The sequence below is a fragment of the Anser anser genome (genome assembly GCF_964211835.1).
Source record: "Anser anser genome assembly, chromosome: 3".
NCBI classification, from domain to species: Eukaryota; Metazoa; Chordata; class Aves; order Anseriformes; family Anatidae; genus Anser; species Anser anser.
In genome coordinates this window covers 10,915,892-10,968,421 of record NC_139722.1, presented here as the reverse complement: position 1 = coordinate 10,968,421, position 52,530 = coordinate 10,915,892, and the positions used below count along the sequence as shown (strand labels likewise).

Sequence of the window (52,530 nt, the reverse complement as noted above, 5' to 3'; positions counted from 1 at the left end):
TTGCATGACTTCTTTCTGAGCAACAGAAGGAGAGATCAGAGAGAGGAGGGGCTGGGTGGGAGCGGAGCAGTTTGACATCCAATCTATCATTTTTATTAGGCTGAGTCTGCAGACTTTTGAATTGTGTTTTCCTCGCTTTTTAAATGAAATGGAGAACAGTAACACTAACGGCACAATTGCTCATGAATGCTAGAATAATTTAAACTTCATAGAGCCTCCTAATTCAGATAGTGTTAATTTATATCTGAAGGAACACGCAAAAGTGGAATTTACATTAAAGAAAAAAAAAAAGAAAGAAAAAAAAAAACTTCACAGTGCTGTAACACATCTACCTGAGGGCATATGTAAAAGACTTACTAGGAAAGTCAGGGAAAAAATGTTGTTCTACAAATGCACGCATGATTCCACACATACATGCACACAGAATGACACAGGAGATGAAGGAAAGGTGGAGGCTGGGTGCTGTGTGGAAGCTGTTTTCTTAACCTCTGCAACAGCCTGGCCTCCCTGCTGCACTCCCCCCACCAGCTCTCCCTGTGTGCTGCACAATGTCATCCAAAGCACCAACAACAACTTGAGTAAAAACAGCTTTCACTGAGAACAGGAGAGATAGGAAAGAGATTAGTTTTTTTTTTTTTTATACATATAAACCTTGTGGTTGGTGACCAAAGCTGAAGACAAACTACAGGAGTGAGATGAGGGGAGTGAATTCAAGGAGAGGCAAAGTCTAGGTGACTCAGGAGATAGTTTAAATCTATCAACAGGAGGCTAAGATCTGAACTAGTCATCTGCATCCAGGGGAGAAATCACAGTCTCAGTGTCAATGGCCACAAATCTTACTGCCTTTGAAGTAGCCAGTATTTTACCCAAAAGTTACTACCTAAGATTGTTATCTGGCTACTTGCTGGCCTATGTGAGACAAATTGGCAGTCTTCAGCTAGATCCTGGTAGACTAATTCCACAACACCACATTTGGCATTCATTAGCTGTCCTGGCTGTGGGGCTAAATAGGAACAGTCAGAAAGGCTGAACCTCTATTTCCCTCCTCAGAGGTGGTCTTTCCAGCACAGATTTGAGACCCATGGATAAATCAGAATGAGAGTCCTGCAGTAGGTACATGGGTAATTAGATGACTTCACCTTGAAGAGCTCTGAGTATTTTTTAGCAGCACTGCATATGATTGCATACTTCTTGCAGATTGTTAACAGTGCAGTGAAACTAGGCAAAAACAATCTTTTCCCTCCAAGCTTCCTGTGTGGAGGTAGTGGAGAAAAGAAGAGGAAGAGTTGAGGTACCTACCTGAGAGAAAACTGACTAGCGCAAGAAAAGGAAAACCTAAAGAATGCAGGTAATAGTATATTAAATATTTGTTAAGAAACTGAGCAAAGGTAATTTGCTCTTTCATTTTTATTGAGAGTCTTCTTGGTATTCTCACAGATAAACTGACATTGCAAAAGATCCTGATTCTCAGGATCAATCTGTGTTCACAGGCTTATTTAAATTGACTGCTCCTACGTGGCAGTAAAGTGAGAAATGTGTTCCTGAAGTACTCTTACTGTAAGTACAATGTGACCCAAGGAAAATCAAGTCAATCAGCACTGAACTTGCATTCTGAATAACCTACTACACAGCACTTTTAATATTTTAAATGCTATTTGTCACTGTCACACTGGAAGAAAAATTGCAGATCACTTGAGCTAAGTGGTAGCTCCCTTCCACAACGTGAAAAGCCTCTGAACTTCTGCTTTTATTCTGACCTTATAAGCAGTTTTCGGTGAGTTAAGAATTGGAAAGGAGGGAAGGAGCAGGAGCTGCAGTTGGGCTTTCAACCCTGCAGGCAAATAGAAGGGCTTAAGGTTAGTAAGGGGATAAACAGGTGTGAAGACCCCTAGTGAAATGCTCACTGCATGTCCCTGGTTCAGTTGGTTACCTTGGCTGATTTAAAGATGTATTTCACATCTGTGCAAAACTAATAGTCTGTGGGCAGATATGACAGTGTTTGCCAAAGACTGTTAGCTGCCAAGTAAAGCATTGACAATCAGACTGTGAAGGGGCAAAAAGAGCAAGAAAAGTGATCGTGGCAAAACTTACTCACAGACTGATTCTTGGAAAAGCAAAGGTTGGTAATGACTGACTTGTGGAACTGGGCATGAGCATAGGCTCACCTAGATGGGTGGTCTGAGGAACAACTGCGAAGGTGAGGAAGTTTACTTCTCAGGGTACCTCTGCGTGTGTTTTTTTTCTGACTGGAAGCTGCGGGAAAATTTCCACTGAAACACAGACTTCCATTGTTTCACAGACTCACAGACTCACAGAATGGTCGAGGTTTGAGGGGACTCTGTGGAGATCTTCTGGTTCAACCCCACTGCACAAAGCAGGGTCACTAGAGCCAGCTGCCCAGGACCATGTCTAGATGGCTTTTGAATATCTCTAAGCCTTGCTGGGCAACCTGTCCCAGAGTTTGACCATCCTCAGGGTGAGAAAGTGTTTTCTTCTGTTAAGGCAGATTCATGTATTTCATTTTGTACTCGTCTCTCATCCTCTCACTGGGCATCTCTGAGAAGTGTTTCCTTATCTTTATTTCCCACCCTAGTCAGGCATTTATACAGATTGATAAGATCCCCCAGAGCCTTCTCTTCTCCAGACTGAACAGTCCCAGCTCTCTTAGCCTCTCCCTGTTAATTGTATTTATTTCATGTTTAAGCACATGTTCAGAATTGAGCTGTTTACTGTAAGAGAGACGCTTGGGCCCTTTGTGCAGCAATATGAATTCTTGAGCACATTAAAATTTCCATATTATTTCAAACAATAAAACTGAAAAGAGCCCCAAAATGCTTTCAACTCCTCTGCCTTCAACTTCGTACTTGCTGAAACTGTTCTCTGCCACTTTCTTTTTTTCATGCTAGAGTTCTGTCATAACAGAAAATTTGTTGCTTTGCTTTTCTGTGAAATTGCAGACAGTGCAGTGAGTGCCAAGCTGCTGGCTCAGAGAATGGTGCTCAGATGGACATGCCGAGGGATGCCCACAGACGTAGAACCCACCATCCAGCAGCTTCTCTGCTCTGGACACAGAGGCAGATTGTTTCCCCCTGTGATCAGACCTTTCCTCTTGCAGAGCACTCCTTGAAACTCATATATCCTTTTTGTGCAAGTGCTTCGTTCTAATGTCCATCTGGTTTTGACTAGAAGAGTCCTCGGGGCAAAGAAAGAGAGACTATGGCTCTACTTATTTAACCACAATATTCTGATAAGGATATATGAATTTCCCGTTAACATAGGAGCCACATACTTCTTTCTGCTTTATCCATTCAGTGTACATTAAATAATCAATAAAGATTTTTTTTTCTACTGTTGAAGTTAATTTTCTTCTTTAAACAAATAATATTACAGATACTTGTAAATAAGACAGTGATTTCATTAAAAACTTACACTTTATGTCTGTGTTCTTTCGGAAGTTAAGTATAAGCTTATTTTTCCATGCAGATTTAGGAATGTTTTTCTAAATTCTTTTTCTAAATATTGAATATTTTTAATTTACCTAATAAAACTACCTGACATTTAATAGAAAGACTGTTTAATATTCTGCAATCTTTAAAATGACTTTGTAGGTTTGAAGAGATTTTTATTCTCAGAATAAAAAAATAGGTAATTGTTTTAGAACAGCTTCAGAAAAAATGCCTGTTAAAAATGTGGTAAAATGTCCTCATCACTGTACTAACACACATATTATTTTCATCACACTGATTTTTTTAACTTTTCTCTTTAAAAGCTGTTTTTTAGGCAAAACACTCATGCACACATTTTTTATGAGTAACTCAAGGCAAAACTGAATGTACCAGTTAATTAAATAAGCATAATGCTTTATTATTGTTTTCCTTTCATGATAGCTATCTCAGTGCTAAATCCTTCTGGAGACAAAGCATGACAGTTTTTCTTTTACTGTGATATAGCATGGTGGGGAAATGCCTTTAAAAAAAAATTTTTGAATTCCTTGATGCAGCCCAGAGAAGGTGGATGTAGATAATAAAACAGCCCTATTCAGCCTTAATTGTTTATTTCAGTTTCCTTTTCTGTTTTTCATAACTTCAAAATTCCTTTTCAACACTGAAAGAAAATACTTAACAGCATAAACACAAATTAAGTAAATTGTTTTAGTACACATTGGGTTCTGTTTTGCTTTGTTTTGTTTTGTTTTACACTCTGTCTCCAACTTCCATTAACATGTTGAAATGAATCCTAAAAAAAAAAAAAATAGGAGCTGTTCTTTATCAGGCTAATACTTTTGCATATATTGTGTGCTTAGGTCATGCAGGTGAATTCAGTTTGCTCTAACAAAACTTTACTTCATATCACCTCCTCTCCTGAACTGGAAGTCATAGGGACAAGGACTAAAAAGAATTTAAAAGCAACTAGCTGAGAAAGTCAGAATATTACATGTTTTCACACATTGTCACGTGGAGGATCTCAGAACAGCAGTGACAGATTTTTTTCCTAGGCTCACAGAGAGAAATGTGAATAGTTGTTTCAGCTTAAGTAATAGAAGGAGTAAATATAAGATAAAATAGAAATAAAAGCATTATGGTAGATGTGACTACAGTTCTCACCTCTGGAGATATAAAAATGTAAATAATAATAACAATAATAATAATAATTACACCCTAGTTTCAAGCAGCATTATTTCCATCCACTATCATCTCATACAGAATTATTAAAGCTTCTGATAAGGCAAACTAATCCTAGGGAGTTCACTTTCTGGAATATACACTGCTGAGTCCTTGCCAGACTAACAGGTCTGAGTCAGCCCTACCCTAATCATTTTATCCATAGCCTGATTGTCCATGTGCCTTATAATCTTGGATCTTGTTCAAAATAAATAATGGCAGTAACAAGCCACAGGCTGAACTTTCCTCTGAAATTTTTTTAAGACAACATCTTCTTGCACAAGGCAGGCAACATCTGCTGAACCAAACGAGGAAGAAAATCTTGATGTTTAGGATGGAAAAGAGGAAAATAAAGGAAGGTCAGGGCCTTCACCTTGATCCCACTGACACCACAGGGATTTCTGCCTTGATCTCCAGGCAAGCTGGTAATGCGCACCCTACCTCTGTGCTCACGTTCAGCACAGCTCTGAGCTGGGCAAACTAACACCTCCGTGGTTCCATTTCTTCCAGCCGAATGTGAACAATACTTCCTATTTAAATACTTTAATCTTCTAATAAAAGATTTAGCCACTTTGATTCCAGCTGGCATACTGCAGTTCAGAGGCACTCAACACCTCACTGGTGCATCCTAAATATACAGATGTGGTGGTTCATACACCCATAGTCCTCAACCAAAGGTTGGACTTCTGCAGTTGGCCTGTTAATAATTTTAGAATTCAATATTTCCACAAACATGTAAAAGGGCTCATTATTAACTTCTTCCTGGATGATAACTATTACATTCATCTGCTGACCAGACTATGCTACACTCAAAAAAATTGCAGTTTGTGACACACTTTCATTACTTGTAGGAGGCCAAAGACCATTTCTGAGACATAAGTACATTTTCCAGCATCTGTGAGAGTAGCAGGGCACTCAAGAGGCGTGTCCCACAATTTGGAATTGCCTTTTATGTTAGCGTTATGTTGAAGGATGTCACATTTAATCAGTTTTAATCCTTTTCAAGCTGCTTTTTCATATATAGACATATATATGAAAATACAATGACATCCAACTGATGTTGGAGTAAATCAGTGATCCAATTGCGCATAATTCAAACTCACCAGATTTATTTCTTTCCACTAGAGAATGTCTGTCAGAGCCAGGAAAAAATTTTATCACCAGGCTAAATTCATATCAACAATTAAATAATCGTTTACAGAAACGGCAATTTTGCTTTGCAAATAGCAAAACGACTCCCTGAAGCCATTTTTTTTTCTAAATGCATCATCTTTTTTCTCTTTCATGTCTTTGTACATTTTTAGTTTTTTCCAACAAAGTTTTGTTTGTCTGGGATTATAACTAATTACCAGTTATCTTTCAGATGAAAAAAAAAAAACCACACAAAAACCATTTGCATTTGAGGTTGGAGAAGTATTTGTTGTTATTTGAATTGATTAGCTGTTTGCAATAAAACTAAATCTAAATAACTGAAAGAAGATGATCTGGACAGCAACATTCTTATTTGCCTCTGGTATCAGATCTGGATGAAGCAGGAGAGAGAAAAAATAAATAAATAAATAAAGACTAAATCTCTAAAGCAGCTTTGCCTGAGTATGCAGGATATATTTGTAAATTTAGTGATTTGTTAGGATAGACTTGGGACCTCTGAAGGGAAAAGATATGGGATACAGAACAGGAGTAGGAGTGACTTGTTTGCTCAGGAAAGCACAGGACTACATGAACAATTACAACCAAACAGGTTTCAGCACTAAGTCTCCCAGAGCTGCAAGTATTCTGTCTGCCTACAGCTATGAGGAAAAATATGTTACTGCAGTGAGGCAGCCTCTGAAGGGAGGGGAATCTAAAAATGGAAGACCATTTGTACATGATTATCTATTGTAAACTCATAATCCAGGCCATCCTTAATAAAAACATTGAGTTCATGCAGACCTTTCTACATCCTCAGGAATGTAGAGCTGGAAGAGAGCTCTGAATCACTGTCTTGCTTCCTGTTACTTTGGGCACCATATTGCAAGATATCTTTCATAAACTTGAAGAAGATCCCAAAATCCTTTATGAAGGAGGTTACTATCACAGTCTCCATTTCACAGATGGAGAAACCTGATACTTAGAGGGGTGAAATGATGAAGCCATGGCCATCCAATAGCACAGTAGAAATGTTTGGATCAAGCCTGCTTTTCCCCAGCATCCACCCATGCTTTAGCCCCTGGGATGATCAGGGGTTTTTAAAGGTGCTTTCCAGATTTCAAAGATCAGTGTCCCACAACACTACTGTTGTTCATGTTTGCAATGTTTTGCCTTACTGATTTATGTTGAAAAGGACTCAACGCTCTGTGGTAATACTGAAGAAATTCTTCAGCACACATTTTTTTCTGGCATTTCTCAGAACACAGAATTGCTCCCAAAGTAACTGGCTTCTGGAAGCTATTGGAAAACAACACGAAGGCTTTAGTTTCTGAATAAAACTTTCCACCTGTCCTTATGGATGCTGAAAAATAAAGTATGCAATTTTGTCAATTACAATAGAAAACACCAGGGCCTTTACTTGAGTTGGCTATGTGTTAAATGCAGACCACCCCAGAATGCCTTTACACAAGAGCAGGAAAGAGATTACTGTTCATGGGGCTGGGACCTGCCAGTCAGAGCAAGACCAAATGCCTGTCAGTCTCTCTCATATTTGACTTGGAGGCAACTCATATCAATATGTAGTCAGGAAATGGCTCTTTAATCACTGCAAAGTCTCTCCTGATTTTAAAGATTAAATCAGCCACAGGCTGCTTGGGTCTTTCTTTTTTTTTCTTTTTTAACTCCTCCAAGATAACTGATGATAGCATTTGAGAATGATTAGCCATGCCACACGGCACAAGCGTACAGCTTGCTCCAATTTCATGCATTACAGGCCACACTGCACAACACTGATCTCAGATAACAGGACATCCAAAAAGATCCGACAGACTTGTCTATGAATGATATATGGGGGGAAGACAACTTGAAATACAGAAGGAAAATAAATTACCCAATATATTAACAATGATCTTGTTGGAAATGCTGGAAGAAGATGGGCCAGAAAAAGAGCAGGTTCTCCAGGAGGTCCCAGTGAGGTGGGATTCAAAAGGCAACTCCTGCAAAGCAGGGGCTAGAGGTGCTACTGCTCTAGGAGTACCAAGCAGGATAGATATATGTGCACAGAGGTACCCTTACAGCTATGTAAGTTTCTTAGAAAAATGGCGTCTGGGCCATTCACTGTTGCTAGCAGCTCTAGGACAATATGCGACGGCCAGAGCAACCGCCGGAGTGTGTTCTGGGAAAGCAGCAGAAGTAAGAGAGAGGGCAGAGGGAGAAGCCACCCCCAGGAAGCTGGTACCTGGAGTAGGCCAAAACTCGTACTTCTGTGTGTCAGAGTAGAGGAGCAGGCAGGCCAGGAACCATGCACCAGTGCTGTGATGGGAAACAGGAGCTTCAGGTGGGAGAGGAAAAAGATCTGGGGGTGTTGGTTGATGCTTGCCTGAACAGGAGCTGGCACTGTGCCCAGGTGGACAAGAAGGTCAGCACCACCCTGGCTTGTATCATTGATAGTGTAGCCAGCAGGGCCAGGGAGGTGATCAAAACCCTGTTCTCAGCTCTGGTGAGGCCGCTCCTCCAGTGCTGTGTTCGATTTTGGGACCCTCAGTACAAGAAGGACATCGAGGCCCTGGAATGTGTCCGGAGAAGGTCTATGAAGCTGGTGAAGGGCCTGGAGCACAAGTCCTGTGAGGAGAGGCTGAGGGAACTGGGGTTGTTTAGTCTGGAGAAGAGGAGGTTCAGGGGCGACCTTATTGCTCTCTGAAACTACCTAAAAGGAAGGTGTGGGGAGCTAGGGTTCAGCCTCTTCTCACAGGTAACTAGTGATAGGACTAGAGGGAATGGCCTCAAGTTGCACCAGGGGAGGTTTATGTTAAGAGAAATTTCTTCTCAGAAAGAGTAGTCAGGCATTGGAATGGGTTGCCCAGGGAGGTGGTGGAGTCACTGTCCCTGGGGGTGTTTAAGGAAAGGTTGGACGTGGTGCTTCAGGACATGGTTTAGTGGGTGATATTGGTGGTAAGGGGATGGTTGGACCAGATGATCTTGAAGGTCTTTTCCAACCTTCATGATTCTATGACTCTATGAGAGGACTTGGGCTATTTTTCAGGTGGAAGATAGAACATGTGCTGGGGGAAAGGAGGTGTGAGATACAGGGGAAGGCTGTACACACAGAATGGCTTCATATATACATCTGCCTACTTTTATAGCAGAAACACAGACTGTTACAGAGGGCAGGAAGGGGAAAGCACAGCCTAAATTTTCTGATTGATCTGAATCATAGAATCTAATTGAATTGAAAAGATTCTAATCATAGAATCTAATCTACCTAATTTGAAGCCCCCTGTCATGAGCAGGGACACCTTCCACTAGACCAGGTTGCTCAAAGCCCCATCCAACCTGGCTTTGAACACCTCCAGGGATGGGGCATTCACAGCTTCTCTGGGCAGCCTGTTCCAGTGCCTCACCACTCTTATAGTAAATAATTTCATCGTTTTGTCTAATCTAAACACACCCTCTTTTAGTTTAAAGCCACTAGCCGTTGACCTGTCACTACATTCCTTGACAAAGAGTGCCACCTCAGCTTTCCTGTAGTCCACCTTTAAGTACTGGAAGGCCACTGTAAGGTCTTCCCAAAACCTTCTCTTCTCCAGGCTGAACAAGCCTCACTCTCTCAGCCTGCCTTCGTAGGAGAGATGCTCCAGCCCTTTGATCAACCTCATGACCCTCCTGTGGATTCTCTCCAACAGGTCCTTATCCTTCTTATGTTGGGGGCCCCAGAGCTGGACACTGTACTCCAGGTGGAGTCTCACAAGAGCAGAGTAGAGGGGGATTTCTGAATCAGTTAATTCACCCTGAGAGGGCCCAAGGCTCCCCTGGAGGCTGGTGGCTTGTTGCTTGGTATGAAAAAGGGACTGAAAAGTTCTTTCTGCCATCACCAAGCAAGTCGTCACGGGGATCATCAACCCCTACTCTTCCCACAGCGATCTGGCTTGCTTCAAGTGAATAAATACTCACCAGCCTGACACACAGACAAATAAATCCTCTTGGAAGTTATTTTTCTCAGGTCCCACATTTCCCTAATAATATGGGTGCCATGTTTCACCCACTCTCCTCCACACTTTTTTCTGTCTTATTAGATTTACTGTGGGAACAAGGTACTGTTGTGAAAATCTCTCACCCCACACCTACCAGCAAATTTCTGTTCTTTACATGACATTTAAAGGACAAAAACAAAAACAAACAAACAAAAAACTATCAGGTAAAATTTTACAGCAAATGCTTTTCCTTTTGCTATGAGTTTTTTCCCAAAGAGATTGACTGTTCACAAGTTGTTGTTATCCAAAGACATGCTAGAGCATGTTCAGGCACCTCATTTAAACAGCAAATGCACAGCCAAATGGCCTATCTTGTTCTACATTTCTGCCATTCAAGCACCAGTACGAAATTAAGTGGAGAAAAGACAGGATGTGTTTGGTTCCTCAAGGCTACTTGAAAAGCCATTGAAATCAGCTGCATGACTCCTTCTAGCATGTGTGGAGTGAGTCAGTCTGCACAACCTCAGTTAGAAATACCAGCGGGACTATGCAAGGGTGGGGGTGATATGCACAGAAAAGGTGTAACTGCACATACACGGCCATTTTGGACAGATACATATGAAGTATCTGGAAACATTGAGACTTTTGAAATACCACAGGAAAAAAATGTCCACAGCTCCGAAGTTTGCCTTCTTGCGTGTCTCCAACTATAGCTTGTTTTTAATTAATTATTCATTTGAAGCCTCATGCCAGTATCAGCTTCTTCTCACATATATTTGCCTCTTTTCTTTAGGACCTGCAAAATGTGAGATTTTTCTCAAAGAACACCAGAATGATGAGATTACGGGCTCACTCGGCATTCTCGCACTGCTCCTTGCAACACAGAGGTAAAATTTCACTTGACAAATCAGTCTCACAGCTGTAACCAGATTCTAAACATAAATTTCCAAATAGTCTTGCAGTAAATCAGTGAGTACAGTAGGCTGTGCTTATTGCTGTTTTCAAAATGCTCACTGAGAATTCAGGCTTCTCAGCTAATTCACCTCTTTGATACCTCCTGCTTTATTCCAAGTCTTTTCCTCAAAAACATGGAAAAAGAACACACCAACACCTCAAAAACAGCTCTTCAAGATTACTGACTTTATATAATTTGAATAACTGACAATGCACTCTGGATAGGTCATTTTTTCCATGAAATATCTCCAGCTAAGATAGTGTCTCGTGCCAGATTGGACTAGGCAAACATATGTCAGCCAATCTCCATAGTAGATGATGAATTGAAACAATTTGATATGGGGAATTAAGAGATAAAGATGAGTGAATAATCAGTAATGAATAAACAATATGGAATAGCCTACTGAATCAAATTTGTTTCCTTATGCGTACACATGGTTCTGCTTATGAATTACTATTGTTATCTCTTTTTCTAACTCTTTTATCTCTTAATGTATATGCTCGGCTCTTGGGCCATAGATTCCTTTTAAACCATTGTAAGCATTCATGACTTGGAATTTGCACTGGAAAATGGATTACATAATATTGTCTTTGCTCTCGTGCTAAATGAATGTGGTTAGTCTTTGAATTAACATTGTAAATGTTTCACTTTAAAGATAAGATATAATGTTGAGGGGTTTTGTGTGTGTGTGTGTGTGTTTAAGAGCTAGTCTCAATATAATAGGTGTCTGCTAGAGACTTCAGAAATGGAATGCTGGTAACAGCATAAAAGTACCAGTAAATAACTCTTAAATGCATATACATATATACAAATTTCCTTACTTAGCTGTCAGTATGGAGATTGGATAAAATGTTTGGAATTTTGGCTTTTAAGTCTCCTGAACCATGCACTTTTCTCACTTCATCCTGCTAAATTTTGTGTTTGATTAGATGTGACAACTGCTGCTAAAAATACTGGAGTTCATGGAGTGACAGTATAGCTCCAGTTTGCACAAAAGAGGGCCAAATTCAGCTCCACTCAAAAGATATAAATCCTTAAATACTTCACTGGAGTCAGGAGAGCTGGTCCAGATTTGCACCCTATGAGAACAGAAACTGGCTCATAAAGCTGAAGAGTGCAATTCTGTTGGCAGTCCTGTCCCGCTTTTTCACTTGGGTTGCACTCCTGCCAACATGTTTTGCAACTTTGCTTCTTTTCTGGTATTGACAAGCTCTAAAATTTATGGGAAGAGGAGAGCTTTGTCATTGCACCCACATTCACTTCCACTTACCCCTGCATTCAAGAAGTGCCTCTGCACAGAAGATTCAAAAGGTCCATACCTGAGAGTTCAGTGCTCAGTATATGTGTTGGTGAAGACTCAGTGCAGATAGACAAAAAAGTTCAGTAACTTGAAAAATGCACCCGAGCAACTTCCTGCTGCTAAGCTGCATCTGTACATGGCTTTATTGCCTACATCAATACATTAGGGTTTGCTTTTGTTCAATGTGTCCACTCCTGGACATTGCACCAGGCATCTGGATGAGACTTGTATCTGAAGTGTCTTCTTCTTCCATCCTATCGTAAGTTGAAAAAAATAAATAAATAAATGGAGGTCACAAGAAAAAAGCACTCTGCAGCACTTTGTTGCTGCTCCATGGATATAAATAGATGCAAGCAGTTGTTGCTGTCCTTCCCGTCCCCTCACTCATGTAGTGGTCCATGCATGGCTGGGTCACTGTGGGGAGTATAAGTGTAACCACATGTTTCGTGGGTCAAGGACCCTTATGGCACTAAAGAACGTGGTTTAGTGACAGGACATGGTAAGTCAGGTTCACAGTTGGACTTAATGATCTGAAGGGTTTTTTCCAACCTAAATGATTCTGAGATTCTATGACAATTCCTTGATATCATCACTCAGACAGCTCTAGGTGTCCCACTCTGCAGAGAGGCTAAGCAATACTCATGTCTTTACACCAAGCAAGTGTTCTGCATTGCAGAAATATAGAGGCCAGTAGCCTTGTGGACAGGGACAAATTCAGGGTAGTTCACCTCAAAATTTTAAAATAAAAGATTCTCAGGTAACAAATGGAAAAAAAATATAATTAAAAATGGCTCTCAACTCACCAAGATTTTCAGTTCACACTCTTGTTGCCAGCCTACTCTGAAGAAAAGACATTGGGGTTGTTCTTACAGCAAATTAGCAGCTCATAATGTCTGGAATGGATTCAAATGTCCCATTGGGATAGTGCCATGCTTTTTTCAGCAAAATGTCCCAGACGAGAAACAGAACTATCTGGGTTTTACCTTTACCGATATCATGGCTCACAGTTCTGGTTTTGTGTAAGCTACCAAAAAGAATATTAATTGTCTGCCACTGGTGTGCAGGTACACACATGAACAGAATTTTCGTTTGTTACCTTCCTTTCAAATTTACTAATGCTCTATACAGAAGCTTAAACAATGTCTCTCAGGACTTGTCAAAATTAAAAGTGGAAGGAGTAAACAACATCTTTAAGCTTCTGGGTACTTTGGAAGTGTGCACAGCACACAATGCCTCCATAGCTTCCATAATGGTTTCACAAGCCTCCAGAAGTTCAAAGTGATAAATATAAGTAGCCAGACTATTCCACAGTTGTCGGCACAATGTGGTATCAAAGTCCTTTATTAAAATGAACAGCCATCAAAATAGAGGCATGAATTTTCAGTTGTAGCCCACAGGAATTTCTGCATCCAGATCCCATTAATCATTGGAGCTCTGCATGGAGTTCCTTGTACAAAACCTTTAACATTCAGCTTACTACAGTAAGTTATGACAAGCACGGGACCAGGGCCAAATTCTGCCCTCAGTTATATTTCGGCAGTACCATTAACTGCTGTCAAATTGCACAGCCACAATCAAAGTCAGATCCGGTCGTTTCACTAGTACGTAGCTCTCACGGCACATCAGTTTCAATGGTCCATTTATATGCTTTAAATCCAAACACATAACTAGTGCTTGGATAAACTGGGAACCAAAATGAAGTTTTAGATGTGTCTTCTTACACTAGGAAGAGTTCAACATTTAGGTTTCTGCCAGAATACACAAGTCTGACACTATCAGATGAAGAATGTCATGGGATATTTAATTACCAAAATTAGCTAGAGGGATTCAGGTTTTGGGTCTCGACAGAAAAACATGTGAAATATATACTGCATGTTTACATTTTGTGAACAGCTTCTCTTTATTTTTTCGTAACTTTTGATTTTTTTAGTCATTCGGAATAAATATACTCTAGCTTAAAACATTATTTTTGATTCCAAATGACAGAAGGAACCATTTAAAGTGTTGTGGTGGGCTTAAAAGATGAAATCAAGTTAGTTTTTCTTCCATAGTTGGCTAGAACTAATATTTGCTACCCAGTTTAGGTAGCAGTTTAATTTCAGAAAAAGTTGCACACAAAACATTTGTCCTTATGAAATATTAACAACTATTTTACTTGGCTTCTCTTCACTGGCAGGCAGAAGAGGTGGTTTAAATATAAAGCTTGGATTTTACCATACATCTTTACTCTACATGGACAATGGTGGAGATACACCTCTTTACAGCTCAATCAAGACTTGAAAGCTCCAATTGACAATAGTAATTATGCACAAAAGGAAAACATTGCATCTGTAGCCCTTTTACCACAAAGATCTATGCATGGTATTTTCTTGTTGAGTTCTCAAGTTAAAGCTCAATCAGTGAATCATCTACTGTTGCTTCTGTAACGTGTGTAGTTTCAAATGTGCTACTTTTTGGCAGTGAATTTCTGATGACTAAAAAGGAATGTAAACCAGACACAGCAAGGCCAGATCTGTGAACTTAATGAGAGGTAAGAGGGCTAGTGCTTCTGGGAGACATGGAATCTGTGAACTGTGTCAAAATGGAAATCGGAAATATAAAACCAATTAACTTTTGAAATTTATATAAAAAAATCTTAATAGAAGCATGCCTATTGGATAAACGCATATACACATATATATATATATACACACGTGTACATTCATACAGTGTTAGACTCCATAAATCTCAAAGAGAATTGTAGCAGCTTAGTTCAAAACATTCATTTGGCACCTAAATTTTAGGTAGCTAGTGTCACTGAATTAAGTGCTTAAATTCCCTTTACAGTTAGAAGGAGAAACACAGGTGTCTTTGAAGGGCTGCAGAGGGAAAGGGTCTGTTCATTTAGACAGACTCTATTCTGGAAACCTTCAAAGTCACCTGTCCTCTTCTGTTGAATACAACAGCCAGTGGCACAGTTACTTTTGGAGAGCTACTTCATTGGGTTCGTAAAATATAAATACAAGTTAGATGTCTAAGGCTAACTGGGTATAACATTGATTTCTGATCAAGATAAGGAAACTAATTTAGCTACAGACTCCCACTGAGCTGCCTGCTTAGTACATGAAAAAGAAAGCAATACATGACATCAAGGTCCAACAAAAATACCACTAATCAGAGGTCTATTTACCAAGACTATCACAAGGTATGACAGATGCCAGAAACTCAGAGATTCCAGGAGGATTAGAGCTGTAACTGCATAATAAGAATATCTACATCTATAAACCAAGAAAATAACCTCTACGCAACTATGAGAACTCACTTTATAAACCATCCATAGTATCAACTGTAATTAAGTTTGTCCAACATTTCCCCATCATAAAAGTGTTTTCAGTGGCCCAGAACATTACTAAACTTTAGCCACTGGAAAATCACTGGAAACTTCTTAGCCAAAAGACATCAAGGATTTCCAAGAGTTCAGCCAAAATTAAATAGATATTTTTGTCCACATTAAAAAAAAAAAAAAAAAAAAAGGCTGATTTTCTTCTTTCAGTAGTTGAACTCTCACCTTCCTCCTTGTGAAAAGACACAAGGACAAAGGACAGATACTGTTTGTATCTCAAATACACTTTCAGCTCCCCCTAAGAAAATGCCTCCTCCCAACAGCTCTGACTGTCCTCTGGGGATGGTGGTCTCCCTTAGTGACTACAGAAAGTGTCCTCAGCCAGCTTAGACTATGTTGATATCGATGTTTAACTAGTTCGGGTCAGACAAGTTGTACTATTTGATCTGCCACCTATTTTCAGTTCAAGTTAGCTTAGAGTAACTAGTTACATGGTTGATGGAAAAAGACAATCAGTAAGTAAAGTATTCAGAGCATACCATTTTGGCAATAGCACAGGTTCATGAAAGTCTCAGTCATCTTCTGGATGCACCCACCTCTCCCTAGAGACTCTACAGGGCATCTGGGCTCCTAATCTTATCAGCTCAGTTAAGGTGACTGTGTCCAGGTACCGTGAATATCCCTTTAATGCAGTATCAGTGTGAATATTCTGGTTTAATACAAAAGGCATAGGCTAAGCTGAAAAAGTTACTTCTGCACCTGGAGAAGTCTCCACACACTCAAAGATATTTGGGGTGTAGTTACATCAGCTTAACTTTGTCTATTTAACCAGCAGAACTTTCCCATGTCAACAGGGCTTTATCTTCAGGAAATCTAACTGTATAAGGGAATGTGAGTTCAAGGGGGTCTAAATTACTGTATGACCATCTTAAATTACAACTAACCCTGAATTTGGCTGAAGTGCGTCGAGTACAGGAAGCGTTATAGCCTTGCTTAGCTATGGTGCTGTTTCTGTCAGTGCTCAAGCCTAGCCTACCGGGGGATAGCACAGACAGCTCAAGTATGCAGCACTTTGGCAGAAGGAAGCCAGACCAAAATTGCCTTTAGTGGTGAAGGATAGCAGGGCTCCAGCAACCCCTCCCTGGAGTGCCACAAAGTGAATCACCAACTTGGCTCTCAGTTCTCCAGCTTTTACCACCACTGCTTTGCTCTTCCTTCAGTCAAGCAGGACAGGCAGGTGTCTTGTGTGCATCCAGCTGACAGCCCTTGCCCTCACAACTTGATTTCCTCCTTTATGCAGCTCTGCCTGAGCACCTAATCCTGTGTTTAGGACACTGTGCTCTGTTGCTATGGAAGTTATTGCGATGTCAGAGATTTAACATGACTTCACTGTAACGCTAGAGCTGGAGGTAAGGCAGAAATTAACCATGAGAGAAACCAACACTGTGGCTGTGACTACCTGATTGCTAGCATATATGAATATATTCTCTGAACCTAAGGAAAGATCAGAAAGTAAGGAAAGATCAGAAAGTAGTCTGAGGAGTGTTTTGTGTTTCAGCTCCTCTTTGGATGACTTTTTTTTCTGAAAGACACAGAGTTTGCACTTGTACTTTTTCAGGTTTCTCAGAGCATTGCAGTTCCTTTTACCTCCTCCCATCCAGTCCCTCACACTTCCCAAACTACATTTGTGTGTATGGTAAAGCAAGTTAAACTCCAGAGTAGTTTTCTATAGCCAAGAAATCAGTTTTCCTTCTTTGCTGGAATCTGGTGTTTAAGTCCTTATTGATTGTCTTGGTTTGTAGAAGTGACATCTGTAAGTCCCTATCTTGTTTGGTAATTTTCACTCTAAATCTCAGCTCAAATCATCTCATGATAAATCCCTTTCCCTCATCATTCTCACCCCATCTGCTCTCCCTAGGGAGACCTTTATTTTCCATCTTCCACGCTCATCTCTTCGAACAGCAAGGAAGCTGTCAGCTGCTGTGAAGATTTGTAGGGCACTAAATCTTATACATTAAACCTTTAAATACATTTATCCAGGTAAAACATTTTGAAGCAAATATATAAACTCTGAAGGTTTGCTAGCATATGGCATAATGATTAAGCAACCAGATACCAACGATTTTCATCTTTATAAAATATCTTTTCCATTTATCAGCTTGCTTAAAAAAAAAAAAAGAAAAAAATCTTTATTGAGTTTATCCTTCATCCCTTCATCAAGCTTCATCATTCTCATTACTGAAGTAATCACTGAATTCAAAAGTCATTAATTTTGTTAGATTAAAAAGCATGCAACATGGATTCTGACCCTGGCTTGTCTGTAAGAACTTACAATGTAAATAGAGAATCAGAATTACCAAAGATGTTCTTTTGATGTTTCAGGCCTTATTAGTCACCAAAAAATCACAATGTGTAAGAAAATTGTTAAGGCTTTTCTCTAGATTGCATTTTCCTGAATCTTCTGAGTTTCAGTTGAAGAGTTGTGTCAAAGAATAGTTTAATTATTTGCTCATCCAAATTCATTTGACCATTTCCTGAATATAATATGAATCATTCACCAAATTTGCATGCCAGGATTCCTGCCTACTGGAAGGTTTTAATATCTGCCACTTTATCAAAAAACAAATGATTTTTTTCCCAAGTAGATTACTCTTTTATTTTATTTTTCATTAGTTAGGAATGAAAAGGTTCCATGTTTTTCTGATATATGCTATACAACTGTTAACCCTGTATTAGTCACTGCTTTTTGAGCTGCTACTTGCAGCATGCAATTGGGCACTGGGAGGGTTAACAGAAAAATACAGAGAAGAAATTGCAAAAATGCGTGATAGAGACTATGAAGTCATCCAGTCCGTCTTTTGCCAATATAGTCCTGTTCCCCACAGTATATCAAAGTATGAGCACTTTAAACAATCTTTCCTAAAATGAAGAGAAAGCATCTAAAGTTAACAGCACAGGTGTGACCCCAGCAGGAGGAATAGGTGGCTTATGGTGATCCAGGGTAGTCCTGTGCAGCAGCCCTCCTGAAGAATGGCCAGAGAGCCTCACTGAGACCAGCTAATTACAGCTGGATTTCTGCGTCCTGAAATGTATAGGCTTTCTCAGTCTATTCGTTCTCAATCTCCTCTCCCTTTGGGAGGAGCACCGGGATGTTAGCTTATTCCAGTTTCTGAAATATACTCTTATTTCCAGTCAGGCCTTTCTTGAAGCTGTCAGGTTGTGTTGTTAATTGCAAGTTGTTCTTCCTGGAGGGACAAATTCAGCAACCCTGCCCTATGGCATAGGAATGAACACACTGGCTTTGGCTCCTTAGCACCTCAGACAGACTTCTCTACAGATGGCTACTCTGCAGGCGCCAGTACAAGCCAGGGCTGCAGAATCAGGCCTTGAGGTAGTAAGTAAGAGTTACCAAATTTAACTGCACAACACATCTCAGGTGCAGTGAAATAAATGTGGTAAGCCACCAATGATTCATCATTTACTTATTGCAGAAAACAAACAAGTTTTCTTCTGAGTCACATGCATGCTAAGAATTTTTTCCTTCTCAAGCAAAAAAATAAAAACAACAGTGTTATTTCAAGGCCAGGTGAAAAAAGTTCAGATAAAATAAGAGTTCCTTGAATCTTTGTTCAGATCGGGAATGTGAACATAAATTTCTTTGATGTTCTGAGAAGTTTGGAAATTTAATTTTCCACCTGATGCTGCTGCAGGGCATGTTATTGTGCAATTGGGGCCATAGAGAGTGTTGGAGTATGGATATGCTGGGATGTATTAGAAGGTCATGAGACCCTTTTCCTTTTCCCTCTCACATGTTGGAGAACCTGAGGGTGCTGTTACTAATAATCCGAATATGTTACATTCAAAACTGAACTGAGACCTGAGTTCTTGTGAAATCTGCCCACTTGGTCATCGCAAGCCAGCAAAAGAGGCTGTTTGCTTTCTTAAAATGAAAAGAAAGGTTCAGCTTAGTTCTGGAGAGAGGCAATGACACAGGAAGGAAAATAAATAAAGGGACAGGTGAAATGACTAGAAAGGAAACATTTTCTTTTGTCCAGGATTGGAGTAATTTAGTAACATAAACTGTGTTGCTTCTTGCAATGAAAAAAAAAAAAAAACCACTGGTTTAAACCTGTATGCTTCTCAGCTTCAGACTGTGAATTGTATATGGATTCTTTTGCCTTCAGTTTCAGAAACTGACATCTGTATTGCCTACCACAAACTTTAACTTTAAGCAGAGGTGAGTGTATTGCACTGAAGAGGTGGGTGATGCTTATCACCCCAGGAAATTCCATTTGGGTTTTACTGAGGGATGCTGAAGAAGAATAACGTGAAGTTGTCAGCAAGTTTATGTGACAAATTCTTGAAGAACAACGAACTTCCAAACTCTATTTGAAATTCCAGAACTTTTTCAGTGACTCATTCAGTATAAACATGAGAGGAGAAATGAGTACCCAGAAATGCAAAGTCCCATTTGAAGGCAAAAGAATTAGGCAATAGGGATAGTATTCATCAGAGCAAAAGTACATACCTCTAGGACACTAATCTCATCCTAATGCAAACAGTTAAAGGTACGTATGATGAATTGCACATTAAAAGTGCTAGTTTCCTTTCATTAACTATAAAAGAAGTCCATATGTAAGCACTCACATTGTCAGTATCTAAACTTATTCATTTAGGAAGAAAGAAAGAAAAAAAGTATTTGGAGGGAAAGGTGGAAAGAGCAGAACATGAGATGAAGGAAGGTGCTGAACATTGAGTAGAAAAGAAAGGTGAGAAGCAGGATGCAGAAAAGTTTTTAGGACTTCTGTAAGACTGCTGCCAGACAAAAATAACGTCACAGGGTCTCTGTTAATGAAGTCTTCAATATCTACAGATCCAGCTGTCTCCCCCAGAAAACAGGAAATGAAGAGCAGTAGCACAAGTAGGTAGACCCAGCTTGTTCTGTTAATGCTGATGCCAGAATCATGAGTGGGCAGGTGGGTGGTGAAGAGAGATGCAACCTGACTGGACATAAATTATTTTTGCTCCAAGTGCAGTGTGCTCCCACTTGTGCAGTATTGTGCCCAAGCAATGCAAGTCTAGCAGACAGATTAAATAGCTCAAATGCAGCCCCAAGTGAACACGATTAAACTACTTCCAGACTCAAACTTATAAGTCCCCATTCAGCTGATGGGCTGGAACATGTGGACTCACTGCTCAGGTCTTTGCTAGTCCTGGAATCTCTGTATCTGGTCAACATGACCTAAATTGCACCATCTGGATACTTGAGAAAGAGCAATGCTTCTCCACTCATAAGCAATAATTTTAGACAAACAGAACTTTGGGGAGGGGGGGAGGGAGGGGAAAAACAGGCCACAGAAGAGAAGCATAACACTAGACAGGAAAAGCTGAATAATTAACAGCTGAAAAAAACTCGTCTTTCAAGATGCTCCAGTAATGGCACGGAGCCTTTCTTTCTCCTAAAGCGAAGACTGGCTACTGAGGAAGTTGCGATCATACCTTCCTTGTTATACCACTTCCAGCCCTGTGACCAAGCTTGGAGGCATACATGCAATTTCCATGACTTTACTACTGAGCTTAGATGAAATCACCAGCCAGGAGACACAAGCAAGGACCAAGAAAACAGAACAGCTCCATTTCCTGCCATCAGAGGGCTGCTGGGGGTTTAACAGCTTTTCAGACAGGGGTGCAGCTCAGCACAACTAGTCAGAAATAAGAACAGATGGCAATAGTTTCTCCAGGAGGTAAAAGTCTCCCTGTACTGGTTGTATGGAGAGGGTTGTGCTTCAGCTCCTGAAAAGGACTCCTCTGGGCTCAGCCTCATGTCACGATTTCTCTCTGATGCTTCAGCAACACCTGGGCAATGCTGTGGAAGCTGTGGGACAGTGACACACTCGCTGCTCTTCACCAAATGGAGCACAGAGCCTCTAAGAGCCTTATTCCCACACCTCCTCCTTCTGCTCTGTGGCCTTTCTCAGAGCCTCTCACCCTGCTGCAGTCTCTTGCCCAGGCATTTTGAAATACATTCAGGTGCTCTAACAATAAAATCACACTGTAACAAAAAAAAAAAAGTTCCAGAGTAATGTAAAAGAAATGTGAATAAGGCCTTTGGCTATCCAGCCACCTTCTCACTTTTCCAGAAGATGCTGGCAATCTGTTCCTCTCCTTTGGGGCATCTGTTCTTCTTTGGACCTACTCACAGAGGAACTGCTTTTTACCTTCCCAACAGGCGGTAACAGTGCCAGCCCCTTCATGTATTCAAGGAGGGCTTAGGAATGGAAGACAAACAAGGATAATTGCGGTGGTGAAGGAAGGGCATTCAGGGATGCGTGAAGGAAGCATCTGAAATGAGTGTCATCCTTCAGTTACTTCAGCAATTGGTGCAGGCAGCATGAAAAGCCCTTGTCATTCCCGTACTGTACCAGATGCACATGCAATGGTTTGCCCATGGGAGACCCCAGTAAGCCCAGGGACTGCATTTAAAGGCTGTGGGTAGCAGACTGTCTGGATTTTAATGGGAGCCACAGATAAATAACTGGACTCGGGACTCAGCAGTTGTGACACAGAATGGTTTGCAACTGTAAGCAGAGAGCGCCAGCCTTTAGAGGAGCGGCAGGTACACTGGGTGTAAGGTACAGGCTGGCTCCTGCAACCTTCTAGTTGTCATTGGAGCTGCTGGGACAGGGACTGGAGAGGGCAGCATGCACCATACCCAGTGCCACATGCCCAGCTCATGCCATCAGTGTAAGTTCAAGGTACTTAACACCTCCCAGGACCTAGCCACAAGAAAGACTTCCAGAAGGAAACTATCTTGAAAACAGATCACGTGCTGTTAAACGTAGCATAGGTGCAAAAAGGACAGAACAGTGTGTGTTGCAAGACATATCTTCTTTAGTGCAGTATCCCCAAGCTATCAGCTTATTCACTCTTGGCTCTCTCTTTCCACTGTCTTATCTGTTATGATGTTGGCACAGAGCTGAGTCCGGTGGGACAGCAGAGCTGGAACAAAACAGTGAATGTTCTCCAGGTTTTCTTTTCTTACAGAATTCCCCAACTCCCAACCTACTTAAGGGGGAGCCATGAGCTAAAGTAAAATTATAGTTTTGTCTTCTTCTCAAGCCAGATATCTCCAAAGGGAATTCTGCTCGCATTGTACTTTTTCTCCAGAACTACTACCACCACCACAGCACCTTGCATGGAAAACAGATTCTTTCTGTTCCCTGATAAAGTTTCCAATTAACAAAGGTAGATTAAACGAATGGCCTTCATTCAGTTCAATTTTGCTGTTCTTTACCAGTTGTTCTACACACTGGAATTATATATTTAATCTTTTATAGCCAGTCTGAACATTTATGTAATGTTATAAACTCTGCAGCTGCTCTATGTGATCTGGCAAAGAAAAGAGAGAGTATGTTCAAAAAAAAAAAAAAAAAAGAGAAAAAAAAAGAAAAAAAAACTTCTAGGTCCCCTTATTTATTTTTAGAAAAGCAAAGTTTCTAGTTAAAATAAAAAGAGTACTGAATGAAGCAGCCTCAATTTCAACACTTTTGTGGCTCTTTGAATTATTTGAAAGAAGATTTATATTTTTTTCTAGAAGGAAAATTAAGCAAGTGTTACTTTCTTTACAAGGCATGGCAAAAACATCCAAGAAATCATGGTTTTCAGAGATCTTCTTTGTTCTTTGTGTTTTAATGCCCCAGAGTGCTCCATTGTGGTACCACAGACAAAGCATTCTTCTTAAATCAGGAAAGAGTATTTAAATATGAAGGCACAAATGTGTGATCCATCCAATGGATGCCATATCCTATATATGAACAAATACCTTGTATGCATATATACTGCTTGATACGCACATATGGGATATGGCATCCATTGGAGCTCAAAGCCATCCTTGGTGCTAAGAACTGATACAAACTGAACCTCCAGAGCTTGATACTTTTCCCTTGTATTTCATCACTGTATTCACTACTGGTCCATAAATGTGCTTCTTGTTAATTCACTTTATATACAAAGAAAATCCCAATGGATGTTGTCTTCTCTTTTACCGTGGTGGCAATAGCCATAATAAATTATTACATGAAAAAAAATAAGCTTTCATTTTCTTCCATGATATTTCTCACTAACAGACTGGCCTCAGTTGGTTTTAGTAGAGGTCAAAGATGCTCAGCATGCTACAATGTTGCTGCCCTATGGCAGAAATAGAGAAATACCTTTTGAGAGGTAGGACAAGATCTCTGGGTCCAGCACAAAATGTGAAACGAGGATGTAACTTGAGGTTACACCTCTGGTCCTCCAAAAAATAGTTTGATCAGGCAAGAAATAAAGCAGCCCCAACATCTGCTCTGCATCAGGAGGAACAGTGGACTATTTAATGGTCTACCTAACTTGACATGACCAGAGCACAGGACAACATGGGCCTCCTTCAGCCCTATGGAAACATTCTGTCAACACAGAAGAGCCAGGAATGAGCAACATCAACCACAGCAGCTGGCAGAGGGGTGCACTACTTCAAGAAGCTCCCACCCTCCATTCCCTTTGCATCTCTGGAAAAAGGCACAAAGACAGAGAAAAGAGTAGGACAAGAGAGTCATAAATGACCTGTGAACAAAGTGTTTAATGCAGCAGAAAATAAAATCTGAGTTCCAATGTCAGAAATGCTGGCAAACCTTCTTGTGGATATTCAGTGGTGTCTGACCAATATTCACAGGAGTAGCCTAGAGGAGAGAGGGAGTATTCCAGCACAGGCAGGGGGGATTTCATAATTGTTTATCTAATTATGACATTGTAGCTGGAGTCTGGTCTCATGGGAAGCACAATGGAAGATTAAATGGCAGCAAAGTTCATGCTGCATCCTTTATCTGCTTATGTCCAGATCTCTCTCACATTTGAGTTGTTTGTAACAGTGCTGAATTAAAAAATAAAAAAATAAAAAAAAAATGAGTGAGTTGAGTGTGAGGAGAAACAAGAAAGGGTCAGCTGGACTCAGCTTGACCTTTTTTTTCTCATAAACTAACACTTGTGTGTTTGGGAACAATGAACTAAATATGGACTTCGCTCAAACAAAGACAGATTCAAGGTTAAGGGGGAGGCTTTTGTTGTATTATGCAATGCTCTGGGATAGTCTATTGTTGGTCCTTGCTGTGCAGATGTAGCCATGGCTGATTATCCCTACTCCCAAAACTCTTTACTCACCCGCACTGTTTGGTTTCCAAGAGAATGATTCTCTAGTGACTGATTTATTTCTGCAGAAATGCGTATGTGAAACTAACTTATTTTACAACTGTTCTGCATTGCGCATCCTCTACCCCTAGCAACAGGAGAAAAAGGCTTTACAGAGGATACAGTATTCCATTGTAAGGCTTGTTTCATTTTTTTGTTTGTTTTAATATACATATATATATATAGTGTATCATGTGAAGAGTTTATATTATGTAATAATACTTCAGTGGACATGAGGATACAATCCAGAATAAAAATTATGGAAGAAAAATTAGCAGTGGGACATCCCCTAATGTCACTGAAATGAAAACAGAAAAGCCAGTTTTATAATGGTGGACAAAAGTCTCAACATGAGCCAGCAGTGCGTGCTTGCAGCCCAGAAGGCCAACTGCATCCTGGGCTGCATCAAAAGAGGAGTGCCCAGCAGGTGGAGGGAGGTGACTGTCCCCCTCTGCTCTGCCCCTGTGAGGCCCCACTTGGAGCACTGTGTCCAGGTCTGGGGCCCCCAGCACAAGAAGAATGTGAATCTGTTAAAATGAGTCCAGAGGAGGGCCACGAAGATGATCAGAGGTCTGGAGCACCTCTCCTATGAAGGAAGGCTGAGAAAGCTGGGGCTGTTCAGCCTGGAGAAGAGAAGGATCTGGACAGACATCATTGCAACCTTTCAATACTTAACAAAGTCTCATAAAAAAAGATGGAGAAGGACCCTTTACTCGGGTAGAAAATGGTAGGACAAGGGGGAATTGCCTTAAACTAAAAGAGGGGAGATTAGGTGTTAGGAGGAAATTCTTCACTGTAAGGATGGTGAGGCACTGGCACAGGTTGCCCAGAGAAGCTGTGGATGCCCCATCCCTGGAGGCGTTCTAGGCCAGGCTAGGTGGGGCCTTGGCCAACCTGATCTAGTGGGTGGCATCCCTGTCTATGGGGGAGGGGGGGATTTAGATGATCTTTAAGTTCCCTTCCAACCTGAGCCATTCTATGATTCTGTGATTCTATGATAATGAAATAGCCTTGAGTTTCTGTACTCTTTACAAAATTCTACATTAAATTCTAAACTTGGTATAGTATCCCAATTTGTGTTGTAGGCACCAAGCAGCCAGCTCTAAAGTAATGTAAAAAACCTACTAGCACTGAGTACACATTATATGTAGTGGGACAGAGGAGGGAAAAAATGAAGAAGAAGCAAAATGTAGGTGACAAACATTATGCTTCATAAAAAGAGAGTCATACATTGTTTTCCACCTGGGTAAAATGACATCTCCGTGTTTCAAATAGAGTGAACTGAGTAGCTCCCAAAGAAATTAAATGTTGGTCCTAGAAGTGTTTTATGTTTGCAAGATGTTCTTTGAGAAGAATAGAATTGAAAGTGACACCTTGAGGCTTTCTAACGGAAAATGTTATTGCAAAGTTGCATCACAAGAAAGAGTAAGATAACTGCAAGATTTGAATACTGGTGCAGAAAATCTGGGGAAAAAAAGAGAACGGGAGAGAATGGAGGAGATTCAGTTGTACACAAAGAACAAAGACATATTTGCTCTGAAAATCACAAGAAGGAAAGAAACAGATCTGAATGTCTCCTATGTTTGGTGAAATGAAGAACAGAAAAGGGGACTGTCAACACTGCAACATGCTATAAAATGTCTAGTAAGAAGGAAGTAGTAAATGATAATTTCTGATGGCAAACATCTGAAGAACCCAAAGAGCAGGATCTTCTGGAGATGAGTAATCTGACTAACTATCAGCTGGGATGGGGATAATTTGGTAGATTTGCACCATATTTGGAGAACAATTGGTTACTTCAGAAAGCAAAATGTGATAGATAATGAGAGGTTATTTTAGGTTATGACTGAGAAAGATCAGATCAGGAATCATCGAGTTTTCTTTAAACAACCCAGTGGGGTTACACAAATCTCAAGGAACTGGGAGATCTTTGGGGAAAAAGGAACTGGAAAGCAAAGAAAAGACATTGAGTATTTTTGAATGAGGGTGGAGAGTTCAGAAGCACACTAAAAGGTTGATATGGCTCCATCAGGAACTTCTAAAAGGCCCAAAAGTCAAAAAGAAATCATGTTAAAGCTGAGATCCAGAGCAAGAAAGTAAGGATGGGAACAAAAAGCACACAGATAAAATCAGAAAGCTGTGGTATGAATATAAAGGAAATGAACAAAAGCTAGCTACACGTTAGAAATCAGAAGAAGGCAGAGATCCACAGATCCACTCCTTACCAGGAAGAAAACCCCACTGAGGAAGTCCAAGTGTTAGTTGTTATACTGTTTGCAAGAACTTTTAATTATTTCAACATTAATCACATAATTAATCAGATCTTAACTAACACTCAGAAAAAAATGAGAGGTTAGAAAGTAAGTTGCATATTATCAAGTTATCGAGTTCTTTCCTAAGAACTTAGATAAAGCAACCTAAGAAACAGTGGTGATTATGTCTGAGGATTCATGGATGGCTGCATGAATCTCAGAAAAGTCAGTCCTTCCATAGTTTAAAAGTCAGAGTTACAGGACCAGGGAGCAGAGTTTTCATTGCCCCTGTCCTCCCCCCCCCAAAAAAAAATGCACAGAGAAAGCAATTGGGATATTAAAAAGATAATTCTGTAGGTGTTTGAAAAAGAAATCATATTAAGCTCACCAAATTTCCTCTTCTGACATGATTGCCAACCTCCTGTATATAGGGGATTGTAGAAATAGTCCCTGCAAGATGACCTGATACAGACACTACTTCTTATAAACAAACTAGGGAAGTAGAGTGTAGGTAAAACACCCATAAGGTCTTATACATCTACTTGGAAACCCTATACTAAGCAAACTTATCAATAACTTGTAGGGAACTACTTAAAGACGGGTACTATAAACACTATATCATACATGAATGACACCAAGGTGAAAAGGTTGACAAGTGCTTGGGCTACAAGCTCAGAATTCAATGTGATCTTGAGAGAGTGAAGAAATACTCCAAAATCAACAAGACAAAATTCTTCAAAGACAAGTTGCAATAGTTCATGTGGAATCCAGGCAGCTCGGACAGCCAGGGTGAATTGCTCTCTAGGGATGCCTGTGTCTCTGCATTGCAAATAGATGAAGCGCAGGGAACTGTATAGACAAAATGATTAGCTTTTGAGTGGTTTTTGTTAGGTGAGATAAATTCCAGCTCAGAAGAATTGAAATGCACAGATATGAAGTGGAAAATATTTGTGGCTGGGCAACAGTTCAGCAAGAAAGATCTCAGAATTACTGTGGATCACAAATTCATGATGAGACAAACATGGTGTTTTGCAGAAGAAACAATTCTTACTCTAGGCTATACTAAGAGGATTGTTCCATAAAAGAAATGGGAGTATTTATTCACCCCCTTCTCAGAACTGACAAGGCCACATCTTAAATCCCTGCCCAGTTTTGCAGAGAGAGCAAAGAATCCAGAAGGGAGAGTTTCAGAAAACACCACCCGTTGATAGTCCCTTCAACCTTACAGCTGTATACCTCTTTAGCACAAAACCTTCTGTCAGCTGCATGATTTGTTTAATAAAATATTACTGAATATTAAAGTGTTCTAGTAAAATAATTTATGTAACAGAGAAAACTGGTGTTTGAACCGTGGAAACCAGTTGTAAAGAGGCAACCTTGGCTTCCCTACACAGGAAAACTTCCTCCAAAGGCTATATTTACCCTGCTTGAAAACTATCTGGCTAACTCCAGAGCTGATCTCTCCAGCTCAGGGAGAAATCTGTGCATGCAGATGTTGCAGATAGGGATGGGATCAAATTCTTGCTTTGTGTCCTCATGAAACAGAAGAACAGAGCTTGCAGGCTGCAGCTTTCCAGATCTGTCAAACTGGCATATCTCACCATCATTACACTTGCTTTACAATTGCTGTTAGAAATTATTTATGCCAGAGCGTGAATTCTGTGGGTGAAGACAGAAGTCCGAGGATCCTCAGCGATGTGTCAAAATCTGCTCTCGGCAATAGTGGAGTGTCTTACAGCTGGTCCCTTGGTGGGGTCAGTCTAAGGCCAGGGATATGCTTTGTCCAAAATTATCCATTCATCCTGCTAGGAAAAAGAGGGGAACAAGCCATCTAAACAAGGTAAGGCTTTTACTATCCCAAATAGAGTTCAGCAAGTGGACTATTGCCTGCATTGGAAAAGTTAAAGAGAAAAGCAGTAACTGGGAGGAGAAGGATGCCTGATGTTGATGACATTACATATGTCATCTTGAAGAGCTGGTGAGGGAGCATTAATTGCTTTGACACATAAAAATGCTCAGATCTGAAATGCTGGAATTGGGTGGGAATCTGACCAGAAGTTGCCGTGTTTCGGGTTTGTTTGGATTTCTTCCAAGAAGCATTTCAGAATTTTGCAATCAAAGTAAAGAGACTGTGAAATATCTCTCTTAACATAGTGATGGCAGCCATTCCCTCTGCGAGACACAATCGGCATATAAAGCACTGCAATTTTGAATTATTCATTAACTATCTCATAAAATCTGCAGAGAATACACACTGTGCCAGCTCATCAACTGGTGTAAATCAATGCAAATCCAGTCCTTCTCTCTATGAAGCCCACTAAAAGCACTAAAAGTTATTTAACTGACATTTTTGCAGTCCACATTTGTTTATTTTATACAGCCAAAATGCAAGCTAAATGAAATGTTTGTATATGGTGTAAAACTAGAGGCAAGGCATGCTACAACCTTTAGCTCCCCTTTTTCTCAGCAAAGCTTATCTCACAATGGCGGATGGCACTGTGGGGCTAATCTTGCTTCCTGGGTGAAAGGTGCTGGAGCTCTCCTTATGTGTTTTTACAGCAGGTTCTGCCACGTCTTCTGCTTCACGGGAGCAGTGGGAGGCTGCAGAATTTTGGGAGTCCTGGCTTCTCCCTCCCTCTCCGTTCTCCCAGGCATAAGGGGTGCTTTGTCTTTCAGATAAGCTTTTGAGTTGTATCTCAAGGCACGAGCCTTCAAAATATACAGTTGTTGTTGTGTTTTTTTTTTCCTGTTAAATAATTATAAAAATCATCATCATCATCAGGTGTCTTCACAAAAATGTCCGTGCATTTTTCCTAAAATCCTGTTAGTTGAACATTTCTCCAAGACCCAAGCATAATCAGCTAGAATACATATAAAGAAGATACAGTAATTAAGTTCTTATTCGCCAAGGCATTCAGTCACATACCAGAGTTAAAATGCATGAATTTACTGCATATTTTTTATTTTAAAATATGAATTCATACACATGAAACACAGACTTTTAACAGAGAATTAGTAGGAGACTGTTGCAATGACAGTGTGTTCATAGATTGCTAGATGCGTACTGGAGTTTAATCCTCGTGTAAATCTAAAACAGCTTTCCCATCTTAAACTGAATTACTCTCATTTTACACCATGGTTCATTACTTTAATACAATCAATATGCAAAGTTAACAACCTCTTAGTTGATGCAAATCAGTTTCCCATACATCAGTGGCTCTCCCCTGGAGCCTTTTCTGTTGGGCTGACCTTTCTCCTAAGAGGTAAGCTGTTATATATTTGCATATTCATATTGTACAGTCTTTTACAAACAAATAATTTAAATGTAATACTTGTCAAAGATGCAAGAACGTGAGTTAAATTCTTTATAAAACAGCTGTTCTTCTAATGCTGAGCTGTAGACACTTTAGGCACTTAAACAGAACATCCAGTACTTGCCAAAGAAAAGAAAAGAAAAAATAGTTAATATACACTTTCTATTGCCACAGACCTGTACAACATATATTTTCAGTCTATGGGAAAATTTTTCAACAGATTTTTTTTTAACTAATGGTTAATAGCAATGATTTTTGCAGAGTTCTCAGTAGCAACACATTTCCTAACATGTTAGTAGAGGAATTAGATGGCAAGAAAATAACTGAGGTAGAATTTGTGGCTGCAGATCTGTGAATAAGGATAATAAATGCAAAGGCTGACAGGTTTCGTTCTTTTCCATGCTGTTTTCTAGCAAGCTGCCTTTTCTTCCTGGAATGTAGGAGCTGCAGTTGTTTTGCACATTTCTGTGTAAATTATGCTGTTTCATCACAGAAACATGCAACCATCACTTCAGAAAACTATGACCCATGCAACTTTAGGGTATGTAATCATATATTACCTGGCCAGAAAATGAGTGAAGGGTCTAGGATAGACACCGAGCCCTGATTATTAACAGAAGGAGGGAAGAATAATCAGTACCACACTGACAAAAAGACATCTTGAAATTAACCACACTGTCTAATCTCAGTTGGTTTTCTTGCTTGGTTGTTGTTGTTTTCTCATATAGAATATCAGCCTAAAATCAAGTGTCAAAATGGGTATGTTCAAATTAAGGCTAACTACTAAAATGTTCTTTCATTATGTTTATTTCAATATCAAGTCCTGGAAAATGGCCATAAATTCACAGTTATTTATAGGAAGATTCATGGATTTTCTTTACTCTTTCTTTGTTGTTGCGAACTCAAGCTGTATCTTCCAGAAACGCACCCAACATTAATTTTCACACCATGGAGGCTAAAGCATCTTGGTTCTCTAGCTTGCGTATCTGTATGCATCTGTACTTCCTAAGGCCTGACGTCATTGGAGTTAGAATGATTAAACCTTTTCAGAGCCTGGCCCCTCATTATAAATAGTTTAGGGAGAGTTAGTTCATCTTTCATCGATCTGTAACTTGACACATGTAAACATGTAGGAAGAGCAGAGATTGCTGGCACAGGCTGTGCCCTTCCACACATTGCATGGACTATATAAGGACAAAGAAGCCATATAACGAAAATCCTAACCGTAATAATTAAGATTAGTAAATCAACTATGCAAAGGAACATAAAGTTCAAGAGCCTTAGAGACACTGGTAAATATTTCCCCACCCACCCCATCTTGCTCATTACTGAAAATCCATGAGAACTGTCTGACTGGAATGCTTTGGTTTGAAGCCTGATTGAATCTTGGACAAAATGCTGCACAAAAAGCATTTTCTTCCAGCAACCTACCAATCATGCTAACAGTTGTTGATTTCAGATTTATCACTCCTCTTAAGAAGTGAAAATCTCTATCGTTACAGCTTCCAACACTAACAAAATCTGCCAGAGGTAAGAGACATAGTGAAGATAATTAGGACTGAAGGAATTTGATTTTATTTTTTATGAATTTTGATTATGTATATATATATATATGTTTATTTCCCTATAGGTCTTCCTGTTTTATTGACATCAATATTTCCACCAGCAGTAAGTAACAATCTTGTATTTTAATTGTTCTTTTCTCTTACTAGATCAGTTATACAGGTCACAATTCATAACTGATTCATAAATAAAATATGATTTTATAACATTCAGTTCTGATAGCTTGCCAGATAAGACTTCAAGAAAGAATACCAGTTGTCTACAACTGCTACATTTCATATGTTTTCAACTATCCTTCCTCTGTAAAATTTCAAATGTTAGTGATGGCATTTTAAAATTTGTTTTAGATGGAAGGAAAAAAGTCAATGATCATTTACAATTGCAGTTTCAAATGTAATCTTTACAAGCCTTTTAAAATTGAAAGGCTAATAAAATTGATTATATCCTTTCTGATTTCTAAGTTCAAATTAAAGAAGTGTAGCTATAAAGTTAAAAGCATAGAGCTAGATGACCAGATTTTATAAAATGTGAATTGGTACAACCCATTAAAATATTAGGCTGTAAAATTTTCCCTTTGACTTTAAAGTATCCTTTATTCCAGTTAAAACTGGTGGAAATTCCCATTATTTTCTCTGTGTAGAGATAGACAGTGTAGTTTCCAAGAGTGATTTTGATTCTTTGTGAGAAAAATGCATCAGTAAGGCACTGAACTGAAACTAGTGGGGTTGTGTTTTGTTTTTTTTTTTTTTGGTTGTTTGTTTGTTTTTTGTATATTATCAAAGTACTTTTTGTATATTATCAAAGTAAAAATATTATCAAACTCCTTTTCAGGTTTCTCTTTTAAAAGTATATAAAATTGTAAAGGTAATGTATTCCAAATCAAACTATGAAACCCAGCTCTAATTTGGCCACTCAGCAAAGCATCCAGCTGTTATAAAACTTGAAGAGTTCTTCAGCTCCCTCTTGTTTCATAAACGGCAACTGCTAAGTTTTTTGATAAGTAAAACTCATGACAAGACCACCTTCAGAAAATATAACCATTAAATAAGACAAAAGAAATCATTCCAACTTTCTGATTCTCTCATGAAAATGTCTGTTTTGATGCCACCACCACCCAGAAGAGAGAAGCGGTAGAGACTCTATAAAACCTTATTATTAGCTTATTAGTATTACTTTACTTGGAAGGCACTAGGATACTATAGTGATGGTTACATCACCTTAAACAAGACGTAATGCAGATCTTTGTGTGACCTGAAGTGACCAAATCCCAAGATAATAGTCTCTCAGAGCTGCAATTTGGGTTATTTTACTTTGTTTACAGATGGTAGCATTTCAGTAAGATTTTCCAAAGGGAAAAGAGCTATTTTAGCATGCAAAGTGTTTTGGGCTAGGCTCATAATTACCTCATCCAGCACAGATACAAAAGCAGCTATGATGAGAAGTTTCACAATGTTCCTTGCACACAAATGCTTCTTTTTTTAGTTGTTGCAACCTGGATTTTTCTTAAGTCACCTGTAGCCCAAACTTCTCTGAAGTCCCCTTTCCTCTCTTACAGATGGGTTCATTTCACCAGTTTGACACAACGCATCTGTTTTGGACAATTGTGTGACATGGTAAGTCCCCTTGGTCACTGCTGAGTTAACGATTCAATAGAGGAATCCTCTCTAATGCTGAAAATCACGTTGACTCTGAAAGATACCTAAGTTAAAAAAAAGAGCAGGAGGACATGAGCATCACCTGCAAATGTTTGCTGAGCAAAGCACTCTATCTCCACTGTGTTACTACTTCCACATTTAAGTTCAGTGAGACACGATGGAGCCCAGGAGAGGAATGAATTTCTCTCTCCACCATGTGGTAAAATCAGCCTGCAATTCACAGTAAATAATGGGAGGAGACAGAGGTAATTCCAACTTTTGAGCACAGACATACAGGGGGCCCAACCAAGGCATTTCTCCTTTATATATGAGTTTGATCCTACCTCACACACCTCCTGTGTGTAGGACTGCCAGGAATGAGAAAGAGCATTTTGTCCCTTCTTACACCTTTATCAAGAAACAGGTAACGATAATTAGATTTCAAGTTTTACCAGTAACTCATCTGACTGTTGGACCTTTCCTTACAGAAATGGGCTCTGTACTTAAAAGAGAAATGAAAATAAAAGAAAATATCCCATGTTTTCTAATCATTTGCAGCAAATAAAACTTGAAGATCATTATAAACATCAGGTTTGGCAGCATACTAAAAACTCTTTCCCCTTCTAATATAGCTGATGCTGGAGGGCTGATCCATTGGCTTCTATTTTGGGAGGTGAAAGAAGGTAGTCACTAGAGCGCTATTAAAAACAGAGTTTCTTCAAGACATTTGCATCACTTAAATGGGTCATAAACAAAGGCAGAAGCAGTATTTACTGTGCTATTAAGGTAAACAAAAATAGAAACCCACAGGTAATTATGAAACAGATTGAGTCTGGCAGGTGGGTTCCAGCAGTCTGGTTTTGATTTCCAAACGAGGGATTAGAGCCAAGCTATAGACCTGCCATAATAAATTAACTATATTCCCATACTTACATGGCTTGTTTCTTTTCACTTCTACTTTCATTTTACATTAGCAGCATTTGGCACTCTGATCTAGAAACAAGCCTTCTCGTTTCTTAATCACCTCTGAGCCTGAAGTTGGTTTTATGGTGGAACTACAACTACTGCACAGCGACCAGCATGGGGCCATCCTGCCAGGCAATACCTGTGCAGCACTGACCCCAGGACCTGGCATCCATATGCCGCTCACAAGAAATGGAGAAGCTTCGCTTACATTTTTAAGAGGAAAAGGCTTGTCAGTGAAATAATGAGTCCCGTGAGCAGAAACTACAGGGAAAAAAAAAAAAAAAAAGAGAGAGAAAGAAAAACACCATGCAGGTATTATGACAGGACCAAAAGAGTGGTACCACTCAAGGAAATTGAGCACAGAGGGTCAAAGAGGAGGGGTTGGAGAAAGTTTGTGGAATATGTTTAAAATTGAGGAGTGTGTTTGATTTTACTTTTTACTGCAATCTAGAATACCAGCTCGCACATTTCTTCAAGGGATGTTCTCAGTAGCAATGCAGGCACCAATGTGCAAATGTTTTGCACTTGGAGAGCAGTGACTGCTGACCACCATACACCTCTGGAGCAGTTTGCATGTGAGGAAGGAGGATGTCAGTGGCCCAGGATCCCTGGTATCCCAGCCTCCACATGGGTGTAAACCCCCTACTGCCTGCCAGGGCTTTCTTCTGTGTGCCCTGCTGGTACCCTCGCTGCCTCTGCCTGACTTCAGCTACAGCGAGGGCAAGTATGACTACCTACACTGCAGTCACAACTCCAAAATGAACTCCAAAGAGACAGAGATGCTTCCAAAAATGGGACTTACAGTCTTGGAGAACTGCTGTGCCCTTGAAAGCTTTATTCACTGGCCTTTTGGTGGTATTTTTTTCCTATATATTATCAGACAGGGCAACAGTCTAACTCTGGGATACAAGGTGAAAATCAGCAATCCTGTACAAAACAGTGGCACTGAGAACAAATGCAAGTTACTCAGATTGTGAATAACCAAGGCCAAAAGAAGGAGCAAAGGAAAGGAGAACAAATATGATTTACACTTTTGACAGAAAACTGACGTATGATCACTGAGCTGAAGTGCCTGTTGTAACTTTATGTACATCTGCTTTGATTTCTTTTGCTTAGACCAAAATCCATTAACAAGGCCCAAGAGGTTAAAAACTGAGAAATGACAGAAGTGAATTACTACTGCCAATTTTCAGCAGTAGAACAATAAAGAAAAAGAAAAAGAAAAAGAAAAAGAAAAAGAAAAAGAAAAAGAAAAAGAAAAAGAAAAAGAAAAAGAAAAAGAAAAAGAAAAAGAAAAAGAAAAAGAAAAAGAAAAAGAAAAAGAAAAAGAAAAAGAAAAAGAAAAAGAAAAAGAAAAAGAAAAAGGAAAAGAAAAAGAAAAAGAAAAAGAAAAAGAAAAAGAAAAAGAAAAAGAAAAAGAAAAAGAAAAAAAAAAGAAAAAACAGAAATAGTGATTTTTTTTAATTTAAGTTTTATTACAGTTTTAGATTTTAATGGATAAACTAAGCTTTTGTGAAGACTTTGTCAAACATTTTGTTTCATTTCTAGTCTCAACACTGTTCTTTTGGTATGCAAGTATCAGAATTCAAAATTGTGTTTAAAAATACAAATACATTTCTCATATAAAGTATGGTTTCGATCAACAATGTGTAAAATGATTAAGCTTTTAACGCAGAATCATCTGCAAACAAAGTATATCATTTAAATCACAGATTAAATAGTGTGATGGGATACGATTAATGTGTTTTATTAGATTCTTTAACGAAAGGAAAAATGTAGCAGCTTCTTAGTGATTTATTTTCTGTGAAAGTAGCAACAGTAAAGGACCTTGAGAGAACACCAAAAGTAAGTATCCTCCTTGGAAGGAACTCCAGCTTCTTGGAGACCCACATGGCTCAGCACAGCCTCTGCAAATTTCTTAGGTTTTAGAAAGGAGCAAAACTTGGAAAATGATAATGTCATACCTATAGACCTTGTTAACCTACAGTCCTTACAGCAAGCTCAAATAACACACTATGGGGGTAGGAGCTTTTTAAAGTACCCGTCAGAAACAGTTTCCAAGACTCCTTACTCACAAAACCTTCCAATCCCACATTTCCATTAGTTACTACAGCACCAGCAAAGTTCCTGACTGACCTTGGTAGATGACAGCACAGTGCCAGACTGCCCATCATGCTTCACAATATTGTCTTGTCTTTCCACAAACTCACACCATTCTGTTTATAGCCATTTACCATCTCTTGTGCAACACCTAGACTGTAAACTCTTTGAGACATGGAGCACGTCTACTGCCATATTTCGACTGCATCCAGTACACTGTGCTGCCAATCCACAATTACACCTCCTAGGTGACATGATACAAATACAGACTGTGGTCAACATTGCCTTTCCATCAAAAAAACATCATGCTCCTACTGCATGTGAAAGATGAGATAGAACTTATTAAATCAATGCTCAAAATACATGTTTTTTATTACCTAAAAGTAGAGTGAATATCTTATTTTAGTAAAGCATTCACAACTTCATGCCATTTTCATTGAACTATGGTCCAGCAAGTAGTCAATAATAATAATAATAAATATAAGTATAAAAAGCATGTACTAAATCACTCCATCTGGTATAAACTGGTACAGGTTTCTTGCCATCTTCATTAGTTTTGCTAATGACTTGTGCAGTGATCTGGAACTAAACACATTTCTTCTTTGTACCCCTGACTGTTTATGTTTGAGGAAGAAAATATGACTAATGTTAATTTTGCTTGTAAAATCCAAAGCACTGTATTAATACATCATTGTTATTTAACAGCTATAAGTGTGTTAAAGAAAAACAGGCAGTGGAGCAGAAATTTGTTCCTCATGAAAGGAAAGAAAAGTCTTCTTTCCAGAATGGAGCTCCGGGCTAGCTCTGTCTGTTGATCTGAGTAGTGATGGTAGAATATATGTTGGAAACCTACACTGCCCCAACACAGAAAGTTTTATCCTACCTGGAATTAAAGGAGAAGAATTCCACTACAGTTTAAACAAAACACAAGAGCAAGCTTTTGCTTCCTGGTGTTCACAGCAAAAGAAGAATGGGGAAAATGACCAGCTCAACACTGAAAAGAAGGCAATGAGTTATATTGCAAGACATTTTACTGATGTCATCCAATATCACAAAGAAGAAAGATGTAGCAAGCCTGGACCAGGCAGGAAAGATTTTTTGGCTGCTTAGAAGGTTAACAAAAATAAACAGAGTTGTAACTGCTAAAGTTAAACAACACACTTCTAAGGTGCTATAACTTTATCTGTATGGGTTTAATCTACACCTATTTTAGATTAAGAAAGTGTTCCTTGTAAAAAATACCTTATCTTCACTACTTAACCCTGCTAAACATGGTGTTTTCTGCATCTCTCTCTAAAGCTCCTGATACTGATTGGCAGCATCAGTAAGGCACATTAGCAGTCCCTGGATCAGGAGGACCTTTCTAATGGCTGTAGTTAACAACTTTTCCAAAGTATTTATTCCACATCTGGACACATTCCAAGAAGATGGAAACAGTGTTAAAGTACAGGTTTTTTAAGAAACAGGTTCTCCGTGAATTCAGGCTTCTTAAACTAAGGATACGTAAACAAGGAATCCATTGGGAGATTCATTATGAAAAGCTCAGGCAAATCTATAAATGGATAAGGAGATGAAATCTTTTTTAGCTAGCTGGAAACAGATTTGAGCTCCTTCACAGTCACTCTGTTATGATTTTCCAGATCTCCCTCTGTCCTGTGTGAGAGAGTTTTCTCTCCTTGGATAAGCAGCTTCCACACCTTTCGTCTGATGACTAATGGCAGTCGTTTCCCTAACATTCTTGAGAGAGCAAATTTTACTGCAAAAATGATATACTAAATTTACCTCCTAAAAAAAATATATATATCTTTGTTGTTGAGGCCTAAAATAACTATGAAATATTTTAAATGACCTGTAAGCCTGCTGTTGGAAGCAAGTTTCATTCTCCCTGACAACACTTTAAACTTCATCTGTAACAATTAGAAATATATATCCCAACTTGTAGCCTTTCACTCATGTCTGCTGTAGTTTCTCTGCTGAAAGTTTCTCAAGAAACAGATTATTATCAAAGAATTTCCACTTAACAAAGCCAAGACCAAATGCCTGAATCTTGCTTCATTACTCTTTTCCTGGTGAGGGAACAAAACTGAGTGACAAGTTTTGGAAACTTAACAGAAGTAAGCTCCTCACCTGAGCTAGTGTAACATTCCATAGGTGCTGCTACCTCACCTCACTCAGAGTCAGGAGGTGCCACCTCTGCACTGGTTGATGTAGCTGCATTTAAGGCAGCGCATTCATCCCCACAACAAGCCTGGCTGGACCATGTACATGCATGGCTCTGTAAAATAATTCAACTCCCCCCAAATTGATTTATTCTATTACATACACACATAATGTGATGAGAAAGACTCTGTACCATGCACCATATTAAGATTTTATTTCCATTGATATGAACTTGAGACAATATATTTGGCTTCAGTAAATATATCTAATTTAGAGAAGGGATGGTAAGAAAAAGGTTGCTCCTTGAGCTCACGATCAGCACTGAGTAACTCAGAACCTTATTGAGGCTACTCTGGCCTCCTCTCTGTTGGAAGAACTCATTACAAATGTTGTACCCCTTAGCCCCTTTCATAATTTGAGTGTGTCTCTAAAGACATCAACTCTGTCAACACAACCAAAAATCTATATATGAGTGTTTATCTCTCTCTGTAGCAGCCAGACTGCAGATCCTTCTGCAGATCAAACAATTCACAGAGAGCCTTTGGCTTACAGTAGTTTTATTTGCTAGTTATTATAAATAACTCCAGGGGAAGGGGAAGAGAGAGTAGAAAAGCAATTACTGACTTCTAAAACTACCTTCTTCTCCACTCCTCAGCGGTCAGTGATGAGTTGAATGGAGCTCTCCAAGATTACCGGTGCATCTAGCCAAATTCCTACAGACCATGAACACACCTGCACTGGTCGCAGCCTTATTGTCTTTCTGGGAGTAACTGCTGTAGGAAATCAGGTAGGCAAATGAGACCACATCTGACAAGTTGTCATGAGTGTCCAGCACTTAATGTCCAGTGTCTTATTAATTTCATCTTCATTTAGGACATGCCAGCATGAGAAAGCAAGTGCAGAATAATATTGACAATTTGATTATTTTCACTGAATGGTTAACCAAGGTGTGATTACAAGCTTCATGCTTTCTAGACCAGAGCTAGCGAGGGAGAGAAAATAAAACCTGCAGTCAGAAATGCAAGAACAAAACAGGAGGGGAGTTTGTTGTACTTACTTTCTCCTGGGCAGGGTTGGATGAGGGCTTTTTTTTTCCTGCTAAACATGCAATTGCATCAGATCCTGTCATCAACACAGCTTCACCAAGTTCAGTATATGGCCACACGTCTGCAGACTTCATCTGCAATTTCCTCTAGGGAATCTTTTTTAAACTTTAAATATATAGAAAATAAATAGCTTACAGGCTTCAGTAGTTCTACTGTGTATGTTTTTCTTTTTTTCTTTTTTTTTGGGGGGGGCGGGGAGGAGAAGGAGATGGCAGACACTTCACACGCAGTTTGGTCAAAAGGGGATAAAAAATGCAATGCTTGAAATTAAAGTTCTGACTGCAGCTTGGGAAGTTTACTTTGCAGGACAGCATGAGTGTGGGTTTATTTTATATTTCCCAAAAATGCATTCTCCCTTGAGGAAATGCTACTGAATTTGCATTCTCACAAAGAGCCTTCAGGGATCTGAGTTGAAGTTGCTGAGATATTCATCTTGAAATGAGGCAGAAAACACCAAAAGAGTACTGATCACATCTAACATCTGGGGAAAAAAAAAAAAAAAATGCCATGCCCCTTGACTGCTGTTCTCAGTGCACCAGACTGGGGAAGGAGATAGGGGAAGGATAGCCTGGCAGCCAGGACACAGGGCTGGGAGAGGAGGCACCACACAAAACAAGGCTGACTGGGCAGCAGGGTGCTGCCCCCAGAGCCTTTTTCCCTGCTACCCCAATGTCCAGTTTTGTCCATGGATGTTGACTTGGAGCTTAAGAGAGGAACACAGTAGGTGGGCTGGTATTATGGTGGGGCATTTTCACTACCAGCTGGCAAAACAAGCCAGCCAGGACTAAGGTGTGAATGCAAAACTCAAGTTTAAAGGAATGGCAGTGTTTAATGAAGGAATTACTTAAAAGCTTGTTACATCACTGCTCACTAGAGAACATGCAAAACATCACCCTGCACCATTTCCTACACATGGAGCAGAACAAGTCCTTGCTCTCCTTCAGCATTTACACATGAACACGTTATTACATGACACCACCAAAGCCAAGCAAGGGTTGATGCCTGGACTGCAAAAGTTGGTCTTCCTGGCTTTGTTATCATTATCAGAGCAGAGATGACTTCGGAGAGGCAGTTACAAGGTAACTGCAAAGAGCGTCAGGTTACAGGTAGTGAAAAAAGCAGAAGGGAAGGACATTGAGTTAAATATGTAGCATAAAGCATAAGTCATTTGGTGCTGAGACCTCTGCATCTGTATTTTATACAGTTCAGGGGTTTACATGGGATTAGATCAAGGCTGGTTCCATGGACCAAACTTCCCTACTGCACATTTGGTGTGAAGTTGTGTGAAGAACTCATGATTGGTTTGGATCCCTATGTTCCTCTTAGGATTCAGAAAGCCCTTAGTACAAACCTAAAGCAGTGGTTCCAGTTTAGTCTCCTCCAAAAGAAATCACAGTGTAATAAGACACATGCACATGAATCCTGCTCTATGGGTGGAAATCACATGCAGCAAATTGGACAATCCAGGGAGTCACTTCCAAAGCCCAGTGTTGCTTCAAGCCAAAATGATAAAGCAGACAACAAAAATATCGTTTGAAAGTGTACCACCCTTCACAGCATCTCAGTTGACCTCACCTGTTCCTATAGCAATGCTGCTGAAGGACCAAGAATAACCAAAGGGTCATAATGTTTTGCAGATTGTGACCACAGTAAATATGAAAAGCTACCTTTTGGATCACTGGAAATGCTTTTTGAATAGTTAAGACATAATGACTAATTAACTCATTTTTCAAGTGTCTCATTTCATCTCAAAAATAGCTAAACCAGACTATATTTTAATCCATCACCTTTTCACCGACACCCCTGGCACAACCCTCCTCTCTCGACCTTATCTTTTCAACTTCCTGCTAAGATGTATGTTCAATGAAACAAAAAAATGTCTAATTTTCTAACTCAGATCCAGCTCTTTCCCTATCACAGCCATCAGCTAATTTCCTTTAAACATCATCACATAATCAAAGAGGACCCTGGGGACCAGTGTCCTAACCCTGTCTTGTCTGACAGACAGAAGATTCCGTTCTTACAAGTCCAAAGCTCAAGGCTGACAGGAGTCCTTCAGGGAACAATATTCATTTTTTCCAAGCCAGTACCAGCTTCAGGTCACCTATGGCACTAACTATAAAAATTAAAATTAAAATAAATAATAAAATAATTTTAAAAGACTTTTCCTGTTGCTCTGTCAATACTCTTTAATGTTAACCTGAAGGGAGTACCCATTCCTCATACAATTGAACTAATTACCAACAAAAGTGCATATGTGCATACTATTTCGTGAGCTGAACATTTGACCTCCTTCATTGTTGCCCAGTTTACTTTGGACAGAAATATCCAAGTTATTTGTGTTTGGCCAGCTCCCCCCTCCTAGTTCCTTCAGTGTTCTAACTAGATGTTAAAGAACAAACTGGTAAGCTTCACTGGTGCAGCTACTTACCTCTAAAACTCAATAATTAATCCCAAGTGGATGACAAATGCTATGCAATTTATTCGCTGCTTGGCTGCAGCTTGAAGGAGCATGGACTCTGAATTAGTGAGCTCTTTGGGTTCAATCTGGAAAGCATATGTTTCCCTTCCATCATTCAATCCATCAAAATGCAAAAAAGGCCTGGGAAAGGCACATGGCACATTTTGATATTATTCGTTAACATTAATGTCCTTGTTATAAAGATATGTTTTATTTGCAGGTAACAACAGCCTCATGGGCATCTGGGAACACTTTGAATGATTGCCAAAAAAAAAAAAAAAAAAAGAAATTTGGGTCATAACTAATGATCAACATCCCCTTTTAATCAAATGAAGCCATCATAATGTGTCAGTCCTCTGGGGGAACAAGGACCTTTCACCTTGCTGGGGCCTGTTGAGGCCAGCAGTAGCTCTAAGCAACCCTGGAAAGTAGTCTTTTAGTTTAGAGAGGGAAAAAAATGGAGTCTATCCATCAACACGCTCTCTTGTGACACCAAACATGTAAAAGAAACTACATGGGGTAGTGATGTTTCTTCCCAATTAACTCATGCATTTATGAAGTACCCATTCAGGGCTTTCCTGATACCACTGTAGTTCTCCCCTGGCACCACTGCCAGGTGGCCATTGCTCTGACATTGAAGACTCTACTCTCAGAACAGATCCTTGATAAAAATATAGAGTTCTGCTGGCAGCTCCAGAGCATCACGTAAATGAGACTCAAATGGCTACCCTGAGGTAAAAAGTAGCTTTCCCCCTTCAGTGTTGGTTCTTCTACAAAAGGAAAGGCTTGTCAGGTGAATGGTAAAAACTTTTCAACTTTTTTTTTTCTTTTTTAATCAGTTAACAGTGTTTTTCTAAATAGCTTTTGAATGGATCTAGAAACAAAAGCACAGATAATTTATAACAAAATGACAACAAAATAAGAAAGATGAGAAATTGTTTGTTTGTTTGTTTGTTTCTGAGAAAAAAAAAATAAAAAGAAAGAAAAAGAAACAAAAGTTAGAGGCCATAGCTACAAATGTTAACTTTCAGAAATGAAAGCTTCAGGTGCCTCCTGAAGACTTCTGCTCTCTGCCAGCCAAACTGCTTGATGATCCTCTGTCACTCTCTACTTTTGACCCTCAAAGCCTACTCAAAGGTCATCCTCCATTTGGCCCTAACAGAGGTAAATTTCATGCCTTGAATGCATTTTAGTCATCACTGCTCAATAACGTTAAAAAAAAAAAAGGAAAAAAAAAAAAAGACATCCCTGATGTCTCAGTGCACTTCACACAGAAGGAAGGAATGACTGTCCTACAGGCTCCCCAAAGACTGGTGGAGCAAACACTTTGGCTTTTCCTGAGGCATCAGAGAAACGGGTTAATCAAGCACTGTCCTCCATATTTTGCTGTGAGATTTTAGCTAACTGTATTCTGGCTTTTATCACGGCCACTCAGAGTCCCTTCAGTGAACTGTAATATTTAATCTTCAGTTTTGCTCCAACTAAAATGACTCCCTAGATTGTGTGAGAGCCTAATGTATATCTCAGATTGCTCCCTGGATAGTCCTTCATCTATCAAAGAAAGAAACCTTCTGGTGAGAGCTTTCCTATTAGCTTACCCTGAGACATGGGTATGGGCTTTTAAAACACATATTTATATGTAGCTCAATGCCCCTACTGCTACAATATCTGAACACTTCACATTCTGTAATAGCCACTTCCTTTCTGTAAGTTGAGGCTTGGCTGTCATCACTATTTGAAGAAAAAGAGATCTAAGCACGAACAGAATTATGGAACAGTTGGAGTTGGAAGGATCCTTAAAGATCATCCATGGGCAGGTACACCTCCCACCCAACCAGGTTGCTCAAAGCCCCATCCAGACTGGCCTTGAATACCTCCAGGGATGGGGCATCCAAAGCTTCTCTGGGCAACCTGTGTCCATGCCTCACCACCCTTATAGTAAAGAGTGTCTTCCTTATATCTAATCTAAACCTACCCTCTTTTAGCTTGAAGACATTACTCCCTGTCCTATCACTACACCCGTGATAAGGAATCCCTCCCCAGCTTTCCTGTAGCCCTCTTTAGGCACTGGAAGGTCGCTGTAAGGTCCCCCTGGGGCCTTCTCTTCTCCAGGCTGAACAACCCCAATTCCCTCAGCCTGTCTTCACAGGAGAGGTGCTCTAGCCCTTTGATCAACTTTTTGACCCTCTTCTGGACCCTCTCTAATAGGTCCATGTCTTTCTTATTTTGGGAGCCCCAGAGCTGAATGCAACCAGGTGGATTCTCACAAGAGCAAAGAGGGAGAATCACCTCCTTCAACCTGATAGCTACACTTCTTTTGATGCAGCCCAAGATATGGTTGGCTTTCTGAGCTGCAACTGCACACTGCCATCTCATGTTGAGCTTTTCATTCACCAAAAACCCCAAGTCCCTCTCCAGAGGGCTGCTCTCAATCCACGCATTGCCCAGCCTGTATTCGTTTTTGGGATTGCCTCAGCCCAAGCACGGGACCCTGCCCTTCACCTTGTCAAACTTCACAGTGTTCGCAGACGCCCACCTCACAAGCCTGTCAGAGTCCCACTGGATCATCACCCTTCCCTCCAGCATGTTAACCACACCACTCAGCTTGGTGACTTGTGGTGACTTGCACTCTAACTGCAAATATATATATATATATACATATATATATATATATAAAAAGCATGTCTCTCAGCAAACACTGTAAGGCAACAACTGCTGGCAAAAGGAACATCCCAGCCACTGCCAAAACATGCCAGCCTTCCCCTTGCTGAGGTTGCTCACATCCAGTCCTAGAGGTCCCCACATCCATAGTGGTGGGTGGCTCACCAGAGTGGTCATGCTTGCACTGGTAAAAGAAGGGATATTGCCTGTAAGAAAGAGTTCACCTCATAGTAGCCATGGCCTATCTTAACCTTTTGGTCAAATGTAGCCTTATGGGCTTTCCCAGCATCACTGGAAGGCCCAGCAGGCCAGCTCAGGGCTTTAGCACTATCTCAGATAGGCAGAGTGCCTTTGCTAGTCACAAGTTTTTCCAGTGTCAAAGGGTGAGCTCACCAATTGTGTTTTTATTATACTTACTGAAAAATGAAGCAGTTCCCAACTTTATCAATAATGATCAGCCTGCCTCAGACTGCAGTGAGTCAGTGCAGAGACCCCCTCTGCTTCCTTGCCCTACCCCTGGCTTGTGTTTGCTTTCTGAATAAACTAAGGGACAGGCAGCTCTTTTTAGGATCCCTTCCCAAGCTATTGCATTTTCTCAGTGTAACGTTAAGCATCTTGTCAGCACTGTGTAAGCTCACAGTGATTTTAGGTTAGGGCTTCTAGTACGGCAAGAGAAGCACAGTACGAGAGTTTCGTGTTTGGAGGAAGGGATGAAGTGGCAACTGTTGAATTTGATAGCTTTGCATCTGGCACAATTTCCAAATAGTGGTGCTTTCTAACAGTCCCCTTAAAACCACTGATTTGGAGAGAAAGTACGCAGGCCTGCCCTCACGCCCAAGGCACTAAAGCCAGTTGGCAGGCCTGCCTTCAAGACTATTAGTGCTCTTGAAGACTAGAAGCCTCCTGTCCCAGGATATTGCATTTACGTACGTCTCCTTTCCAAACTGGAAATGTTTTTGAGTTTCGTTCCGTGCCTGTTTTTTGTTTCAGTTAGAAACTCAGGAAATCAAAAGAAGAAACATTTAGATTTTGCAGCACTCAGCAGAGACAGAGGGCCTGACTGGAAAAGGACAAGACGTGGTAGCAAAGCTCACAAATTCATTAAATTCTCCCAGTTACACTTCCAACTCCCTACTTTTAGATCATGAGGACAGCCGTTTGCCCACTGAGCACTTTCAGTGTAAAAAGTCCCACAAAAAAAAATAACAGATGTATAAAAAGTTGCTCTGTGGAGAGAGAGAAAAAAAATCTGTGGCTGAGTGAGAAAATCAATAAACATTAAAGCACTGGAGATAATTGCAAAACGATGTTTGCTTTATTTAAAACCACTCCTTTTTTTTTGGAAATTAGTTCTGCAAATGTTTCATGTGAAGGAATAAGCTTCCCCATGAGCACCACTGAAGATGATGGACGGGACTAGGAAAGAATGCACAATCATGTTTTCTTCCTCCCAGAGAGAGGGCATTAATCACACGTTCCTCCATAATCCTCCTTCCAAGGCCCCAGAAGAAAAGGGAAGAACCTGTCATAGCTCTAAAATTGGACTTTTCTGGTTTTCAGCGTGGGTGTTTCCACTGGGCCTGTGACAGACCTGAACACATCCCGAATCGCTTCTGAGCACAGCAGGGGAAACTGAGGATGCATTTCTGATCTGGGCTTATGTACAGGGCTTTTCCTTGTCCCCTTCCCCATCCAGCACTGTTCCCTTTCTCTTTAGTGATTGCCAGGCTGATATTTCAGAAAGAAAGCATCTTTATAAACTATCTGACCACATTTTTGGTACCTCCCATTTAAGGCTGCAGTGAGTGCTCCAACCCAAAGACGAAAAGATTGATGTGGGCAAATGGGCAAGGCAAAGACCAGGCAGAGAGACTGTGTGTGTCTAGGGGACATACCACAGCAGTGTGCCTGCTCACACCTTCCCAAAAGGGTTTGGGTTGTGAGTTAGATGACACTATAAACCAAGATACCGTCTCCCCAGTGTCCATAGTTGGTGCATTTGGACAAAGCTCAGCTCTGTGATTCTAGTCCCAGGCTGAAGCAACAGCATAAACAGAGAAGTTTTCAAGAGTGGAAGAAGGCCACTGAGAGTGTAAGGAAGGTTTTGATCTGTAATATACTTGAATATTTTGAAGGTCTCTATTAAATGTCTGTAGTCTCCCTGCTGCGGCAATTGAGTAGAGGAAATAATAATGGAGATTGAAAGGCATTCACCAGCCGACCTCTCACAACCCTGACATTCTTCAGTAGAATATGATTGGAACTGGGCACATCTGCTCTCAATAACAAAAATAAAAAATGGCCTGCAGCTTTAAGCCCTGAAAAACTTAAAGCTGGGCTAAAAGGAGGGCATTAATATATGTATCTGTAGACTCAATATAACTGTAAATGTTCAGTAATAATGCTGTGATCATGGCCACAACATGTTTTGGAACGCTTTGTCTGCTGGAAATGTTCAAGAAATGTGGGAAGGTGAAAAGCTGATCTCTCTCACAGTTAGGTATGGCCAGCTTCAGACAAGGGGCAGGTGTGATAGCGGAGGTCATGCAAAGTCAATGTCCAGGCCACCACCAAACACAGTGCAAAACAGAAGCTGAGCCCTCACACCTTCACCCCACTTCCCCTGGGCTACTGTGGGTTGTCATTGTGCAGAAGCACAGCACTGAGAAGCCTGAGCTAGACCCAGCCTGGCCAGCCCCAGAGCTACTTGTGAGGTGGCCACCTCAGTGCTGCCTGTAGCCAAGGGATGCCCTGCTGATGGGGGAGGCTACCTGCCCCAGGAGTAGTTCTCACATGGTTTTAGAGCTCCCAAATAAGTGTAGAGCTTGATGGGGTGTCATGCAGCATATCAATTCACTCTAAAGCTGAGGAGGGACCAGTAACCCAGCATTGCTAGGACATACCAATTTGCCTTGAGAAGCAAGTGTTGATATCAGAGAGAGCTTAAAGTGCATCCAGTGCTGGCCTGGGTGTTTGTCCTTCTGCACCTCACAGTGCAGCGAGCCCCACCGCTCTGTTTGCCAACTGAGGAAGCCAGTCATGCCGGGGACAAGTCTGCAATGAGCTGAAAGATGGAGCATGTCCAGTCCCTCCAAACACAGCTGCTCGATCTGGGACTGTGCTACGAATCAAACAGTGTTGCTGATTCATCCCATTCCCAGTAGCACATGTGAGTCATCTGTCCACCCTGGACTGTTCACTGATGAAAAGTTTATTTTTAACAAGTACTAGTTAAAAATAAATGTATACATCATACAAATGAGTAAAGCATTCAGCTCCAAATTGGTATGAATGTGCCCTGAGAAAAATTAGCTAGCTTGAATGCAATAGGAAACCTGAGAACCAGTCCTTCCCTTACACTGGCATAAATCAGGAATAACCCCACTGTGATCAGTTACTGTTTCTATAAAGGAAGCATTTTTAAGACTCCGATTGAGATCATGCTCCATTAGCCTAGTAGGAGGATCCTCTCAGAGGTTTTATTATTATCCAGTGTTCACAAAAAGAGAACTCTGACTGTGAGGGTTTAAAAGTGGGGTTTGTGCCACCTTTAGCACTATAAAAGTTGACAATAAAATCTAAACTTTTCATTTAACCTCCCTCTATAACAGAGAGCGATTGTCATGTCCCACCCATCCTATTGTAGGTCCCAAATAATGGGGAAAACTGCCCCTTAAAGGTGCAGATATCTCTGCACTGACTGTAGACACAATCTGAATAACTGACGGACTAGACACCTGAAGTTTGGCAAGATGAGCAACACCCCAAGAGATCACAGCACGAACAAGAACTTAACTTTGCTCCTCTCAGCTCTAATGAAAATCCTTAACGGGGCTGAAGCGGCTGAAGATTTAAAGAATTTGTCTAAAAAAGTTGCTAAAAGAACGTGTGGGTAAAAGTGTGTAGCCTGGGATATGCAGAAGGGCAATCCAATGGTCTTCCCTGCCTTCAACTCTGGTAACAGCACAGCAAGGGCCACTACCCTGAGCTGCATTATGGCTTACAACTGGCAGGAAAACTGCATGATATCAGCCACTGGATTTAGCCTGCTTCAACAGAAAACACATTTGCACCACATGGAACCTGACAATTGCCCTCCCTGGGTTTTCTCATGGACACGGTGGTGCTGTTACATCTGAACACACACAAGAGCAGAGCAGTGCAGGCACATGTGGTCTCCTACCCCAAGAGCTGACAGCCCAAGAAGATGTTCAATGTATGAAGCATGGAAGAGTGGGAGACAACTGAACACGCCTGTTTAAAAATAAAATAAATAATTGGCACATATATACATTTGGATCACAGAAATAAGGCAGAAGCACCAATAACTTCCCTTGCACATTTGTAACGAGCAGATGGCATGTGGTAATATTGCAGCGGGACTTTGAAGTGACCTGCTCTTTCAAAACGTGAGACTGAAACAAACTTTTAAAAGCAGAGCACTTCCTTCCTGTTGTCTTTCGTGTGAGGCAAGCAGACTGTAGAGAGAGATGTGCTCGCCTTCCTCATCAAGCATTAAAAAAGGCCCAGCTGTGTTGATCTTTGCATTAAAGCATTAGCGCGGGAAGCCTTTCAGGGCAGGCACCATCTACTGTTCTCCCTGCTCCCTGGGTGCACGGCCCTGCAGCACTTCCACACTCAGCCCAACACAATGATGAACCATCAAACACCTCTCGCTGCAGGTCAGCACGCCCAGTGTTTCCTGCAGACCCCAGCTGCCCCCGCTTTCTGACCCAGAGGGCAGCGCTTCCACTCCAGCACCCACTTCTCCTGCTGTGCAGGTGACCCCTTCAGCTGCTCCCTCTCCATAGGCTGCTACAGCACACAGGAGCTACATGAGAAGAAGGGAGAAGACATGATATGGTCAAGGAAAGCCTCAGATGCCCTTGGTTATGGACCACACAAGGAACAGGACCTCATCTTTGAAGCATCCTGTACGTGCAGGCAAGTCAGGCAGTCACTGCACATTTGCTTCTGCAAAGAGTTTCTCCGTGTTGGCCAACATCCTCCTGCACTTTTCACTCCTGATTCCCCACAGGGAGATATCCTCAAGGGTCATTCAGGCCTTCTCCTGCTGCAGTGCAGTGAATGAATTTCACCCAAATTATTAATTGGCTGTTAATTATTTAATACATTTTTCCTTAACTTCCTACAAAGAGTAGTAGTCATTAACTACAGCTTAAAATGGGGAAACTTTTGATGGAGGAAAAAATGTTCTTTAGGAAGCATTTCCTGTGTCTTTCTGAGTGCTTTATCCGACCTGCATCTTTCACTTTTATTTACATTTTATCTTCTTAAAGAACACTTGTGGTATGGACTGAGTCATCAATAAGGGCACAACATGAAAGGAGGGATGAAAAATAAGCTGTCTTAAGAGCACTACTCTGCAGGAAACTTATTAGCATTTATTGTGCAGTATCAAGTTACCAGAGTTGAATGCAAAGAACAGAGTTTATTTAAGTGGCACATAACACAGCTCTCTGGAAGTCACATTCAGTATTTTGAAAGTACATGATGGAAGTGGGCGTAGGAGAAATCTCTCAGATTTTGCAGAAGCCAATATCAGGTACAAGTCTGGGGGACAATGTTTTAAGGTTCATGAGAGCCTTAAGAAATAGCTAAGATAAGGGAAATGCCACAGAATTAGGGAAGAAGGTGTAATTTACAGTGGGAGAAATCCCAGGGCTATCACATTCATAACATACATGCACAAAGCCTATGTCTTGTTGTTCCCCCACAACTCCTCCCCCCAGATAAGCAAAGAGACATACTTAGGAAACAGCTCAGTAGATTTCCAAAACTGATTCCTGCATCTGGAAGACTTCTGAGCCTTTTCAGTGGCCAAGTCACAAATCTCACTCCCACATTAATAGAATATGATTGCTACTGATGTAGACTATAGGAAAACCTTCGAAGTCTCTCTGTAGGAGTAAAGCAGGATATATATTTACAGATGACATGTATGTGCTGCCATAAGCAAGGCACACAATTAGAAATGAGGCTAGATTTACAGTTTGGAGCTCTCCTTGGCTTGGATAATTATAAAGCCTGCATGGCTGACATTTCAAACCAAGGAAGCAAAAATATATGTGAAGACAGGATTTTACTGTGCTGTAGGAGAACTGATTCCTCGCTGACTTTTTTCTCTCAAAGCAGAAGGTCATGATCTGAACTTCCATTATGGCTGTTCAAAAATGCATCAAAGGTTCGATGGATAAAAGAATGTTATTTTCCAAAACCGCTGGGACACTTCCTGTCAGTTCACATAATTGAGTATTACAGTATTTAAATTACAAATTGAAGATTATTTTTACAGGTGTCATTTTAAATATAATATGAAATTTCTTGACATTACCTCAGCCATGCTACACAACCCAGCTGCACTCGAACTTGCATGTGTGATGCACATGGCTGAAATTTTGTCATATTACATCATGGGCTGCAAAAACACACAGTATAAATAGACGATGTAATATTTGAGAGAGCAAAAACATATAGTGCTGGCCGCTCTTTATGGAACCCCAGATCTAATACGGACGTGGAAATGTAAACTGTTATTAGAGTTCAGATCAAAAATCTTTAACAAGGGTCGTGCTGAAGCGCAGGCTGAGGTCAGATAGACGGTGCTAGATTGCCCTCCAGTGGGCTCCCACCGACCGTGCCTCTGCCTTCTCAAACCTGTCCGAAGCAGGAAAACCAACCCGCACGGCTTCGTGAAGCTAAACAAATGAGACAGCTATAGCCCATGAGAAAGACACGAGTTGTTCACACTGGCACCCCTGCAGACCAACAAGAAAATGTTAAATTAATTAAGAAACAGATCTTTGAGAATCCTCTTGGCTTTTTATCCACAAATTGGCGTTAGCGGCTGCAAAGAATTTGCCTTCAACTGTTCTAATTTAATGTGGCTTTCTAAAATGCTATTATCTCCATTCTGTAATTTGTTATTTTGGTTTATTTGTTATTATGGTTTCCAGCAAATGCCATGTCTGGAAAGGAAAATTCCACCTTTTCTAGTACTCTGTTGTGACTTGCTATTTGCATTCATTCTGCATGAAATACTCACTTCCCATCAAAGAATTCTAAACAACAAAAAAATATATAAAGAAAACAAACTGTCAACAGCTTCCTAATGTTGTTAACGCAAAAAATGTCAGCAATACTCACTAGATAAATTAAAAACCCCCTGCCCTTTCACTACCCTCTTTCTAAGGAAATGAGATACAGTTTTACCGACACAAAGCTTTAAGTCGAATCCAACCTTTTTACCAAGTTCCAATTCCAAAACACAGTGACCACAAACTAGGTTGGATGGCTGGACAGTAACTCAAAACCAATGCCAAACTCAGAAGCAAGGAGATGACGTTTAATCTCTAGGCCTGTCCACACACTAAGAATAAGAGACTGATAACTGTAAGATTAACTGAGCAATTACTGTTTTCTTTATGGCTGGTCTGCTTCACAGAGAAAAGTACAATTTCAGTGATTCAAGGAGCAGATTTGTAGCGGAAGAGGTACTAACATATTTTAATTGAATTTATGAAAATGAATTTATTTTAAATGAATCTTGGTGCATTTGGCTTTCAATGCATATGTAACTATTGAAAGACCATAGCAAAGTGACCAACTCTGTCTTTAAAACAGTGCATTATACATTTTAATGATTTCAGTGCAAATATGCTTATTCCCCTCACTTCATGTGTCTCTGTCAGTCTTTCAATCATGTTCCTACGACGACATGAGAAAAAAAATAAAAG

At 40.3% G+C, this 52,530-nt stretch overlaps 1 long non-coding RNA gene across 1 annotated transcript; it reads left to right on the top strand.

The window, feature by feature from the left end:
* The first annotated feature begins 30,570 nt into the window (after positions 1-30,570).
* On the top strand, positions 30,571-39,185 carry LOC310896663. Its single transcript, XR_014581729.1, has 4 exons — positions 30,571-31,652; positions 31,753-31,790; positions 33,241-33,298; positions 34,294-39,185. It is a non-coding gene; the product is annotated as an uncharacterized lncRNA (long non-coding RNA).
* Positions 39,186-52,530: the final 13,345 nt, after the last annotated feature.